The following is a 72,089-nucleotide window of genomic DNA, read 5'->3' as shown; positions in this document are numbered from 1 at the left end:
CTCCTACTCACTGGTCTCAACATCATCCATGTCTTCATCGTCGTCGTCGTCTTCATCGTTGTCACGGCCGCGGGGAGGTCTGTCTCCTTGCCGCTGCTTGGCCTTACCGCGGCGTCCTCCTCGGCCGGCGCGCTTCTTGCCAGATTCTGTAGTGCCACCTTGGGCCCTCTCCTTGTCTCGCCGCTCGTACTCAGCCTTTTGCTGCTGGACAAGCTGCTCGACCTTTTTGCAGCTCTGGAGGTCATGGCCCTTGGTGCGGTGAATCTTGCAGTATTGCTTGTCGGAGCCGTCCTGCTTGTCGGCGGCTGCCACAGCTTGGCAGTTGGCGCATGCGGCAATCTCCTTGCCGGAGCTACCAACTTTGGCCTTCTTGGCGCCACCTTCGTTGCCGGGCTTCTCAACGACTAGCACCTCTTTGCCTTTCTTCTTCCTATTCCGCCGCCGGTTTTTCTTTGCCGGGGCAATATCCTCACTGTCAGATCCTTCTGCTCCCATCTTCTCTCCGGGGAGTCTCCTCCCTTCCTCAGCGCGTGCACACTTGTCGACCAGGGCATATAGCTCACTGACGTCTCTGATCCTGCACATCGCCATCTCCTCCCGCATCCTGCGGTTACGCACGTTCTGATGAAACGCGCTGATGACCGCGGCGGGGTGGACGTCTGGGATGTTGTATTGTACACGGCTGAACCTCTGAATATACTTGCGCAGGGGCTCTCCTTCCTTCTGGACGAGCAGATGAAGATCACTCTCTTGGCCATGAGGTTTGTGGCCGCCTGTAAAGGCACCGACAAACTGATGGCATAGATCAGCCCAGGAGGATATGGAGTTGTCCGGCAAGTGCATGAGCCAGGACCTGACGTTGGGCTTGAGCACCAACGCGAAGTAGTTGGCAAGGATCTTGTCGTCCCGCCCCCCAGCAGCCTGCACCGCGATGGTGTAGATGCTGAGGAACTCCGACGGATGCAACTTGCCGTCGTACTTCTCTGGTACATCTGGTTTGAAATTCTTCGTACTGGGCCACTGGACTTGCCGCAGCTCACGAGTGAATGCAGGGTAACCTACCGCGTACGGCAAGTCGCCTGGCTCCCCTGGTGCATGCATGTCAACAGAGGGCCCAGCGCGCTGGTCTGATTGACGCCGCACTTCTCTCCGGCGCTCGATGCGAGTACGAGCGTCTTCTTGTTGTCGTTCTTGAAGAACTTGGCGCTGATCGCGACGAGCTCGCGGATCTGACGACGCGGTGGAGTCGCTGTCGAGGTGGACCCGGCGAGTCGGCGATCTTGGTCTTCGAGGTGGAGAGTGCACAGTAGTTGCACCCCCACCAGTCTTGTCGTCTCTGGCTCGTGCCTGGCTGGCTTGCCGCGGCTGAGACGTGCTCGGCTGCCGTGGAGTGTCGCCGTTGGCGAAGCCGATGAGACTCTGGATAGTGGCCCTCCAGTCGTCGATCTTGTCCGCCGCTGGAGGGTAGTCTAGGAGCAGCTGAGCTCGCGCCAAAGCTTCTGCTGCAGTGGCGGGTGGCGGTGGCAAACGGTGCAAGGAGCGGGATATGCTTCGACTTCTAACTACGTTAGAAGGAGCAGTATCTCGTCCAGGCGACCGTGTCTCGCTCGCGCCAGCAGGTTGACGTGCATGGTGGTCCTGAGCGCTCCGAGATCCACCAGCTCGATCTTGATCTAGCGAACGCATGGTACCGTGAGTACCATGACGCTGCCGGTCCCGCGCCTCCTGAGATGGGCGCGGTGCATGCACGGACGCCGAGGTCTTGGAGTGTGCCCGGTCATTGTGGGAGCCGGCTACGCCGCCGATGGGCAGCGCAGCCTTGTCCTGGGACCTGGCAGCACCGTGAGTTCCCTCATCGACGCGTGTCCTTCCGCCGGTGCCTGCCCCACCAACTGTTTGCTCCAGCGGTGGCTGGCTCGGCGCGGACGGAGCAGCTGCCTCCGAAACTTTCTTCTTCGGCGGCATGTTGATGAAGATGATGAAGATCTAGCTCGCGAGAACGGCGGATGTGGTTCACACAATTTCGACGCCCCCTACCTGGCGCGCCAAAGATGCCGGGGTGCTGATCCACGGGCACCTATGGGACCGGCGGGGTCGAGGTGGACCCGGCGAGTCGGCGATCTTGGCCTTCGGGGTGGAGAGTGCACAGTAGTTGCACCCCCACCAGTCTTGTCATCTCTGGCTCGTGCCTGGCTGGCTTGCCGCGGCTGAGACGTGCTCGGCTGCCGTGGAGTGTCGCCGTTGGCGAAGCCGATGAGACTCTGGATAGTGGCCCTCCAGTCGTCGATCTTGTCCGCCGCTGGAGGGTAGTCTAGGAGCAGCTGAGCTCGCGCCAAAGCTTCTGTTGCAGTGGCGGGTGGCGGTGGCGAACGGTGCGAGGAGCGGGATATGCTCGGACTTCTAACTACGTTAGAAGGAGCAGTATCTCGTCCAGGCGACCGTGTCTCGCTCGCGCCAGCAGGTAGACGTGCATGGTGGTCCTGAGCGCTCCGAGATCCACCAGCTCGATCTTGATCTAGCGAACGCATGGTACCATGAGTACCATGACGCTGCCGGTCCCGCGCCTCCTGAGATGGGCGCGGTGCATGCACGGACGCTGAGGTCTTGGAGTGCGCCCGGTCATTGTGGGAGCCGGCTACGCCGCCGATGGGCAGCGCAGCCTTGTCCTGGGACCTGGCAGCACCGTGAGTTCCCTCGTCGACGCATGTCCTTCCGCCGGTGCCTGCCCCACCAATCGTTTTCTCCGGCGGTGGCTAGCTCGGCGCGGACGGAGCAGCTGCCTCCGAAACTTTCTTCTTCGGCGGCATGTTGATGAAGATGATGAAGATCTAGCTCGCGAGAACGGCGGATCTGGTTCACACAACTTCGACGCCCCCTACCTGGCGCGCCAAAGATGCCGGGGTGCTAATCCACGGGCACCTATGGGACCGGCGGGCCGAGTCCCTTTCGGTTCGGCGGGGGCGGAGATCGTGCAAAGAGCAAATCAAGGCGAAGCACGCGAGCGATTTACCCAGGTTCGGGCCGCACGGATGCGTAAAACCCTACTCCTGCTTTGTGGTTTTGTATTGATTTCTAGCTCGGGAGCGCGGAGTGCTACAGTACACACCAGCGGCTAGCAAGACCGAGCATGAGTGTTCGAACTGGCTAACCCCCCTCTACGTTGCACACGGGCCTCCTTTTATACACTCAAGGGGCTACCGACAGGTGGCAACGGAGGTAAAGGGCAAAAATGGAAAGGTGTTGTGGTAGGCACAGCTACCTGCTACAGTGTATCATACCTAACCCTGACGGCAGGGGACAAGGGTCTTAAATGCCTGTCTGTGTCGCCTGAACAATGCGAAAAAGGGACCGCCAGGGATGCCACCGTTCGCCACGATGGCGATCTTGTCAGCGCCGCTTGCCACCGCACGTCCCTAGCTGCACAGCCTTCCGCCACGTACGCCTGGAAGGGCCCCAGAGCGACACGTTGGTGGATATGCTGGAGCGCGGGTGCGGAGAGGTGGCTTGCCGCGGCAAGCGCCTTGCCGCGGTCGTTGTCTTGTCGCGTCCGGGAGCTTGTCGCTCACCGGGTCTTGCCGGAACGCGTGGTGCGCCGCGGCAAGTTCCTTGAAATGCCTTGAGTGGCCTTCCCGGCAAGCTCCTCTTGCCGGGGTCTTGTCTTCTCGACTTGGACACTTTGTTCTTGAATGGCTCCAAAGGAACCACGGAGGATCTTGGCGGTCACCCGGCAAGCCTTGCCGCGGGATGCTGCGACTGCCCGTGCACAAGTTCGGGATACTAGGGTACCCCTACTCTAGTACACCGACAACGCCAAACCAATTATTGATCACCAATGACGGCTGAATCCTAAGATGAAATAAGTTGTAAGAAAGAAATATTAAAACTCCTTGAGGCAGGTATAATTTATCCCATTGTTGATAGTCAGTGGGTAAGTCATGTCCATTGTGTCCCTAAGAAGGGAGGTATTACTATTGTTCCTAATGATAAAGATGAATTGATTCCGCAAAGAATTATTACAGGTTATAGGATGGTAATTGATTTCCACAAATTAAATAAGGCTACTAAAAAAGATCATTGCCCCTTACCTTTTATTGATCAAATGCTAGAAAGATTATCCAAACATACACATTTTTGCTTTCTAGATGGTTACTCTGGTTTCTCTCAAATACCTGTGTCAGCTGATGATCAAGCAAAGACCACTTTTACTTGCCCTTTCGGTACTTTTGCTTATAGACGTATGCCTTTTGGTTTATGTAATGCAGCTGGTACTTTTCAAAAATGCATGATGGCTATATTTTCCGACTTTTGTGAAAAGACATGTGAGGTTTTCATGGACGATTTCTCTGTTTATGGATCCTCTTTTGATGATTGCTTGAGCAACCTTGATCGAGTTTTGCAGAGATGTGAAGAAACCAATCTTGTTCTGAATTGGGAGAAATGCCACTTTATGGTTAATGAAGGTATTGTCTTGGGGCATAAAATTTCTGAAAGAGGCATTGAAGTTGATAAAGCTAAAGTTGATGCTATTGAAAAGATGCCATGTCCCAAGGACATTAAAGGTATAAGAAGCTTCCTCGGTCATGCCGGTTTTTATAGGAGGTTCATTAAGGACTTCTCAAAAATTTCTCGGCCTCTGACTAATCTATTACAAAAAGATATTGCTTTTGTCTTTGATGATGATTGCATAGAAGCATTTGAAATACTTAAGAAAGCATTGATTTCTGCACCTATTGTTCAACCACCTGATTGGAATTTACCCTTTGAAATTATGTGTGATGCTAGTGATTATGTTGTAGGTGTTGTTCTAGGACAAAGGGTTGATAAGAAATTAAATGTTATTCAATGTGCTAGTAAAACTCTAGACAATGCCCAGAGAAATTATGCTACCACTGAAAAAGAATTTTTAGCAGTTGTTTTTGCTTGTGATAAGTTCAGACCTTATATTGTTGATTCTAAAGTAACTATTCACACTGATCATGCTGCTATTAAATACCTTATGGAAAAGAAAGATGCTAAACCTAGACTTATTAGATGGGTTCTCCTGCTACAAGAATTTGATTTGCATATTATTGATAGAAAGGGAGCTGAGAACCCCGTTGCAGACAACTTGTCTAGGTTAGAGAATGTTCTTGAGGACCCACTACCTATAGATGATAGCTTTCTAGATGAACAATTAAATGTCATAAATGCTTCTCGTACTGCTCCACGGTATGCTAATTATGCTAATTATATTGTTGCTAAATTTATACCACCTAGTTTCACATACCAACAAAAGAAAAAGTTCTTCTATGACTTGAGACATTACTTTTGGGATGACCCACATCTTTATAAAGAAGGAGTAGATGGTATTATTAGACGTTGTGTACCTGAGCATGAACAGGAACATATCCTACGCAAGTGTCACTCCGAGGCTTATGGAGGACACCATGCTGGAGATAGAACTGCACATAAGGTATTGCAATCCGGTTTTTATTGGCCTACTCTCTTCAAGGATGCCCGGAAGTTTGTCTTGTCTTGTGATGAATGCCAAAGAATTGGTAATATTAGTAGACGTCAAGAAATGCCTATGAATTATTCACTTGTTATTGAACCATTTGATGTTTGGGGCTTTGATTATATGGGATCTTTTCCTTCCTCTAATGGGTATACACATATTTTAGTCGATGTTGATTACGTTACTAAGTGGGTAGAAGCTATTCCAACTAGTAGTGCTGATCATAACTGAAAGTGCGTTATATCGACTAGAGGGGGGTGAATAGGCGATTTTTATGGAAGTCTTCAAAACATGGAAGTTATGAAGACAAACGATAGAAATAAACCTATTACCCTGCAGCGGAAGGTAGACTGCACTAGGCAAGCCATAGTCAAGTATTCAATAGAGTGAAAGCACAATGACTAATAGCAGCAATGTAGTAAGGATCAAGTAGGAAGATATTGTGAAGCCACACAGAACACGCAGTCACTCAGTGAAGACAAAAGATAGTGCGAACATACAATGACTTCACAAGGAGTAACAGTAAGTAAAGGGAAGGGAAGATGAAACCAGTGACTCGCTGAAGACAATGATTTGTTGGACCAGTTCCAGTTGCTGTGACAATTGTACGTCTGGTTAGGGCGGCTAGGTATTTAAACCTTAGGACACACAGTCCCGGACACCCAGTCCTGAACACGCAGCTTAGGACACCCAGTCCTCACCGTATTCCCCTTGAGCTAAGGTCACACAGACCTCGCCCAATCACTCTGGTAAGTCTTCAAGGTAGACTCCCGAACCTTCACAGACTTCGTTCACCGGCAATCCACAATGTCTCTTGGATGCTCAGAACGCGACGCCTAACCGGCTGGAGGATGCACAGTCCTCAAGTGTAATAAGTCTTCAGATCACACAGACAAGAAGACTTAAGTGATGCCTAGTTCTCTTTGGCTCTGGGTGGTTAGGGCTTTATCCTCGCAAGGAATTCTCTCTCAAAGGCTTCGAGGTGGGTTGCTCTCAAACGACAAAAGCCGTACTCTGAATCTGAGCAGCCAACCGTTTATGGTTGTAGGGGGTGGGCTATTTATAGCCACTTGGCAACCCGACCTGATTTGTCCGAAATGACCCTGGGTCACTAAGGAACTGACACGTGTTCCAACGGTCAGATTTCAAACTCACACGGCAACTTTACTTGGGCTTCAAGCAAAGCTGACTTGCCCGACTCTGGACAAGATTCGCTCTCAAAGTCTTCACTCGAAGACATAGGTTTTGTTTAAGCATCACTTTAGTCATTCTGACTGGTTCTCTTGGACCCCACTTAATAGTACGGTGGTTCCTATGACTCAACACAGAAGAAAGAGAACTACGAAAGATCTAAGTCTTCGAGCTCCATAGGCTTCATGTGGTGTCTTCTCTTGTCATAGTCTTCAATGTGAATATCTTCATATACCACCTTTGACTTCAATGTCTTCATACATTTTTAGGGGTCATCTCTGGTAGGAAAACCGAATCAATGAGGGACTTCTACCTGTGTTATCCTGCAATTCTCACAAACACATTAGTCCCTCAACTAGGTTTGTCGTCAATACTCCAAAACCAACTAGGGGTGGCACTAGATGCACTTACAATCTCCCCCTTTTTGGTGATTGATGACAAACTAGTTGAAGTTTTAAACGGGGAATATAATCTGTGAAATTGTAAAGGATAAGGAATTGTCTTCATAAGTTGCAAGGGCTCCCCCTGAAGATGTGCATATAAGTAATTTGCTTTTAGAATGCAAATGCACATGGCAGGTTGTACTTGTGGAGATCCACTTCAACTTATGATGACAATCCACTATGCATGTGAAAGTATATGAAGATAATGACATGCATAATGGAAAATGGACGTCTGCAGAATGATCTAAGTGCGGAATTTATCATCGCACATGCGGAATTTATCATCGCAACACAAGGTGGCAGATAAGTAGCAGACGACCATCGAGTTTAAGTGTTACAACTCAAAGAACCAAATGTAGCAAAACGAGAGTTGTAAGCACGAAGCAAAATATAAAGCACCCGCCCATATGGACCTGCTTGAAGACTATCAATCTCATATGCTTCTCCCCCTTTTGTCAGTAAGGACCAAAAAGGTTTGAAGACATAGAGCATCTACTCGTTCCCATGAGGAGTAGGTGAAGCAGCAGGGTCGTTGGTGGTGTTTGGCAGTGCTGAAGAGCTTGGAGCAGAGTCGAAGCGTGCTGAAGGAGGTGGCGGTGAAGTAGCATCGTCTTCATCCTCGATCACTCTGGCATTCACAGTTGCAGCAGAGGAAGAGAACTCAGAGTCTTCAAGGGATGGAGTTCGTCGCAGCACTGCCCTTCGAGGAGGTGTGGAGTCAAACTTGAATCGCTCAGTGAAGCCATCCTCTTGAAGATCATCTTCAGAACACATCAGCGTTAGCCCTTTCCATGTGCGGTGAGAGGTTTCATGGGCAACAAAAGCATTCTTGGTGGCAAGATTGCGAATGCGATTAACATCCACCAAGAGGCTTTGCATCTGACGCTTCAGCCGGTCATGATGCCTATCCTATTTCTGATGAAGAGCCACAAGAAGCTCTTGGTCGTTGAGAACACGAGTGCGCTTCTTGGGTCGTGGAGCAGTTGTACTGTCAGTGGCTTCAGTGAGAGCAGGATGCGGTGCACGTGTAGTGCCAGCCAAAGGATACACGCGAGTTACGGCTTCCACGCCTTCAACATTCTGAGTGAAACTTTGATGCTCTGCATTCTGAAGACTGAGAGGTTCCTTGGCAGGCTCAGGATAGATGGCTTCAATAACATATCCACATCAGGCAAAAAGATCCGATGGTTGCGGGCCGAGGGCTGATATGAGATAGCGGAGTGAAGTTTGATTAGCCGCATCACCCAAGGGGCGTAGAACTTCAAACCAAACAGATCAGAGCCAGATGCAGCAAGTTGGCGAATGAAGAAATCCTGTGTATTGAAGCATTTTCCATGAAGAATGTAGAAGACCAAAGTCTTCATTGCACCTTCCAGCTTGGCATGGGGAGAATGTCCTTTGATTGGCCAGAGAGTTCGCCTTATGATGTGATAAATGGTTCTTGGCAGATACTCAAGGTCTTCAACGAAGAACTCCGTGGGATAAGCAGCATCTTGGGGCAATGGCTTCATCATACTGAGCATCTGACTCATATTAGGTTCAGTCTTCTGAAAGATGCTCTCAATAGCTTCACTATGAAGCTGACAGCCATGCTCGTAGAGATCACCAGGAGTGGGCAAACCAGTGAGCTCAATGATGTCAAAGGCTTTGGCTTCGTGATGAACGTTTCCTGTCATCCACTCCAGGACCCAAGTCTTCGGATCTCCGCTATACCCGCGGATGTGAAGTGTGGCATAGAATTGGAGCAGCAACTCTTCATTCCAATGCTCTTGGTCAGTGATGAACGGCAGCAGTCCAACCTCTTTGAAGCAATCCAGAGCTTCTTCCAGACAGGGCAGACCAGCTATTGCTTCAATGTCAAGGCGCTTGTGTGGGAATATGCGACCTTGGTTGTAAAGAACGCATGAGTAATAGCTTCGCTGCGGATAACTCCAGAACTGATCAGATGATATTCTTTCCCTGGAGTAGGGGTTCCTGGAGCTGTTGAAGAATGTGTTGTCTGCTCTGAAGCCATTGATATTGAAGGAGCCAGGTGCTGATGCAGGACCTGGGAACCTTGGCAATCTTGGGATTGGCTTCTGTACCTGAGGCCTGTGCTCAACATGATAGTCGAACTAGGGACCGGCAGCAGACTCAGGAACAGAAGTGGCGGGATCAGTGGCTTTGCTGACTTCTGGTGCTTTTGTTGGTGAGGGCTCCACATTAGCTTCAGCCATGACAGCGTCAGTGGCTTCAGTGGTGTTGTTGGTGGAAGCCTCAAGATGTTCAACCTCCACTTGACGAGCAGGAGGATCGTTCACGATCACGTTCTCCTCGAGAACTGCTTCTTGGTGGGACAGGGGAGTGGCAACTTGCGGGACTTCTTCTTCCGCGGCTGATGCAGCTGGATTGTCTTCAGCAGAGACTTGAGGCCTTGGACCTTTGCGAAGCCTGCGCAATGCGGGTGACGCCTGTGGAGTTGCTGTTGGCTGGGCCTCAAGGTCTTCATTCTCTTGTGGGCGATCTGCCCATGAAGCATCCTGTGCAATTGGCGTCAGTGGACGACCAATGCTGATGAGTTCGCTGTGCGTTAGCACAGGTGATGATACCTGTTGGTGTTCTAGCTGAGGAAGGGTTGCATCATCTTCAACATGGTCATGATGACCAATGTCTTCAGCAGTGATGGGATCAGCTGCTGGAAAGTCTTCAGCTTCATGAGCCTCTGTGAAAGCAGGCTCATGGACAATCAGTTGACGTTCTTGTGGATCGGCGTCGGGGTGAACCATGGAAATGGGTTCAACAATCAAGGGCTCTGTGGGAGCAGCCCGTTCCTTCTTGGTCATTCTTTTCTTCTTGGCGGGGGCAGCAGCAGAGGCTTCAGGATGTTTTCTCTTCCTTGCTTCAGCCTCAGCAGTCCTGGTCTTCTTTAGTTCTGAAGCGGTTAACCTGACCTTTGGCTTCGGGCCAGTCATGCTAGTTGGGAAGACAAGGGGATCTGCCTCCTGCCTTGGTGCTTCAGGTTCAGCCATAGCGGGCTTCTTCTGCTTCTTGGCAGCCATCCTGGGGTCGATGCCAGGACGCCCATGGGCCTTGCGCTTCTCAGCCTCATTGTAGGCTTGCACACACCTATTAGCTAGGACCTTCATGCGCTCACGAGAACCCTGAGCTTCTGCACGTTTCTTTAGAAAGGCTTCCTTGAGCTCGTGCAGCATAATCTTGAAATTCTTCATGTCTTGCACACTGAGCTTGGCCATATGCTTCTTGAACTGAGATTTCTCAAAGTCAATCTTCTGCTTCAATTCAACAATGCGTTGGGCGATAGCTAACTCTGAAGCAATGGCGCCATGGAAGGCGACACTGAGGCCAATGGGTAGTTGGAGATCATCGAAGCTGATGTTTGGCGTGTCAAACCATTCATCAATGAAGTTGTGGGTGATTGTTACATCAAAGAGAGGCAGATCATTGAAGATTTCTGCTTCTTCTTTGCTCTTGATGAGTTGCTCAAGAGCGTCATCTGCAAGATCTTCATCACTTGACAGATCAATGGCATCATTGCGCAGAATGGCAGCAGCTGTTAGCTCTTGGCCGGTGTGTGGCAGAGGCATCTTGACCTTCTGGGGCTTGGAGATGCGTGATAAATCTTTGGACTGCTCACTGTCTTCAGGAGGTGCAGTTGCCAGTGGCTTCGCCCGTGAGATTTTTGGTGAAGGGGCAGGCTTTGAAGCTTTAGGCTTCTTCAACTTCTTTGGCTTCGGCGCTGCAGGCGCTTCATCTGATTCAGCGTCAGCTGCAGGCTCATTCACTGCAGTCCCTTGAACCAAGATATGGGTGATGAGGCCTTCAAGGTTGTAAAAAGGACCGACGACATTGGGTTCTGCATCTCGTGTGCCATCAGCCCTTGGAGCTGAGGGACCAGGGTTGAAGTCTAGTCCCAATGTCTTCTTGTTTTGCTTCGCTGAGTTCTGGGCAAACTGGAAGTTGCGCTTGAACAGAATGTCGTCACGACACCATAGTAGTGACGATGGGTGTGCATCAACAGGCTGTGGCCCACGGACCATGCAGGGATAGAAGCCTTGTTCAATGGCTTCATCTCTGGACCTGGGTTGAAGATTCTTGTATAGGATGTCTCCCCACGGTCTCTTGATGGCATTTTTCTCAGCATATTCCTGGGTTACAAATCGGTATTTGAACCATTGTTCTGCCCAATATCTTCGAATCCATTGGATTCGGGTCTTGCGCTGATTGTAATCCTCTTCAGGATCTGTCTTGTAAAGTTCTGAGAGGTCATCTGGCAGATCTCTAGATGTTTCTCCATGACGCTTTCTGCCACCCTTCCTTGCTGATTTCTCTGAAGCCATGAACTTTAAACTGAAAGGCTTCAACACGTTCAAAGGCTTCAAAGATTTTCGCTTGCTGGACAAACATGAACTTGCTTCGGGAGAATTTATATGATGCTGTAAGAATTCTGCAAATGAATGCAGACTATGAGAACCAAGGGATTCTCCCACGGACATGTACCTGTGACAGCATTAAGGTGCGAGAGAAGGGGAAGAAGTCATATGCATTCTCAGAAGATTTTGAATATAAATCAGTTTAGAAGACATTGACCTCATCGTGCGAAGACATTCACTCATAGATAAGGAGTTGGTTCCAGATTTGTACGAATCCAGAGATCAGTACAAGTGAGGAATCTAACTACTTTGTGAAGCATAAGTGAATATACTAGGCATGTTATGAGATGTAGTATGAGAGAGATCTGACTTGTGTGAATAGAAACTGCTTGTGGTAGAAAGTGACAAAGCCATAGGATCAACGGTGCCGTAAAAAGGAAGTTTTATTTACCACACTAAGAACTGCTAGACGGAGTGGAAGATGAGGCCGAGCAGTTCGATCTTCCGTGCCCTAACTTGGCGACGGAGGACACCTACGGCGACGGCGGAGAGGACGATGTCCGCGGTAGGCGTGAAGACGGCGTCGGAGAGGTTGCGGCAGTGAAGCACTTCGTCGCCGGCGTCGTCGAGGGCTAGCGGTGGCACTAGGGTTCGTGTGAGAGTGGAAGAAGAGATAATGACCGCCGTGAAGTGTGTATTTATAGGTACAGGGGCGGCACTGCGTTATTACATAGGTGCCCCTGGCGATTCGCATCTGAGGAACACGTGGCCATCATGCAGAATTTTGGGGTTTGTTCCACGTCCCACGCACGCCTGGATTGTCGGGTGGTCGTTCCTACTTCTCCGGGTTTCATGTGGAGGAATGAGCATTGAAGGTGGACTTAAGGTTTGTCTTTGTATCTTCTGCTGACAAGGACGCAGAGAAGATATTCGACAGTTTCAATAGAATGCATATGATTTGGAGAGATAGAGTTTGAGATAGATAGCATAGAGAGGTTAGGGTCCGATCACATTCACTTAGTTCAAAAGATTCAACAAGAAGACATAGCTATAAGTGAATGTTGTAGAGGACAGAACACTAGTATATATATATATATAATCAACATAGTGAAGATAATCATGAAGACATGTTGAGATTGAAGCCAAACCAAATGTGAAGACATAGCAAGGTAACGCCATGAGTGAAACACTTCAAAATAGAACATTTGGTGGTGGCGTTACCCACCGTATAGGAAGTATTAGACCCAGACACGGCGCACAATTATCGTGGCGCTCCGAAGTCAAATTCCACATTAATGTATTCACACTTAGAATGTATGTCTTCATTGATTGAAGATATACTTTACTTCGTGTGTTGCACATCTAAGTCATCAATATGCATAAGGGTTAGGATGTGTGCCTGATCACAGGACATTTGAGGATTCCAGGATATTTAGCTCACACCGTAACTTGCAAAATCTCTTCTCATCCAAGGGCTTGGTGAAGATATCTGCCAATTGCTCTTCAGTGTTGACGTGTATGATATCAATATCTTCCTTTACAACATGATCTCTGAGAAAGTGATGACGAATTTCAATGTGCTTTGTCTTCGAGTGCTGAACTGGGTTGTTGGCAATCTTGATGGCGCTTTCGTTGTCGCAGTAGAGTGGCACTTGCTTCAGATAATGCCATAGTCTTTGAGCGTTTGCTTCATCCACAGAAGCTGAGCGCAGCAAGATCCAGCAGCAATGTATTCAGATTCAGCAGTGGAGAGAGATACACAGTTCTGCTTCTTTGAAGACCAACATACAAGTGATCGTCCCAGAAAGTGACATGTGCCTGATGTAGACTTGCGATCAACTTTGTCACCAGCATAATCAGCATTCGAGAATCCAACCAGATCAAACTCTGAGCCCTTTGGATACCATAATCCTAGAGTTGGGGTGTGAGCCAAATATCGAAGAATTCGCTTCACAGCTAAGTGATGCGACTCCTTTGGTGCCGCTTGAAATCGAGCACACATGCAAACACTAAGCATAATATCTGGCCTAGATGCACATAGATAAAGTAAAGAACCAATCATGGAGTGGTATACATTTTGATCGAACTCTTTACCATTGTCGTCAGGACCCAGATGATGCTTGGCTGGCATTGGCGTCGTGAAGCCTTTGCAGTCTTGCATACTGAACTTCTTCAGGCAATCTTTGAGATACTTCTCTTGAGATATGAAGATGCTGTTGCGTTGTTGTCGTATTTGAAGACCGAGAAAGAACTTCAGCTCTCCCATCATAGACATTTGATATTGCTCTTGCATCATATATCCAAACTCTTCACTATACTTCTGATTGGTGCAGCCGAAGATAATGTCATCCACATATATTTGGCACACAAACAGTTCACCATCATATGTCTTCGTGAAGAGAGTGGGGTCGAGAGAACCAGGTATGAAGCCTTTGCTCTTCAGGAAGTATTTGAGTGTGTCATACCAGGCCCGAGGGGCTTGTTTGAGGCCATACATTGCCTTGTTGAGCTTGTATACCATGTCAGGATGTTTTGGATCTTCAAAGCCAGGAGGTTGTGCAACATACACTTCTTCTTCAATCTTGCCATTGAGGAAGGCGCTCTTCACATCCATTTGATAAAGAAGTATGTTGTGATGATTTGCATAGGCCAGCAGTATGCGTATGGCTTCAAGTCTAGCCACAGGAGCAAATGTTTCATCGAAGTCAATGCCTTCCACTTGAGTATATCCTTGAGCAATGAGACGAGCTTTGTTTCTGACAACTTGACCATGCTCATCTTGCTTGTTGCGGTATATCCATTTGGTGCCTATTATGTTGTGCTTCCGAGGATCGGGACGCTTGACCAGTTCCCATACATTATTCAGCTCAAACTGTTGAAGCTCGTCTTGCATAGCTTGAATCCATTCAGGTTCCATGAAGGCTTCTTCAACTTTCTTGGGTTCTGTTATTGAGACGAATGCGAAGTGCCCACAGAAATTTGCTAGCTGAGTTGCCCTTGAACGAGTGAGTGGACCGGGTGCATTGATGCTATCAATTATTCTTTCAATCTGCACTTCATTGGCAACGCGAGGATGTACAGGGCGAAGATTTTGCTCTTGCTGATCATTGTCATTGTTAGAAGGAATGTCTTCAGGCTGAGCATTGTCTTCATGTTGATCAGGTGCTGAGATGATAAGTTCTTCTTCAGGATGAGCTTCAGAAGGTATAATTTCTCTAGTTCCCATTAGCTTGATTGATTCACTGGATGGAACTTCATCTAGCACATTTGGCAGTTGCTCTCTTTGTGAACCGTTGGTCTCATCGAACCGCACATCCACTGTTTCAACCACTTTGTAATGAAAGAGATTGAAGACTCTGTAGGAATGCGAATCCTTTCCATATCCAAGCATAAAACCCTCATGTGCTTTTGGTGCAAACTTTGAGGTGTGATGTGGGTCCTTGATCCAGCACCTGGCGCCAAATACTCTGAAGTAACTGACATTTGGCTTCTTGCCAGTAAGGAGCTCATAAGATGTCTTGTTTAGAAGCTTGTGAAGATAAACCCGATTAATTGTATGGCATGCAGTATCAATGGCTTCAGGCCAGAATTTTCTTGGAGACTTGTATTCATCTAGCATCGTTCTGGCCATCTCAATGAGTGTTTTGTTCTTGCGTTCGACGACTCCATTCTGCTATGGCGTGTACGGGGCTGAGAATTCATGTGTGATGCCCAAGGTATCAAGATATGTATCAAGGCCAGTGTTCTTGAATTCAGTGCCATTGTCACTTCTGATATGCTTTATCTTGGCGCCATAGTTGTTCATTGCTCGATTGGCGAAGCGTCTGAAGACATCCTGCACTTCAGTCTTGTAAAGGATTATGTGCACCCAAGTATATCTAGAATAATCATCAACAATGACAAAGCCATAGAGACAAGCAGTAGTAGTAAGAGTTGAGTAATGAGTGGGACCGAAAAGATCCATGTGAAGTAGTTCGAAGGGTCGAGTAGTGGTCATGATTGTCTTCGAGGGATGTTTGGCCCTCGTCATCTTTCCTGCCTCACAGGCACCGCATAAGTGATCTTTCTTGAACTTGACGCCCTCGATGCCTATGACATGCTTCTTCTTTGCCAGGGTGTGGAGGTTCCTCATGCCAGCATGCCCAAGCCTCCGATGCCAGAGCCAGCATTCTAAAGCTTTTGCTAGAAGACATACGGCAAGCTGTGGTCCTGCTGAGAAATCTACCACGTACAAATCATCTTTTCGATACCCTTCAAATACTAGAGACTTGTCAGATTCCATTAGAACAAGGCAACGATATTTTCCAAATATTACGATCATGTTAAATCGCAAAGCATTGAGACAGACATTAAGTTAAAGCCAAGGGATTCAACAAGCATGACTTTATCCATGTGTTGATCCCTTGAGATTGCAACTCTACCTAGACCCAATACCTTACTTTTACCAGTGTCAGCAAATGTGATGTGGCTCTTGTCGGATGGACGTAAGGTTGAGTCCATAAGAAGGCTTCTTTTGCCAGTCATGTGATTTGTACACCCACTATCAATAATCCATTCTGAAGACGCTGGTGTCGTACCCTACAGTGCAGTTAGGGGGATAGGCTTCACGAAGAGCATTATGAAGCAAAAACATTTGACGAACCAGTGGGTTATGAAAGCTTAGATCTAGATTAGGACTAATAGGGAGAGTAGCAAGCGATTCAGGAACGAAGTACATAGTAAGACCATTCGGGCATTTGATCTTGCGCCCTACAAGATGTTTAAGGTCCCCAGCAATAGCGTCAGACGATTTTGGTTTTCTGCTGGAGACCTTTCCCTGCAAAAGAGAGTTAAGCTTTCTTAGCCACCCACATCTTCAAGGGTGGCTTAGAAGCAATAAGTCTAAGTGCAGCATCTGAGAACTTTGGCTTTGGAGCCCTAGCAAATAGTCTTGTAGGCGGACAATAGTACTCATAAGAATAAGCAGAATAGTTCTTGGTCTTATGAACATGGCGGTTTGATGAACCGCTCTCATTGCCTGAGTATGGTTTCCCTGCAAAACATTTGCGTTAGTGCGACTCAGGTGAGTCCTCTGTCTGTATGAAGCCTTTGGACCGTATGAAGCCTTTGGTCTGAGGTTTGTCTTCTTCACGTGAGGTGTCATGATGACATTCACAGGAAGATTCTCCAGACACCTTTTCGTAACCCTGATCTTCTTCATAGGCGGTCCATTCCTGCAGTTAGTACCAATGTACCTGGCAAACACTTCACCATTCTGATTCTTAAACAGTTTATAGTTTGCATCAAGGGATTCATCAATGATAATGGGGTTAGCACAAGTGAAGCCGGATAGATTGGATGGATCTGCTGAAGGTTCCTTTGCAGCAACCCACGTGGTTTTGGGGTACTGCTCAGGTTTCCAGTAAGAGCCATCAGCATTCATTTTCCTTACGAACCCAACACCCTCTTTCCTCGGGTTTCGGTTCAGAATCTGCTTTTTGAGGACATCACATAGTGTCTGATGCCCTTTAAGACTTTTGTACATCCCTATTTCAAGCAATGTCTTCAACCCAGCATTCTCCTCAGCAATAGCAGTGGTATCCTCAGCAGAGGGGTTAGTTACCACATCAACAGTTGAAGATATTGCAATAGTAGTAGCAGTAAAACATTCAACAACAGAAGTAGCATTATCACGCTCAATGCATTTAAGACATGGTGGTTCAAATCCTTCCTGAGCGGAACTGATCTGTTTGGGCGAAGTGACTCGTTTTCCTTTTGAAGATCTTCATGAGCCGCTCTCAATTTCTCAAGATCTTGCTTCCTTTGAAATAATCATAGGAAAGCTTTTCATGAGTTGTTGAGAGAGTTTCATGATGACTTTCAAGTTCCTCATACTTAACGTGAAGATTTTTTATGTCTTCAATTAAGGATTCAGATCGAGTCATTTCAGCACCTAACAGATCATCGCTTCTGTCTAACAGTTTTTGAATATGTTCCATAGCTTTCTGTTGTTCAGTTGCAATTCTAGCAAGTGTTTTGTAGATGGGTTTTGAACCACAATCAGAGTCATCATCACTAGATGTTTGATAGTGAGTAGTGCGTGTGTTTACCTTGGCACCGCGTGCCATGAAGCAGTAGGTAGAAGCGGAGTAGTCCTTGTCATTTGCATCGGTGTCGGTGATGAAGTCATTGTCTTCAGTGTTGAAGATGGACTTGGCAACGTATGCTGTAGCTAGACTTGCGACGCCTGAATCAGACTCCTCCTCAGACTCCACCTCCGCCTCCTCAAAAGCGGACTCCTCCTCTGAATCCATTTCCTTGCCAACAAACGCATGTGCCTTGCCAGATGAGCTCTTCTTGTGTGATGAAGACTTTGAGGAAGACTTGGAAGAAGACTTTGAGTATTTCTTCTTCTTCTTGTCGTCAGAGTCATATTCCTTGCTCTTCTTCTTCTTTTTGTTCTCATTGTCCCACTGTGGACACTCGGAGATGAAGTGGCCAGGTTTCTTGCACTTGTGACATGTTTTCTTCTTGTAGTCGTGAGCAGAAGCTTCATCATTCCTTGAGCTTGATCGGGAAGACTTTCTGAAACCTTTCTTCTTGGTGAATTTTTGGAACTTCTTCACAAGCATAGCAAGTTCCCTTCCAATGTCTTCAGGATCATCCGAACTGCTGTTAGATTCTTCTTCAGATGAGGAGACAACTTTTGCCTTCAAGGCACGAGTTCGCCCATAGTTTGGACCGTAGATATCTCTTTTCTCAGAAAGCTGAAACTCATGTGTGTTGAGCCTCTCAAGTATGTCAGACGGATCGAGTGTCTTGAAATCAGGATGTTCTTGAATCATCAGGGCTAGGGTGTCAAACAAACTATCAAGTGATCTCAGTAGTGTCTTGACGACTTCATGTTTGGTGATCTCAGTAGTGCCGAGGGCTTGAAGCTCATTTGTGATGTCAGTGAGTCGGTCAAATGTGAGCTGGACATTCTCATTGTCATTTCGCTTGAAGCGGTTGAAGAGGTTGCGAAGGACACTGATTCTCTGATCTCTCTGGGTTGAGACGCCTTCATTGACCTTGGAGAGCCAGTCCCAGACCAGCTTAGATGTTTCCAAAGCACTCACACAGCCATACTGTCCTTTGGTCAGATGACCACGGATGATATTCTTGGCAGTAGAGTCCAGTTGAACGAACTTCTTGACATCAGCAGCAGTGACACCTTCTCCAGCCTTGGGAACGCCGTTCTTGACGACATACCATAGGTCGACATCAATGGTTTCAAGATGCATGCGCATCTTATTCTTCCAGTAGGGATATTCAGTTCCATCGAAGACGGGGCACGCAACGGAGACTTTAATTATCCCTGCAGTCGACATAGCTAAAACTCCAGGTGGTTAAACCGAATCACACAGAACAAGGGAGCACCTTGCTCTGATACCAATTGAAAGTGTGTTATATCGACTAGAGGGGGGTGAATAGGCGATTTTTATGAAAGTCTTCAAAACGTGGAAGTTATGAAGACAAATGATAGAAATAAACCTATTACCCTGCAGCGGAAGGTAGACTACACTAGGCAAGCCATAGTCAAGTATTCAATAGAGTGAAAGCACAATGACTAATAGCAGCAATGTAGTAAGGATCAGGTAGGAAGATATTGTGAAGCCACACAGAACACGCAGTCACTCAGTGAAGACAAAAGATAGTGTGAACATACAATGACTTCACAAGGAGTAACAGTAAGTAAAGGGAAGGGAAGATGAAACCAGTGACTCGCTGAAGACAATGATTTGTTGGACTAGTTCCAGTTGCTGTGACAACTGTACGTCTGGTTAGGGCGGCTAGGTATTTAAACCTTAGGACACACAGTCCCGGACACCCAGTCCTGAACACGCAGCTCAGGACACCCAGTCCTCACCGTATTCCCCTTGAGCTAAGGTCACACAGACCTCGCCCAATCACTCTGGTAAGTCTTCAAGGTAGACTCCCAAACCTTCACAGACTTCGTTCACCGGCAATCCACAATGTCTCTTGGATGCTCAGAACGCGACGCCTAACCGGCTGGAGGATGCACATTCCTCAAGTGTAATAAGTCTTCAGATCACACATACAAGAAGACTTAAGTGATGCCTAATTCTCTTTGGCTCTGGGTGGTTAGGGCTTTATCCTCACAAGGAATTCTCTCTCAAAGGTTTCGAGGTGGGTTGCTCTCAAACGACAAAAGCCGTACTCTGAATCTGAGCAGCCAACCGTTTATGGTTGTAGGGGGTGGGCTATTTATAGCCACTTGGCAACCCGACCTGATTTGTCCGAAATGACCCTGGGTCACTAAGGAACTGACACGTGTTCCAACAGTCAGATTTCAAACTCACATGGCAACTTTACTTGGGCTTCAAGCAAAGCTGACTTGCCCGACTCTGGACAAGATTCGCTCTCAAAGTCTTCACTCGAAGACAAAGGTTTTGTTTAAGCATCACTTCAGTCATTCTGACTGGTTCTCTTGGACCCCACTTAACAGTACGGTGGTTCCTATGACTCAACACAGAAGAAAGAGAACTACGAAAGATCTAAGTCTTCGAGCTCCATAGGCTTCATGTGGTGTCTTCTCTTGTCATAGTCTTCAATGTGAATATCTTCATATACCACCTTTGACTTCAATGTCTTCATACATTTTTAGGGATCATCTCTGGTAGGAAAACCGAATCAATGAGAGACTTCTACCTGTGTTATCCTGCAATTCTCACAAACACATTAGTCCCTCAACTAGGTTTGTCGTCAATACTCCAAAACCAACTAGGGGTGGCACTAGATGCACTTACAATAACACCTCTATTAAGATGCTTAAAGAAGGTATTTTCCCGAGGTTTGGAGTCCCTAGATATTTAATGACTGATGGTGGTTCACATTTTATTCATGGTGCCTTTCGTAAAATGCTTGCTAAGTATGATGTTAATCATAGAATTGCATCTCCTTATCACCCACAGTCTAGTGGTCAAGTAGAATTGAGTAACAGAGAGCTCAAATTAATTTTTCAAAAGACTGTTAATAGATCTAGAAAGAGTTGGTCCAAGAAACTTGATGATGCATTATGGGCCTATAGAACTGCATACAAAAATCATATGGGTATGTCTTCGTATAAAATGGTTTATGGTAAAGCATGTCACTTACCTCTTGAATTAGAACATAAGGCATATTGGGCTATTAAAGAGCTCAACTATGACTTCAAACTTGCCGGTGAGAAGAGGTTATTTGACATTAGCTCACTTGATGAATGGAGAACCCAAGCCTATGAAAATGCCAAATTGTTTAAAGAAAAAGTTAAAATATGGCATGATAAAAGGATACAAAAGCGTGAGTTCAATGTAGGTGATTATGTATTGTTATACAACTCTTGTTTAAGATTTTTTGCAGGAAAACTTCTCTTTAAATGGGAAGGTCCTTACGTTATCGAGGAGGTCTATCGTTCCGGTGCCATAAAAATCAACAACTTCAAAGGCACAAATCCGAGGGTGGTGAACGGTCAAAGAATCAAACATTATATCTCAGGTAATCCTATAAATGTTGAAACTAATATCATTGAAACCGTAACCCCAGAGGAATACACAAGGGACACTTTCCGGAACGTTTTAGACTCCGAAAAGGAATAGGTACGTGGTACGGTAAGTAAACCGACTCCAAAACAGTTCTAATGGCAATTTTTCTTCATTTTGGAATATTTAAGAAAATAGGAAAATAAGAAGCGGACCGGAAAGGACACTGCTACCTCTTGAGCACTGCGTTGGATTTCCCCGAAGAGGAGAGGATGATGCAGCAAAGTAGCGTAAGTATTTCCCTCAGTTTTTGAGAACCAAGGTATCAATCCAGTAGGAGGCTACGCGCGAGTCCCTCGTACCTACACAAAAACAATAGCTCAACGCAACCAACGCGCTTAGGGGTTGTCAATCCCTTCACGGTCACTTACGAAAGTGAGATCTGATAGAGATGATAAATAATATTTTTGGTATTTTTGGTACAGAGATGCAAAGTAAAAAGTAAAAGCAAAGTAATAATAAAGTGATGGAGATTAATATGATGAGAAAGAGACCCGGGGGCCATAGGTTTCACTAGTGGCTTCTCTCAAGAGCATAAGTATTCTACAGTGGGTGAACAAATTACTGTTGAGCAATTGAAAGAATTGAGCATACTTATGAGAATATCTAGGTATGATCATGTATATAGGCATCACGTCCGAGACAAGTAGACCGACTCCTGCCTGCATCTACTACTATTACTCCACTCATCGACCGCTATCCAGCATGCATCTAGAGTATTAAGTTAAAAATAGAGTAGCGCCTTAAGCAAGATGACATGATGTAGAGGGATAGTTTCATGCAATATGATAAAAAAAACCCATCTTGTTATCCTCGATGGCAATGATACAATACGTGCCTTGCTGCCCCTTCGGTCACTGGGAAAGGACACCGTAAGATCGAACCCAAAGCTAAGCACTTCTCCCATGGCAAGAACAACCAATCTAGTAGGCCAAACCAAATTGATAATTCAAAGAGACTTGCAAAGACAACGAATCATACATAAAAGAATTCAGAGAAGATTCAAATATTATTCATAGATAGACTTGATCATAAACCCACAATTCATCGGTCTCAACAAATACACCACAAAAAGAAGATTACATCGAATAGATCTCCACGAGAGAGGGGGAGAACATTGTATTGAGATCCAAAAAGAGAGAAGAATCCATCTAACTACTAACTATGGACCCGTAGGTCTGAAGTAAACTATTCACACTTCATCGGAGGGGCTTGGATAATGATGTAGAAGCCCTCCGTGATTGATGCCCCCTCCGGCGGAGCTCCGGAACAGGCCCCAAGATGGGATCTCGTGGATACAGAAAGTTGCGGTGGTGGAATTAGGTTTTTGGATCCGTATCTGATCGTTTGGGGGTACGTGGATATATATAGGAGGAAGAAGTACGTCGGTGGAGCAATAGGGGGCCCACGAGGGTGGGGCCGCCTGGTAGGGTAGGGCGCACCCCCTACCTCGTGGCCTCGTGTTACGTGCCTTGACGTAGGGTCCAAGTCTCCTGAGTTGTATTCGGTGAGAAAATCACATTCCCGAAGGTTTCATTCCGTTTGGACTCCGTTTGATATTCCTTTTCTTCAAAACCCTAAAACAGGCAAAAAATAGCAATTCTGGGCTTGGCCTCCGGTTAATAGGTTAGTCCAAAAAATAATATAAAAGTGGATAATAAAGCCCAATAATGTCCAAAACAGTAGATAATATAGCATGGAGCAATAAAAAATTATAGATACGTTGGAGACGTATCAAGCATCCCCAAGCTTAATTCCTGCTCGTCCTCGAGTAGGTAAATGATAAAAACAGAATTTTTGATGCGGAGTGCTACTTGGCATAATTTCAATGTAATTCTTCTTAATTGTGGTATGAATATTCAGATTCAAAAGATTCAAGACAAAAGTTCATGTTGACATAAAAATAATAATACTTCAAGCATACTAACAAAGCAATTATGTCTTCTCAAAATAACATGGCCAAAGAAAGCTATCCCTACAAAATCATATAGTCTGGCTATGCTCTATCTTAACCACACAAAGTATTTAAATCATGCACAACCCCGATGACAAGCCAAGCAATTGTTTCATACTTTTGACATTTTCAAAACTTTTTCGATCTTCACGCAAGACATGAGCGTGAGCCATGGATATAGCACTATATGTGGAATAGAATGGTGGTTGTGGAGAAGACAAAAGGGGGGAAGATAGTCTCACATCAACTAGGCGTGTCAACGAGCTATGGAGATGCCCATCAATAGATATCAATGTGAGTGAGTAGGGATTGCCATGCAACGGATGCACTAGAGCTATAAGTATATGAAAGCTCAACAAAAGAAACTAAGTGGGTGTGCATCCAACTCACTTGCTCACGAAGACCTAGGGCATTTTGAGGAAGCCCATCATTGGAATATACAATCCAAGTTCTATAATGAAAAATTCCCACTAGTATATGAAAGTGACAGAATGAGAGTGAGGGAGTCCTGGATTAGGGGGTATCCGGACGGCCGGACTATATCCTTTGGCCGGACTGTTTGACTATGAAGATACAAGATTGAAGACTTCGTCCTGTGTCCGGATGGGACTCTCCTTGGCATGGAAGGCAAGCTTGGCAATACGGATATGTAGATCTCCTTCCTTGTAACCGACTCTGTGTAACCCTAGCCCCCTCCGGTGTCTATATAAACCGGAGGGTTTAGTCCGTAGGACCAACAACAACAATCATACCATAGGCTAGCTTCTAGGGTTTAGCCTCTTCGATCTCGTTGTAGATCAACTCTTGTACTACTCATATTATCAAGAACAATCAAGTAGGACGTAGGGTATTACCTCCATCAAGAGGGCCCGAACCTGGGTAAACATCATGTCCCCCGCCTCCTGTTACCATCCTCCTAGACGCACAGTTCGGGACCCCCTACCCGAGATCCGCCGGTTTTGACACCGACATTGGTGCTTTCATTGAGAGTTCCTCTGTGTCGTCATCGTCAGGCTTGATGGCTCCTTCGATCATCGATAGCAATGCAGTCCAGGGTGAGACTTTTCTCCCTGGACAGATCTTCGTATTCGGCGGCTTCGCACTGCGGGCCAACTCGCTTGGCCATCTGTAGCAGATCGAGAGTTACGCCCCTGGCCACCAGGTCAGGTTTGGAAGCTTAAACTACACGGCCGACATCCGCAGAGACTTGATCTTTGATGGATTCGAGCCCCTGTCGAGCGCGCCGCACGGTCACGATGAGCATGATTTAGCTCTACCATCGGACAATGTTCAGGAGACCGCACCGGCAACTGCTCCGACCCTCAATTCGGAGCCAATTGCGCCATCCATGGACGGGTGGATAGACCCCGCCACGGAGGCCGCACTCTCAGCGGCGATCGAGCCAAGTATCGACCTTACCCTTCATGAGAGCCGTGACGCCAAACTGCTGGATTCTTCCCCGGCCACGGACTCCGAACCTCCTGCGCCTGTGCCTATCGAATCCGACTGGGCGCCGATCATGGAGTTCACCTCCGCGGATATCTTTTAGCACTCGCCCTTCGGTGACATACTGAACTCATTAAGGTCTCTCTCCTTGTCAGGAGAGTCCTGTCCGAACTATGTCCGGCAGGATTGGGATGCGGATGACGAAGAAATTCGCCGCCCACCCACCACCCACTTAGTAGCCACTGTCGACAATTTGACCGACATGCTCGACTTCGACTCCGAAGACAATGACGGTATGGACGATGATGCGGGAAATGAACAAGAACCACTGCCCACAGGGCACTGGACATCCACCTCATCATATGATATATATATATATATGGTGGACACACCCAAAGAAGGCAATGGCAACGGGACAGCGGAGGATGACCCCTCCAAGAAGCAACCCAAGCGCCGACGTCAGCGGCACCACTCTAACTCTCGCCAAGGCAAAAGTGGTGATACCGGCACAGGAGATAATAGCACTCCGGACAGTGCCGAAGATGACGACAATCCCCTCCAGCAAGATTTAGAGCAGGAGGATGGAGAAGCCAGCCCTCCCGAGAGAGCGGCACATGGAGAGGCAGAGGATGATAATTACATGCCTCCCTCCGAAGACGAGGCAAGCCTCGACGATGACGAATTTGTCATGTCTGAGGATCCCATCGAGCAAGAGCGCTTCAAGCGCCGGCTTACAGCCACGGCAAATTGCCTTAAGAAAAAGCAATAGCAGCTTCGAGCTGACCAAGATTTGCTAGCTTACAGATGGACTGAAGTCCTTGCGGCCGAGGAATATGAACTTGAATGCCCCTCCAACAGTTACCCAAAGCGCAGGTTGCTACCCCGACTGGAGGAGGAAGCATTAAAACCTACATCTCTAGCGTATGACGCGGCTGATCGGCCACCTCGTGGCCGCGACAGAGAGGTATTTCAGCCAAAAGCTCAGTCCGCACCCGGACGCCACTCAAATAAAAATGTCAAGGCACGGGGAAACACGCTAGACCTGCGAGACGTATTGGAGGACAAAGCAAAACACGCAAGATCGATCTACGGATCACGAGGGCGCGCCACTATGCGAGACGATAACCGTCACGTCGGATACAGTAAAAGTAAATCCGGCCGGGCCGAACATAGTGGACAAGACTCATTTGAGCTGCGTCGCGATATAGCCCAATACAGAGGCACCGCACACCCCCTAAGCTTCACAGACGAAGTAATGGATCACCAAATCCCAGAGGGTTTCAAACCCGTAAATATCGAATCATACGACGGTACAACAGATCCTGCGGTATGGATCGAGGACTTCCTCCTGCACATCCACATGGCCCGCGGTGACGATCTACACGCCATCAAATACCTCCCACTCAAACTCAAAGGACCAGCTCGGCATTGGCTCAACAGCCTGCCAGCAAAATCCATTGGCTGTTGGAAAGATCTGGAAGCCGCATTCCTCAACAACTTCCAGGGCACTTATGTGCGACCACCAGATGCCGATGACTTGTGCCACATAATTCAACAGCCAGAGGAATTGGCCAGGCAATTCTGGACATGGTTCCTGACAAAGAAAAATCAAATCGTTGATTGTCCGGATGTAGAGGCCCTAGCAGCTTTTAAGCACAACATCCGCGACAAGTGGCTCGCCCGGCACCTTGGCCAGGAAAAGCCGAAATCTATGGCAGCCCTCACAACACTCATGACCAGCTTTTGCGCGGGAGAGGACAGTTGGTTGGCTCGAAACAATAACATATCAAAGAACCATGGTACTTCGGATACCAAGGATAGCAATGGTAGGTCACGTCGCAACAAACACAAGCGCCGCATCAACAGCGACAATACCGAGGATACGGCAGTCAATGCCGGATTCAGAGGCTCTAAAACTGGTCAGCGGAAAAAGCCATTCAAAAGAAGCACTCCGGGCCCGTCCAATTTTGACCGTATACTCGATCGCTCGGGTCAAATACACGGCACCCCCGACAAGCCAGCCAACCACACCAACAGGGAATGTTGGGTGTTGAAGCAGGCCGGCAAGTTAAATGCCGAAAACAAAGATAAGGGGTTACATAGCGATGACGAGGAGGAGCCCCGGCCGCCGAACACCGGAGGACAGAAGAGGTTCCCCCCACAAGTGCGGATGGTGAACATGATATACGCAACCCACATCCCCAAGAGGGAGCGGAAGCGTGCGCTAAGGGACGTATATGCGTTGGAGCCAGTCGCCCCAAAGTTCAACCCATGGTCCTCCTGTCCGATTGCCTTCGATCTTCAGGGATCACCCCACTAGTATCCGTCATGGCGGATTCGCCGCACTGGTCCTAGACCCAATCATCGACGGATTTCACCTCACTCGAGTCCTTATGGACGGCGGCAGCAGCCTGAACCTGCTTTATCAGGATACAGTGCGCAAAATGGGTATAGACCCCTCAAGGATCAAACCTACAAAAACGACCTTCAAAGGCGTCATACCAGGTGTAGAGGCCCATTGCACAGGCTCAGTCACACTGGAAGTGGTCTTCGGATCCCCGGATAACTTCCGAAGCGAGGAGTTAATCTTCGATTTAGTCCCGTTCTGCAGTGGCTATCATGCACTGCTCGGGCAAACCGCATTTGCGAGATTCAATGCGGTACCGCGTTATGCATACCTCAAGCTCAAGATGCCAGGACCTCGGGTGGTCATCACAGTCAATGGAAACACAGAGCGCTCTCTCCGCACGGAGGAGCACACTGCGGCCCTCGCAGGAGAAGCACAAAGCAGCCTCTTCGGGCAATCCACCAGTTCGGTGATTAAACACCCGGACACCGTCAAGCGCGCCCGGAGTAATCTACAACAAGACCTTCTGGCACGTTCCGAGCTCTCATAGCAATGCGCCCCCCACCCCAGTCCCAGCCAAATGGCGAAATCCGTGCCACGCGTACATAATTACGCATTGAAAATACCATGGGCATAGGTGGGGGGCATGACTACGGCACGCCCCAAAACGCGGCTCAACCGCACTAGGGGATTCCCGCTTTGTTATTTTTTCTCTCTTTCAGGACTTTACTCTCTGGAAACCCCGTCCGGCAGTACGATTGTCGAACACATGATACAACAACCAAGGAGGCAGAAAGCTACGTCGCACCATGGAACTCCTAGGTGGTCTCTGATAACGAGTGAAATACCTGCTTTAAATACCATTCCTCAGCTTGCCCTTGGAGGGGACATGTCAAATAGTCCTACTTTTTGCTTATCGCACTACTTGTATCATTCTGCTTCGACGCACCTTTTTGAATAAACAATGCATAGCACTAGACTATTACTGCATTCTCTATTCTTTTTTATATATATGTTCATTCATGACATTCAGCACCCGTACACTCTGGTACGGCCAATACGCCAGGGGCTTAAGCGTACCCCATAATACAGCGTGAGAAGTCCGAACACTTTCGACAGTGTGGCACCCCGAACTTATAGCATTATATGCATCAGCTTTGAATCATGTCTTGGGTCAATAGTTGGGTTTGCCCGGCTCCCATGTTTTGGTACCTTACGTTCCGCTATATCAGCTAAGGTAGCACTGGGAGAACTACTGCGATTGTGCCCCGGTTCATCTGGGCAAGCACCTCAGTAGAGAAAGCTAAAACTGACTGTCATGATAAGGCGAGAGCTAGTCGCTGTTCGAGAGGTCTCGAGTCCCTAAAGACTTATGCCGCTTAGGGCGAGGAGTCGGCTTTGTCCGGCTTAGGCATGTATAGCACCCCGAATTCGGCCTTCCGAATACTAGGGGCTTCGCCAAAATTTAAAATTGTAGACTTCTATGGCTAAGTGACAGTGATAAAGCATTATAGTCTGATTGCCTTGTTCGTTGTGCTGAGCACCTCCCTCGAAGGACCCAACAATGGGAAAAGGAGTGCTCAGATTTATCCCGAACACCCCAGCACTCGTGCCATGGGGGCAGAAGCCGACGACTAGCCATCTCTCAGATTTGATAAACAGCCACACAGAAGGTAATATTTTAAATTCAAACAAGCGTTGCATAGCGCACATGAACAAGTTTTCATAATACAGGATCACACGAGCAAGTTCATTCAAAAATTACATCCTTCGCACACTCGTCCGCCACAAGACGGGCACCCTTCAGGACACCCTCATAATACATTTCAGGGTGGCGATGCTCCTTGCCCTGCAGCGGCGCCTCCTTCACCAGCTTCTCGGTGTCCATCTTGGCCCAGTGCACCTTCGCACGGGCAAAAGCCCAGCGTGCACCTTTGATGCAGACGGACCGCTTTATGACTTCCAGCCGTGGGCAGGCATCCACAAGCCGCCTCACCAGGCCGAAATAGCTGTTGGGAAGGGAGTCGCCAGGCCACATGCGGACTATAAGGCCCCTCATGGCCTGTTCGGCCGCCTTGTGCAGCTCGACCAGTTGCTTCAGCTGGTCGCTCACAGGCATCAGGTGTTCGGTCCCAGTATACTGAGACCAGAACAACTTCTCCATCAAGCTTCCCTCCTCGGCCTGGTAGTACTTGGCGGCATCCGACACGCTGCGGGGCAAATCTGCGAATGCTCCTGGAGAGCTCCGGAGTTGGGTAAGCAACAAGTAATTTACTTTCACATGCTTGCTTTGCATAATGAATGCCTTACCACCGCTATCTTCCTCATCGCCTCAATTTCCTGGAGGGCCTTTTGGGCTTCAGCCATGGCATGCTTTGTGCTCTCGAGGGCCGCAGCAAGCTCGGACTCTCGCGTCTTCGAGTCAAGCTCCAAAGTCTCGTGCTTCTTCACGAGAGCCTGGAGCTCTTGCTGCACCTCGCCCACCCGTGCCTCTTGTTTCTCCCGCTCGGTGCGCTCCTCGGCTGCTTTGTTTTCGGCCTCGGACAGAGCTCGCTTCATGGTCGCCACTTCGGTCGTGGCCCCTGGCACATCCATGATGATCCTATCATTTTGCAACCACATCTTTTATATATATATAGACAAGGTATTACTTACCTTTGTTCTCCTCGAGCTGCCTCTTGGCAAGGACGAGTTCTTTCTCAGACCGCTCGAGGTTCTGCTTCCGTGCGGCGACCTCTGCAGTCAGTGCGGCAGAGGTCAGCAGCGAAGCCTGCATACGCATATAGACATACTTGTATTAGACTCCTGCGGATATTATTTGATCCTCTATTTGGCTTTTCTTTGTGAACACCAAATAAAGCATCAGGGGGTACTGTCTATGCAGTAATATTTTCCTATATTTTAAATACTTACCTCAAAGCCTGTTAGAAGGCTGGCACAGGCTTCAGTCAGTCCGCCCTTGGCAGACTGAACCTTCTTGATCACCGCACTCATAATAGTGCGGTGCTCTTCGTCGATGGAAGCGCCGCGAAGCGCTCCCAGCAGGTTGTCCGGTGCCTCTGGATAGACAGAGGTCACCGGCACGTGCGGCTTGCCCCTATTGGCAGGGGGTCACCCATCGGAGTCCGGAACCACTGGAGGTTCTGGCGCGGTGTTCGGCTGAGGGCCGAACTTGGAGCCCTTGGGAGTCTTGCTCACTTTGCGCCTGGAGTCCGGAAGGTCGCCTTGAGGCGCCTCCGGGACTACCTCCCCTCGGTTCGGTGCCCCTTGAGACAATACCTCGACATTGTCCGTAGGGCGAGGAGAGGAGGCGGTTGGAAGTGACTCGCTATTCATATCCGACGAGTCCAAGGAACCGTCCGACGAGGATACGTCGATGCGGGCTCGGGGCGGACTGCATGATCATATTCGACGTTAGGAGAAGCAGTGCAATAAAAGTATGCTATGAGTTACTCTGGTATCCGAATACTTACGACTTCGCCAGGGGCTTGGCCCTGAGTAACCACTCGTCTTCGCTGTCGCGGCGGTGGTGGAACAGTCCGAAAGGAGAGTCCTTCCCTTCTTGGACCCTCCTGCCTCCCCGGTTGGGGCGGCCTTCCTTTTCCTATCTCCCCCGGCTGGAGGGGGAGAACCGTCATCTTCCTCCTCCTCACGGGAGGAGTGCGTCTCGGAGTTATCGGACGATGAGTCGGATACCACCTGGCGCTGGGAACTCTTTCGGGTTCCCGTGGCCTTCTTCTTGATCTTCTTCTCCGACACCTCATAAGGAGCCGGAGTTCGCATCTCCGTCAGGAGAGCGTCTGCAGGGTCTTCGGACAGAGGGGCCGGACAGTCAATCTGCTCCGATGTCTCCACCCAGTCCTGTCAAAGGCATGGGAGCTCAGACCTCGCACATGGTTAAACTATGGAAAATAAATACCCTACGAGATGTACATAACTTACCGGATTCGCAGGGCGTGTCGCACTTAGCCCGCGGTCCTCGGTAAGGGGAGGGGTACCTCGGTGCCCTTGAACAGCACCTTCCAGACGTCCTTATGCGTCGTGTCGAAGAGCTCGCGTAGAGTCTGGTGCTGGGCCAGGTCGAACTCCCATAAGTTGAAAGCCCGTTGTTGACACAGGAGGATCCGGCGGAAGAGCATGACCTAGACTATGTTGACAAGCTTGAGTTTCTTGCCTATCATGTTCCGGATACACTTCTGGAATCCGTCCAGCTCCACCGATGAGCCCCAGGACAGGCCCTTCTCCTTCCAGGAAGTGAGCCGTGTGGGGATTCCAGATCGAAACTCGGGGGCCGCCACCCAGTTGGTGTCGCGCAGCTCGGTGATGTAGAACCACCCCGATTGCCACCCCTTTATGGTCTCCACGTAGGAGCCCTCGAGCCATGTAACGTTGGGCATTTTTCCCACCATGGCTCCGCCGCATTCCGCTTGTTGGCCGCCTACTACCTTCGGTTTGACATTGAAGGTCTTCAGCCACAGGCTGAAGTGGGGCCGGATGCGGAGGAAAGCCTCGCACGCGACGATGAACACCGAGATGTCGAGGATGAAATTCGGAGCTAGATCATGGAAGTCCAGCCCATAATAGAACATAAGGCCGCGAACAAATGGATGGAGGGGAAACCCCAGTCCGCGGACGAAGTGGGTGAGGAATACCACCCTTTCGTAAGGTTCCGGGGTAGGGACGATCTGCCCCGCGGCTGGCAGCCGGTGAGCAATATCCGCGGCTAAGTATCCGGCCCCGCGCAGCTTTTTGATGTCTCCCTCCGTAACGGAGGAGACCATCCACTTGCCTCCCGCTCCGGACATGTTTGGAGAGGGTTGAGGAGAAGGATGTGGACTTGGGCGCTGGAGCTCGAGTGCGCGAGAATGGATGAGCAAGGAGGAAGAAGGCGTGGGTAGAAAAAGGTGAACCCTTATCCCTTTATAAGGGCGGATGAAACTATGCGCCCCCACCAGCCTGGTAAAACTCGCTTATCCCCCAAGCGCCATAATTGATGGCGCGGTTGGGTTACCCACGTCCGTATTGATGGGAATCCCGTAATAAGGGGACACGATCTCTGCTTCGACAAGACGTGCCAAGGAAACCGCCTCGCGAAACATGCTAAGGTTGGTTGTGAAAAAGGATTCGAATGGTGACCTGGCTGTGGTGTGATGTCACACTGCAGAATGTGTCGGCAGATTAGATTTGTGAAAATATTATTCTCTCTACGGTTGTATGTGGAACTTGTTTTGCAGAGCCGGACACGATCCTCGTGTTCAAAATCTTCTATGAAGTATTCAGAGGAGGAACCCGCCTTGCAATGTTGAAGACAATCTGCGCGTCGGACTCGTCGTCATTGAAGCCTGGTTCAGGGGCTACTGAGGGAGTCCTGTATTAGGGGGTGTTCGGGTAGCCGGACTATATCCTTTGGTCGGACTGTTGGACTATGAAGATACAAGATTGAAGACTTCGTCCCGTGTCCGGATGGGACTCTCCTTGGCGTGGAAGGCAAGCTTGGCAATACGGATATGTAGATCTCCCTCCTTGTAACCGACTCTATGTAACCCTAGCCCCCTCCTGTGTCTATATAAACTGGAGGGTTTAGTCCGTAGGACCAACAACAACAATCATACCATAGGCTAGCTTCTAGGGTTTAGCCTCTTCGATCTCGTGGTAGATCAACTCTTGTACTACTCATATTATCAAGAACAATCAAGCAGGACGTAGGGTATTACCTCCATCAAGAGGGCCCGAACCTGGGTAAACATCGTGTCCCCCGCCTCCTGTTACCATCCGCCTAGACGCACAGTTCGGGACCCCCTACCCGAGATTCGCCGGTTTTGACACCGACAGAGAGACTCTCTATCATGAAGATCATGGTGCTACTTTGAAGCACAAGTGTGGTAAAAGGATAGTAACATTGTTCCTTCTCTCTTTTTCTCTCATTTTTTGTTTGGGCCTTCTCCTTTTTTTATGGCCTCTTTTTTTTCGTCCGGAGTCTCATCCCGACTTGTGGGGGAATCATAGTCTCCATCATCCTTTCCTCACTTGGGACAATGCTCTAAAAATGATGATCATCACACTTCTTTTTTCTTACAACTCAACAATTACAACTCAATACTTAAAACAAAATATGACTCTATATGAATGCCTCTGGCAGTGTACCAGGATATGCAATGAATCAAGAGTGACATGTATGAAAGAATTATGAACGGTGGCTTTGCCACAAATACAATGTCAACTACATGATCATGCTAGCAATATGACAATGATGGAGCGTGTCATAATGAATGGAACGGTGGAAAGTTTCATGGCAATATATCTCGGAATGGCTATGGAAATGCCATGATAGGTAGGTATGGTGGCTGTTTTGAGGAAGGTATTTGGTGGGTGTATGATACCAGCGAAAAGTGCGCGGTATTAGAGAGTCTAGCAATGGTGGAAGGAAGGAAAGTGCGTATAATCCATGGACTCAACATTAGTCATAAAGAACTCATATACTTATTGCAAAAATCTAGAAGTTATCAAAGCAAAGTATTACGCGCATGCTCCTAGGGGGATAGATTGGTAAGAAAAGACCATCGCTCGTCCCCGACCGCCACTCATAAGGAAGACAATCAATAAATAAATCATGCTCCGACTTCATCACATCACGGTTCACCATACGTGCATGCTACGGGAATCACAAACTTTAACACAAGCATTTCTCAAATTCACAACTACTCAACTAGCATGACTCTAATATCACCATCCTCATATCTCAAAACAATTATCAAGCATCAATTTTTTCTCAGTATTCAACACACTCAAAAGAAAGTTTTACAAATCTTGAATACCAAGCATATTTATTATTAAGCAAATTACCATGCTATTAAGACTCTCAAAATAATCTAAGTGAAGCATGAGAGATCAATAGTTTCTATAAAACAAATCCACCACCATGCTCTAAAATATATAAGTGAAGCACTAGAGCAAAATTATATAACTCAGAAGATATAAGTGAAGCACTAGAGTAAAACTATAGAGCTCAAAAGATATAAGTGAAGCACATAGAGTATTCTATCAAATTCCAAATTATGTATGGTTCTCTCAAAAGGTGTGTACAGCAAGGATGATTGTGGTAGACTAACAAGAAAAGACTCAAATTATAAAAGATGCTCCAAGCAAAACACATATCATGTGGTGAATAAAAATATAGCTCCAAGTAAAGTTACCGATAGAAGTAGACGAAAGAGGGGATGCCTTCCGGGGCATCCCCAAGCTTTGGATTTTAGGTGTCCTTAGATTATCTTGGGGGTGCCATGGGAATCCCCAAGCTTAGGCTGTTGCCACTCCTTGTTCCATAATCCATCAAATCTTTACCCAAAACTTGAAAACTTCACAACACAAAACTTAAAGTAGAAAACTCGTGAGCTCCGTTAGCGAAAGAAAACAAAAGAACACTTCAAGGTACTGTAATGAACTCATTATTTATTTATATGGGTGTTAAACCTACTGTATTCCAACTTCTCTATGGATTATAAACTATTTTACTAGCCATAGATTCATCAAAATAAGCAAACAACACACAAAAAACAGAATCTGTCAAAAACAGAACAGTCTGTAGTAATCTGTAGCTAGCGCAAGATATGGAACCCCCAAAATTCTAAAATAAATTTCTGGACGTGGGTAATTTATCTATTAATCATCTGCAAAAATAATTAACTAAATAGCACTCTCCAAATAAAAATTACAGCAGTTCTCGTGAGCACTAAAGTTTCTGTTTTTTACAGCAAGTTCAACAAGACTTTCCCCAAGTCTTCCCAACGGTTCTACTTGGCACAAACACTAATTAAACACAAAAAAACACAACCAAAACAGAGACTAAATAATTTATTTATTACTAAACAGGAGCAAAAAGCAAGGAATAAAAATAAAATTGGGTTGCCTCCCAACAAGCGCTATTGTTTAACGCCCCTAGCTAGGCATAACAAGCAAGAATAGATCTAGGTATTGCCATCTTTGGTAGGAAATTATTCAATGAGGCATCTATATCCCTTAGGAATTTCTTTCTTTCTAGTGATTATCAAACTCTTAGGCACAAGATCGAAATTCATTTGTAGCAATTGGTTCCTTAATGATAGCAAAAAGATTGGGATGAATACTTATAGATTTAAGATCCGCAGTTTCCTTACTAGATGATTCACCCTTATTTTTAGGAACATACATAAGATTGGCAATTTTAGTAGGAGGACTTGGAGTATTCTTTACGGAAGAAAAAACGGTTCCCAAGTTCGTAATGATACCCTCAAGTTTATCGATTCTAGTGGAATCTAGATTTATTTTCTCATTAACTATGGGTTCCTTTTCCTTAATATTTTTCAAAGTCATTCCTACCTTAGATCCATATTGGGTAATTTGATTGTGGATCTTTTTATCTAGATTTTCAATTAATTCAATGGTAGCAACTTTATTTTCAATAATTTCAAGTCTTTGCATAACATGCTCCAAAGTTAACATAGTTCCATTAACCAAAAGAGGTGGTGAGCCAAATAAATCTAACATAGCATTATAAGAATCAAAAGTATGGCTACCCAAGAAATTCCCTCTAGTAATGGTATCAAGGATATATCTATACCAAGGACTAGCACCTACATAAAAATTGTGGAGAACTGAAGTAGATCGCTTCCTGGTAGATCTATTTTGAGTATTGCAAATTCTATACCAAGCATCTTTTATATTTTCTCCCTCCCTTTGTTTAAAATTTAGAACTTCATTCCCAGGAGACAACGGAGAATATATGAGACTAGCCATGACGATGAGCAAACAAACTAACACACAAGCAAACAAAAAGCAAGCGGGCAAAACAGGCAAATAGAGAGAGAGGGAGGATAGAGAGAGAGAGAGAGGGCGAATAAAACGGCAAGGGTGAATTGGGGGGAGAAAATGAGAGGCAAATGGCAAATAATGTAATGCGGGAGATAGGGATTGTGATGGGTACTTGGTATGTTGACTTTTGCGCAGACTCCCCGGCAACGGCGCCAGAAATTCTTCTTGCTACCTCTTGAGTACTGCGTTGGATTTCCCCGAAGAGGAGAGGATGATGCAGCAAAGTAGCGTAAGTATTTCCCTCAGTTTTTTAGAACCAAGGTATCAATCCAGTAGGAGGCTACGTGCGAGTCCCTCGTACCTACACAAAAACAATAGCTCAACGCAACCAACGCGCTTAGGGGCTGTCAATCCCTTCACGGTCACTTACGAAAGTGAGATCTGATAGAGATGATAAATAATATTTTTGGTATTTTTGGTATAGAGATGCAAAGGAAAAAGTAAAAGCAAAGCAATAATAAAGTGATGGAGATTAATATGATGAGAAAGAGACCCGGGGGCCATAGGTTTCACTAGTGGCTTCTCTCAAGAGCATAAGTATTCTATGGTGGGTGAACAAATTACTGTTGAGCAATTGAAAGAATTGAGCATAGTTATGAGAATATCTAGGTATGATCATGTATATAGGCATCACGTCCGAGACAAGTATACCGACTCCTGCCTGCATCTACTACTATTACTCCACTCATCAACCGCTATCCAGCATGCATCTAGAGTATTAAGTTAAAAACAGAGTAACGCCTTAAGCAAGATGACATGATGTAGAGGGATAGTTTCATGCAATATGATAAAAACCCCATCTTGTTATCCTCGATGGCAACGATACAATACGTGCCTTGCTGCCCCTTCGGTCACTGGGAAAGGACACCGTAAGATCGAACCCAAAGCTAAGCACTTCTCCCATGGCAAGAACAACCAATCTAGTAGGCCAAACCAAACTGATAATTCGAAGAGACTTGCAAAGGTAACCAATCATACATAAAAGATTTCAGAGAAGATTCAAATATTATTCATAGATAGACTTGATCATAAACCCACAATTCATCGGTCTCAACAAACACACCGCAAAAAGAAGATTGCATCAAATAGATCTCCACGAGAGAGGGGGAGAACATTGTATTGAGATCCAAAAAGAGAGAAGAAGCCATCTAACTACTAACTATGGACCCGTAGGTCTGAAGTAAACTACTCACACTTCATCGGAGGGGCTTGGATGATGATGTAGAAGCCCTCCGTGATCGATGCCCCCTCCGGTGGAGCTCCGGAACAGGCCCCAAGATGGGATCTCATGGATACAGAAAGTTGCGACGGTGGAATTAGGTTTTTGGCTCCGTATCTGATCATTTGGGGGTACGTGGATATATATAGGAGGAAGAAGTATGTTGGTGGAGCAACAGGGGGCCACGAGGGTGGGGGGCACGCCTGGTAGGGTAGGGCGCGCCCCCCTACCTCGTGGCCTCCTGTTATGTGCCTTGACATAGGGTCCAAATCTCATGAGTTGTATTCGGTGAGAAAATCATGTTCCCGAAGGTTTCATTCCATTTGGACTCCATTTGATATTCCTTTTCTTCGAAACCCTAAAACAGGCAAAAACAGCAATTCTGGGCTGGGCCTCCGGTTAATAGGTTAGTCCCAAAAATAATATAAAAGTGGATAATAAAGCCCAATAATGTCCAAAACAGTAGATAATATAGCATGGAGCAATCACAAATTATAGATACGTTGGAGACGTATCACACACGAGGCTTCCACGAGGGTGGAGAGCGCGCCCTCCTGCCTCGTGGGCACCTCGTGCGCTCTCCGGACTCCGTTTTCTTGCACGATACTTCTTTTAGTCGGTAAAAATTCATTATATAACCTCCCAGAGGTTTTGACCACCGTATCATGCAAATATCTCTCGTCTTTGTTTCTAGCTGTTTTTCTGATAGATCTAGGTCGTCATGTCGTCTTCAAGTGCCCCCAAGGACAAGTTCTTCGAGAAGTTCACCAACCCCTACCTTGCAGAGGTGCTGCAACACCCTCAAACCATTGAGATGCATGAGGGGTTGTTGCACATCTGTGATGTTGAGGGACCAAGGAAGACCGGAAGCACGGAGGCAAGGCTCGAGGCATTGGAGCAACAAGTTTTCAAGTGTCAGGAGATGGTGGAGCGTGGACTCGACTCCAATCACATTATGATCACGGAATTCACGAACAACCACAAGCTGGATGTCAAGGACATTGGGGAGGCCATCTTCAAGCTTCATGAGAAAATCGAGCACCTCCAAGCCCAGATCTATGACCTGCAAAATCAAAACTGTGAGTATGAATATAGATTCAAGAGGATGAGTTTGGCTGCAGATTTGAGGACTCAGGAGACTTGATCATCCTTCTATGATGGTGAGCCTATGCCTTGGAAGAGGTACGACAAGCCTACATCATCAACAACTCCAACTCCTTCACCGGCAAAAGAGATATAATCACATGGGTATGGGCACTCCCCTTGGCAACTGCCAAGCTTGGGGGAGTGCCCCGGTATCGTATCACCATCACTTTTATCTTTACCGTTTTTCTTAGTTCGATTCTTTTTGATAATATCTTGATCTAGTATAATAAAGATTAGTGTTGAGTCAAGGGCTTGATGATTTTGCTATAATCTTGAGGGAATAAAATAAAAGAGAAGAAATAAAAAGAAATAAAGAGATCATATGGATCTTATGGAGAGTAATGAGCTCACATATAAAGAGTATGATGAATAAAAGTTGTTGAGAGTTGACAAACATAGTTTTGGTCATCGTTGCAATGAGTAGGAAGTGATAAAGAAAGAGAGGTTCACATATAAATATACTATCTTGGACATCTTTTATGATTGTGAGCACTCATTAAAGTATGACATGCTAAGAGTTGACGTTGGACAAGGAAGACAACGTAATGGATTATGTTTTCTTACATCTGAGATAAATTATATTGTCATGGATCGTCCAACATGTTGAGCTTGCCTTTCCCTCTCATGCTAGCCAATTTCTTTGCACCAAGTAGAGATACTACTTGTGCTTCCAAATACCCCTAAACCCAGTTTTGCCATGAGAGTCCACCATATCTACCTATGGATTGAGTAAGATCCTTCAAGTAAGTCGTCATTGGTGCAAGCAATAAAAATTTCTCTCTAAATATGTATGACTTACTAGTGTGGGAGAAAATAAGCTTTATACGATCTTGTGATATGGAAGAAATAAAAGCGACGGACTGCATAATAAAGGTCCATATCACAAGTGGCAATATAAAGTGACGTTCTTTTGCATTAAGATTTAGTGCATCCAACTATAAAAGCGCATGACAACCTCTGCTTCCCTCTGCGAAGGGCCTATCTTTTACTTTTATCTTCTACCTTACATAAGAGTCATGGTGATCTTCACATTTCCTTTTTACATTTTATCCTTTGGCGAGCACAATGTGTTGGAAAGATCCTGATATATATAGCTAATTGGATGTGAGTCTTCATGAACTATTATTGTTGACATTACCCTTGAGGTAAAACGTTGGGAGGCAAAACTATAAGCCCCTATCTTTCTCTGTGTCCGATTAAAACTTCATACCCATAAATATTGTGTGAGTGTCAGCAATTGTGAAAGACTAAAAGATGGTTGAGTATGTGGACTTGTTGAAAAGCTCTTATATTGACTCTTTCCTATATTATGATAAATTGCAATTGCCTCAATGACTGAGATTAGAGTTTGTTGGTTCTCAATGAAGTTTATGATTCATACTTGAAATTATGATTGAATTGTTACTTTAGCATAAGAGATCATATGACAATATATATGTCGTTGTTCTAAGAATGATCATGATGCCCTCATGTCCGTATTTTATTTTTATCGACACCTCTATCTCTAAACATGTGGACATATTTTTCGATTTCGGCTTTCGCTTGAGGACAAGCGAGGTCTAAGCTTGGGGGAGTTGATACGTCCATTATGCATCATGCTTTTATATCGATATCTATTGCATTATGGGTTGTTATTACACATTATGTCACAATACTTATGCCTATTCTCTCTTATTTTACAAGGTTTACATAAAGAGGGAGAATGCCGGCAGCTAGAATTTTGGGCTGGAAAAGGAGCAAATATTAGAGACCTATTCTGCACAACTCCAAAAGTCCTGAAACTTCACGGAAGTTATTTCTAGAATATATAAAAAATATTGAGCGCAAGAAGTACCAGAGGGGGGCCACCCACCAGCCACGAGGGTGGGGGGGCGCGTCCTACCCCCCTGGGCGCGCCCCCTGCCTCGTGGGCCCCTGGTGGCCCTCCGATGCCCATCTTATGCTATATGGAGTCTTTCGTCGAGGAAAAAATCATAAGCAAGTTTTCGGGATGAGACTCCGCCGCCACGAGGTGGAACCTTGGCGGAACCAATCTAGGGCTCCGGCAGAGCTGTTCTGCCGGGGAAACTTCCCTCCGGGAGGGGGAAATCATCACCATTGTCATCACCAACGATCCTCTCATTGGGAGGGGGTCAATCTCCATCAACATCTTCACCAGCACCATCTCATCTCAAACCCTAGTTCATCTCTTCTATCCTATGTTTGTATCCAAACCTCAGATTGGTACCTGTGGGTTGCTAGTAGTGTTGATTACTCCTTGTAGTTGATGCTAGTTGGTTTACTTGGTGGAAGATCATATGTTCAGATCCATTATGCATATTAATACCCCTCTGATTATGAACATGAATATGCTTTGTGAGTAGTTACGTTTGTTCCCGAGGACATGGGAGAAGTCTTGCTATTAGTAGTCATGTGAATTTGGTATTCGTTCGATATTTTGATGAGATGTATGTTGTCATCCCTCTAGTGGTGTCATGTGAATGTCGACTACATGACACTTCACCATTGTTTGGGCCTAGGGGGAGGCATTGGGAAGTAATAAGTAGATGATGGGTTGCTAGAGTGACAGAAGCTTGAACCCTAGTTTATGCGTTGCTTCGTAAGGGGCTGATTTGGATCCATATGTTTTGCTATGGTTAGGTTTACATTAATACTTCTGTTGTAGTTGTAGATGCTTGCAATGGGGGTTAATCATAAGTGGGATGCTTGTCCAAGTAAGGGCAGTACCCAAGCACCGGTCCACCCACATATCAAATTATCAAAGTACCGAACGCGAATCATGTGATTGTGATGAAAACTAGCTTGACGATAATTCCCATGTGTCCTCGGGAGCGCTTTCCTTCATATAAGAGTTTGTCCAGGCTTGTCCTTTGCTACAAAAAGGATTGGGCCATCTTGCTGCACCTCATTTACTTTTATTACTTGCTACTCGTTACCAATTACCTTATCACAAAACTATTTGTTACCGATAATTTCAGTGCTTGCAGAGAATACCTTGCTGAAAACCGCTTATCATTTCCTTCTGCTCCTCGTTGGGTTCGACACTCTTACTTATCGAAAGGACTACGATAGATCCCCTATACTTGTGGGTCATCACTTATCTGTGGTGACAATGGGATATCACGTGATCCACTTGATGTATGTTTTGGTGATCAACTTGCGAGTTCTGTGACCTCGTGAACTTATGCATAGGGGTTGGCACACGTTTTCGTCTTGACTCTCCGGTAGAAACTTTGGGGCACTCTTTGAAGTTCTTTGTGTTGTTTGAATAGATGAATCTGAGATTGTGTGATGCATATCGTATAATCATACCCACGGATACTTGAGGTGACATTGGAGTATCTAGGTGACATTAGGGTTTTGGTTGATTTGTGTCTTAAGGTGTTATTCTAGCATGAACTCTATGATAGATCGAATGGAAAGAATAGCTTCATGTTATTTTACTACGAACTCTTGAATAGATTGATCATAAATGATAACTTTGAGGTGGTTTCATACCCTACAATAATCTCTTCGTTTGTTCTCCGCTATTAGTGACTTTGGAGTGACTCTTTGTTGCATGTTGAGGGATAGTTATATGATCCAATTATGTTATTATTGTTGAGAGAACTTGCACTAGTGAAAGTATGAACCCTAGGCCTTGTTTCCTAGCATTGCAATACCGTTTTCGCTCACTTTTATCATTAGTTACCTTGTTGTTTTTATATTTTCAGATTACAAAAACCCATATCTACCATCCATATTGCACTTGTATCACCATCTCTTCACTGAACTAGTGCACCTATACAATTTACCATTGTATTGGGTGTGTTGGGGACACAAGAGACTCTGTTATTTGGTTGCACGGTTGTTTGAGAGAGACCATCTTCATCCTACGCCTCCCACGGATTGATAAACCTTAGTTCATCCACTTGAGGGAAATTTGCTACTGTCCTACAAACCTCTGCACTTGGAGGCCCAACAACGTCTACAAGAAGAAGGTTGTGTAGTAGACATCACTCCAGAAAGCAACCCATGTGTTATTTCATTAATTGGGCCCAGAAATAGCCCATTGCTCTTGTACATCACTCCCACGCTTTGTTCCCTACTTGTACGGAGACAAAAAGAACAATTCATCCTTCTCCGCTTGCTTGTATTCCCTCGGTGGCGACCTTATGGTGTCCGATTTCTCATGTTCCTTTCATGCTAGGAAGCTCATGGGTATTAAGCAACTGATACAGGCAGTTTGTTGGGGTTTGATATGTTCCGATGAGAGACGGGCTTGGCTGACTGAAGGCGTGAATATGGCATTGATACGCCTGCAATGTATCTATACTTTTTTATTGTTCCATGCTGTTATATTATCATCCTTGGATGTTTTACAATCATTTTATAGCAACTTTATATCATTTTTGGGACTAACCTATTGACACAGTGCCCAGTGCCAGTTGTTGTTATTTGCTTGTTTTTTACTTCGCAGAAAATCAATATCAAACGGAATCCAAAGTAGCAAAACTTTTTGGAGAATTTTTCTGGGCCAGAAGACACTGGATGGGTCAAAGAAGTACCAGAGGGGTGCCCCGAGGGGAGCACAACCCACCTGGGTGCGCCTGGGGGCCCAGGCGTGCCCTGGTGGGTTGTGCCCACCTCGATGGCCTCCCGCACAGCCTCTTTGCTCTATAAATACCCCAATATTCCATAAACCCTAGGGGAGATGACGAAAAACAATTCCAGCCGCCGCAAGTTCCAGAAACCACAGATCCAATGTAGACACCATCACGGAGGGGGTCATCATCCTCATTGGTGCCTCTTCGATGATGCGTGAGTACTTCATTGTAGACCTACGGGTCCGTAGTTAGTAGCTAGATGGCTTCCTCTCTCCCTTTTGATTCTCAATACAATGGTCTCTTGGAGATCTATTTGATGTAACTCTTTTTGCGGTGTGTTTGTTGGGATCCGATGAACTTTGAGTTTATGATCAGATCTATGTTTTTATTCATGAAAGTTATTTGAGTCTTTTGATCTCTTATATGCATGATTACTTATAGCCTCATATTTCTTCTTCGAATCTTTGGTTTAGTTAGGCCGACTAGATCGATTTTTCTTGCCATGGGAAGAGGTGCTTTGTGATGGGTTCGATCTTACGGTGCTCAATCCTAGTGACAGAAAGGGAAATGACACGTATGTATCGTTGCTATTAAGGATAACAAGATGGGGTCTATTCCTACATGAATATATATTGTCTACATCATGTCATCATTCTTATTGCATTACTCCATTTCTCCATGAACTTAATACACTAGATGCATGTTGGATAGCGGTCGATGTGTGGAGTAATAGTAGTAGATGCAGGCAGGAGTCGGTCTACTAATCTTGGACGTGATGCCTATATAATGATCATTTCCCGGATATCGTCATGATTATTTGAAGTTCTATCAATTTCCCAACAGTAATTTGTTTACCCACCATATGCTATTTTTCTCGAGAGAAGCCACCAGTGAAGTCTACGGCCCCCGGGTCTCTTCTTTATCATATTTGTCCTCGAGATCTATTTTTATTTGCTTTTATTTTCAGATCTATTAATCCAAAAACCCAAAAATACCTTGCTGCAATTTATTTTTATTTATTTTATCATGTGTTCCCACGAGATCTATTTATCCAATCTACTACAATTTTATCTATCTTTTTATCCGGGCGGATTGACAACCCCTCTTTTACGTCGGGTTGCAAGTATTTGTTCTTTGTGTCCAGGTATCATTTACGTAGTGTTGCGTGGTTCTCCTACTGGTTCGATAACCTTAGTCTCATCACTGAGGGAAATACCTACCGTAGCTATGCTGCATCATCCCTTCCTCTTTGGGGAAATACCGACATAGTTCAAGCCGCATCAAAAGGAATTTCTAGCGCCGTTGCCGGGGAGACATCATCAACATCTACCAGGTTCCTAATCACAAATCTCATCTCCTTACAATTTACATTATTTTCCATTTTCCTCTCATTTTCATCTCCCCCATTTCACAAAAATTCCCGTTTTATTCGCCCTTTTTTCGTTTGTCGTTTTCTTGTCAGATCTATCTTTGTGCTTGTGATCTTGTTGCTATGGCCAGCATGACTACCCCTCCTTTGTCACCGTATTTTGAATTTTTATACTTCAAACAGAGACAAGGAGAAAATTTGAAAGGTGCTTGGTATAGACTGATGGAATCCTATCGCATTTGCAATCCAAAAGGGGATGCAAAAGTTTTGCTTCGAAATTTTTATATAGGTTTAGCCTTGCATCATAGACAACTTTTGGATTTTGCCGCTAAAGGAAATTTTATTGAGCTTGATGCTAATACCGCTTATGAGATCCTAGAAGGGATTTTGGGAATTCCGCCTACCAAAAAGGGGATTTCTTTTACTCAAGAAGGAGCCTAAATTTTGGATAAGTTGAGTGATTTGCATAAACATTTGGTTGAGTTACAGAAATACAATGAACCTCTGAAACATATCAGTGGGAACCTCAATCGAATGAATACCTTGATTACTCTGCAATAAGCGTTTGGATATTTTGGATCTCAAGATGGTCTCTTTTCCTGAAAACCTTGGGAAGTGTAAAGAGCCTCCCGGGTTTGAAAAGGCCCTTACAAAAGTTGCAAAAACCAAAGATGACAACACTTAGATCTTTGCATTATGCCTAGCTAATGGCGTAAAACGATAACGCTTGTTGGGAGGCAACCCAATGAATAAAATTTATTTTTGTCTTTTTCTTTCTGTTCTTGAGTGCTTGCACAATTATGCCACTGTTATGATTGCATTTTTATGTTTAATTAGTGTTTGTGCCAAGCAAAGCCTTTGGAATCATGTTGGGTGATAGTTGCTTTGATCTTGTTGGAAAATAGAAACTTTTACGTCTAGTAAAACAATTTTCAAAAATCACAGAATTGACAAAAGCTTATAATTTTTTACACAAGATTGATATACAAATTGCCCACGTTTTCCTAATTTTTCGGAATTTTAGGAGTTGCATAAGTATTCGAAGTTTTCAGATTGCTACACACTATTCTATTTTGACAGATTCTGTTTTCTTTGTGTTGTGTGCTTATTTTGATGAATCTATGGACTCTATCGGGGGGTTCGAACCATAGCAAAGTTGGAATACAATAGATACAATGCAAAAATAAAATATGAATGGGTTTGAAACATTACTTAGAGTAGTGATTTGCTTTGTCATACTAATGGATCTCACGAAGGTTTTGTTGAGTTTTGTGTGATTGAAGTTTTCAAGTTTTGGGTGAGATCACGATGGATGAAGGACTAAAGAGTAAGAAGAGCCTAAGCTTGGGGATGACCCATGTCATCCCAAGCTATTATCTAAAAAAGAAGCAAGAAACTAAGCTTGGGGATGCCCTACTGGCATCCTCTCTTTCTTCTAACGACCATCGGTATTTTACTTGGAGCTATATTTTTATTCGTCACATATCATGAGTTTTGCTTGGAGTGTCTTGTATGATATGAGTCTTTGATTGTTTTGATTTTTATTTTTAGACAAGTATCCTTGCTGGACACACCTATTTGAGAGAGCCAAAATTATGCTATAACTTGTTAGAATTGCTCTCTATGCTTCACTTAAATCTTTATGAGCTATGGAATTGCTCTAGTGCTTCACTTATATCTTTTTGAGCATGGTGTGCTTTACTATTTTTAAAGAAATGCTCTCAGGTTTCACTTAGATTTATTTGAGAGTTAGTTAAATTTTTAAGAAGTTCTCTCTTGCTTCACTTAAATTATTTTGAGAGAAGAAAAAAATTTATGCTCATGTTCTTCACTTAGATTTGTTTGAGCTATCAAAAGCAACATATGAAACTAGTCCCAAAGTGATACATATTCAAGAGGGATATAATAAAAACTTTCATGAAGATCATTGGACAAAATAAACTTGATTCTTTGTAATAGTTTTGTGATATGATGATATAATATGTGAGTCATGTTGATGACTAATTATGCTTTAGTAAGAAATTGGTGTTAAGGTTTGTGATTCCCTATGCAAGCACGGAAGTCAATAGTTATGCAATGAAGTTACATCTTACTTATGGTGCATTATTCGGTGTTAGTTATGCTTAATGCTCGCTTATGAGATTTTCTGTTTCTTGGTTGGATGCTTCTCAATCTTTTGCTAGCCTTCATTTGCACTAAGTATGATCACTACTTGTGCATCCAAAATCCTTAAACCACTTTTGCCATATGAGTACACTATACCTACCTATATGCGGAATTCTTCTATCGTTCTAAGCAAATTTGTATGTGCCATCTCTAATTTTCAAAATAAATTTCTTTTTTGTGTGCTCGTACCGCTCATGAAATGGTAGGGGGTGGCTGATATTTTTACATACTAGATGTGTTATTCTCAGGATGAGTGTTTATTCACTTGTCATTACACATGAGTACGGAAAAGGTATTATGGATGCCCAGTCCAAAATAAAAAAATGAATTTACTTTATGTTGACAAATAATAAATTCCTTGAAAAGTGTTGGTATGGACGATACCCGTGGATTCGGTTAGCCGTGGAATATGAAAGTATGGTGGAAAAAGAAATAAACTTTATTTTCTGTTTGGGAACCGCTTATGATATATCTATCATGGAAAGTATTGGGAATTACTCGATCATTTTCGTTGATAGGAAAAGCATGCCACCCAAAATGTTTTATCTTTATCTTTTTCGCTTTGAGCTTTGCCACCTCTACAAATCCCTACTTCCCTCTACGAAGAGCCTTTCTATTTACTTTATGCAATTTTTATTTGAGTCTCCATCTTCTCTTATAAAGCACCAACTAAGGGGCACTATGATCGTACTTGAGCATTGGGTGTAGCTAATATGCGAGTGTGTTTCATGAATGGATCAATGATTGAGCATAATGGGCTAGGGATAACTTGCTTTAGTGTTGATATTTTGAAAGACATGACTGCTTGTTGATATGCTTGAGTATTGAAATTTTCATGTCAAAACTAGAGTACTGCTTTGAATCATATAGAAGTCCAAATTTCCATGCTACAAAGAAAAGAATATGTGATGAACATGTTAGGCAACATTCCATATCAAAAAATATTTTTATCATTTACCTACTCGAGTACGAGCAGGAATTAAGCTTGGGGATGCTGATACGTCTCCAACATATCTATAATTTTTTATTGTTCTATGCTGTTATATTATCATTCTTAGATGTTTTAGAATCATTTTATAGCAACTTTATATCATTTTTGGGACTAACCTATTGACATAGTGCCCAGTGCCAGTTGCTATTTTTTGCTTGTTTTTACTTCGCAGAAATTTTTTGGAGAATTTTTCTGGGCTAGAAGACACATGATGGGCCAAAGAAGTACCAGAGGGATGCCCCGAGGGGGGCACAACCCACCTGGGCGCGCCTGGGCCCCAGGCGCGCCCAGGTGGGTTGTTCCAACCTCGGTGGCCTCCCGCACCGCCTCTTTGCTCTATAAATACCCCAACATTCCAGAAACTCTAGGGAGACGACGAAAAACAATTCCAGCCGCCGCAAGTTCCGGAAACCATAGATCCAATCTAGACACCATCACGGAGGGGTTCATCATCCTCATTGGTGCCTCTCCGATGATGCGTGAGTAGTTCATTGTAGAACTACGGGTCCGTGGTTAGTACCTAGATGGCTTCCTCTCTCTCTCTTTTGATTCTCAATACAATGGTCTCTTAGAGATCTATTTGATGTAACTCTTTTTGTGGTGTGTTTGTTGGGATTGGATGAACTTTGAGTTTATGATCAGATCTATATTTTTTATCCATGAAATTTATTTGAGTCTTTTGATCTCTTATATGCATGATTACGTATAGCCTCGTATTTCTTCTTCGAATCTTTGGTTTAATTAGGCCAACTAGATCAATTTTTCTTGCCATGGGAAGAGGTGCTTTGTGATGGGTTCGATCTTACGGTGCCCAATCCCTGTGACAGAAAGGAAAATGACACGTATGTATCGTCGCTATTAAAGATAATAAGATGGGGTCTATTCCTACATGAATAGATCTTGTCTACATCATGTCATCGTTCTTATTGCATTACTCCATTTCTCCATGAACTTAATACACTAGATGCATGTTGGATAGCGGTCGATGTGTGGAGTAATAGTAGTAGATGCAGGCAGGAGTTGGTCTACTAATATTGGACGTGATGCCTATATAATGTCATTGCCTGGAAATCGTCATGATTATTTGAAGTTCTATCAGTTGCCCAACAGTAATTTGTTTATCCACCTTATACTATTTTTCTCGAGAGAAGCCACTAGTGAAATCTACGCCCCCGGGTCTCTTCTTAATCATATTTGCCTTCGAGATCTATTTTTATTTGCTTTTATTTTACAATAGACCCAAAGTGGTCGGACCCTTCCCCAGACCCTGCGCAAGCGGGAGCTACATGCACTGGGGCTGCCCTTTTTATTTTCAGATCTATTAATCCAAAAATCCAAAAATATCTTACTGCAATTTACTGTTATTTATTTTATCTCGCGTTCCCGCGAGATCTATTTATCCAATCTACTATAATTTTATCTATCTTTTTTATCCGGGAGGGATTGTCTTTTATGCCGGGTTGCAAGTATTTGTTCTTTGTGTGCAGGTACCGTTTACGTAGTGTTGCGTGGTTCTCCTACTGGTTCGATAACCTTGGTCTCATCACTGAAGAAAATACCTACCGTAGCTGTGCTACATCATCCCTTCCGGTTTAGGGAAATACCGATGTAGTTCAAGCCGCATCAGGCGTCTGGACTAAAGGATATGTTCCTTTCCCTCGGTGGTAGCTTCCTGTACATTTTCACTTGCTTTTATCAACTGTCTAATTTAGTGAGCTGTTAACTTTTCTGTCTGGTTGTGAGTATTCTGATGCTCGTTTAACTCTACTTTCTTATATATGGATATTCATTATTTGTGTGTGTTACATGATGTGATCCCGATTAACTCCAGCAGGCTTGGGCATCGAGGAACCCCATCACCTGCTCATGCAAATGCTCAAAACAACCTGGTGAGTCTGTAATGTCACCACTTGTTGATCAAAACGTAGTCTGTTTTCTGAGTGCCGATTAGGATTATACGCAATCGTCGGTTTAACACTACTTTCTAACTAGATGAGTGAAAAGGATGAGAAGTCGCAGAGTTTTTGAGCTCTAGCTCAAATGAGCACGGGTGAACAGTAAATTCCGAAAAAAATAAATTTTTTTCTGAGGCAAACATTTACAAAAGTTTTCAGTGTTTACACAAATTCATCAAAGAATCACATTCGTGGAAGTCGTGGCGAAAAAAATCGATGCTCCAAAAATATTTTCAAAAGCATTTTGAAGTGCTGATTTTTTTTCCACGACTTCTGCGAATATGATTTTATGATGAAATTTTGCAAACACTTAAACATTTGTCAAAGTTCATCAAAAAGAAGTTCAGTTTTTTTACTGTTCACCCCGAGTTCAAATGAGCTCGGGAACCGAACATGACTTTCGGAGAAGTCAGCCCTTTAGACATGAAACACACATAATTTTTTCGAAGATCGTTTTGTTTCGGATGTCAATAACAGGCCTATCAATTTGCATGGACTGTTTACATGTGACAGGCCTTCACTTGCCCCAATTAAGCCTTGCTTGTTTTCCGTCAAATTTAGGAATCTTGCTACACAATTTAGGACTTCCTGTTGTATGGACACTCTATTGTCATAAATTAGATGCACGGAATTTGTGAACATATAAATATTATGGCTGAAGATAGAACCAATTTATGATGGTTTCAAGTACTCCCTCCGATCCATATCACTTGTCACTGAAATTGGTCGGATGTTTCTATAATTCTTTCGCTAAGATGTCCTATTTTTTTTCTAAATGTATATCTAAGATGGGCGGGCGCGACAACGCGTGCCATTATGGTCTAGTCTCTATATAAAATCATACATCCTATAGTATCAGTCCTCGTGAAGAAACATCTAGAGATGTTTTTTTGACTAGGTTCCCATATCTGTGAAATTTTAGTTTGAACACTTTTTAGATGCACTATGTAATTGTCTAATATATGATGGGCATTTTTTAAATACACATGAACATTTTAAATATGATGTGGCATGGGCGTTTGCCCGACTATTTGTTGCTTAAACCATCGTACATTAGCCGGTATTCCCTATCTGATGCATGATGCATCAAACTGCCGTCAAAAACACAAATGGGAGAGGGAAAGAACGAGGTAAATTGGCAGGCCCATTTTATGTAGCAAACAAGATCCGTTTTTGGGAAGGTTCCTGACTGGTTATTTCGTAGTTTTTTATTTTTTCTATTTGTTTCCTTTTTATTTCATTTTCTAAATGTTATTTAAAATATTCATGTTTAACAAAATAAAAATCTATTGTTTCGAAAAAATGTTTAAAATTATTAAAAGAAATTGAGAACATATTTTTATTTTTCGATATTTTTTCTAAAACAGTGAATATTTTTGTAAAGTTGAGAACTTTTTGAAAATTTAAGAATAATTTTAATTTTTTTGAATTTTTTGAATTTTCTAAAAACTGTGAATACTTAGTTCTTAAAACTGAATGGAAAACAAGAAAAAAAAAGTCATGCCCGAGTCACTACAGTAACCTAGACAGAGCTACAGTTTGCGTCAGTGGGCCAACCCAATCAAAGGGCTCACCCTGCGCGAAACAACACAGAATGCGTCACATAGAGGAGGTCCCACCTTAGCCAGCCTGCTTTTATGGGAGCAACTATGTGATGGACACCCATTGCGGGGGGCTCGCAACACCACGAGTGAGTGCTCTAGCGTGCCGTGTGGTGAACCCAATTGCCTTCATGTGTCGCGCGCTCGGCGCACCCCGCGAATGCACAATTTTTGAGCACATGATTTTTGGTTTATTATTTTTTGGATTTTCTTGGTTTTTCTCAACAATAAAATAAATCTTGTTTTCTCTCGTATAGCACACCGTGTGACAAAGCACAATTGCGCTTGAAGCATAACTTCTTGAAAAAGTGAGTGCTGTAGCGCGAAACAACACAGAATGCGTCACATAGAGGAGGTCCCACCTTAGCCAGCTTGCTTTTCTGGTTTATTCTTTTTTGGAATTTCTTGGTTTTCCTCAACAACAAAATAAATCTTGTTTTCTCTCGTATAGCACACCGTGTGACAAAGCACAATTGCGCTTGAAACATAACTTCTTGAAAAAGTGAAAAACATGGTTGTGCTTTTGCATGGATCTCAACTATGCTTTCTGAAAAAGTGAAAAGGCACACAATGTGCTCTTAGGTCTCTTCGGTTTTTGGTTTTATGTTTTTTGTATTTTTCGTTTTTTTGGTTCCTGATTTCTATTTTAAATCCAAAATATTAACATGGTATCTGGTTTCAAAGATCTCAACATCAAAACACAACGGCAAAAACTATTCATCATACGAACACACGATTCGAGAGATATAATGTTTTTTTAAATGAATCTAAAGAAAAACACAAAACTCTCAGGTTGTACGTTGTGGCAAGTGTTGCACACGCAATGAGTAACTTGTAATCAACACCAAAAAAGCTGGAAGTGACCTGGTATCTCGTTGATTTATATTGCCTTTGTATCGAAATATTTGTAGTTGGAGGGAGTGTACATGAATAAAAAATATGACATTCTATTTAGCGATGTAGGCATCCCTTACAGTGCATTTCAGCAAACGGGCGCCTACAGCCTCACCCCTTCGCTGCAACCTGGGCCGGCCCATCATTTTCTTCTTCTGTTTCTAAAAAACTAAAAAAGGTTGTGTGCTCTTAGGTCTCTTCGGTTTTTGGTTTTATGTTTTTGTATTTTTCGTTTTTTTGGTTCCTGATTTCTATTTTAAATCCAAAATATTAACATGGTATCTGGTTTCGAAGATCTCAACATGAAAACACAATGGCGAAAACTATTCATCATACGAACACACGATTCGAGAGATATAATGTTTTTTCAAATGAACCTAAAGAAAAACACAAAACTCTCAGGTTGTACGTTGTGGCAAGTGTTGCACATGCAATGAGTCACTTGTAATCAACACCAAAAAAGCTGGAAGTGACCTGGTATCTCGTTGATTTATATTGCCTTTGTATCGAAATACTTGTAGTTGGAGGGAGTGTACATGAATAAAAAATATGACATTCTATTTAGCGCTGTAGGCATCCGTTACAGTACATTTCAGCAAACTGGCGCCTACAGCCTCACCCCTTCGCTGCAACCTGGGTCGGCCCATCATTTTCTTCTTCTGTTTCTAAAAAACAAAAAAAGGTTGTGTGCTCTTAGGTCTCTTCGATTTTTGGTTTTATGTTTTTGTATTTTTCGTTTTTTTGGTTCCTGATTTCTATTTTAAATCCAAAATATTAACATGGTATCTGGTTTCAAAAATCTCAACATGAAAACACAACGGCGAAAACTATTCATCATACGAACACACGATTCGAGAGATATAATGCTTTTTTAAATGAATCTAAAGAAAAACACAAAACTCTCAGGTTGTACGTTGTGGCAAGTGTTGCACACGCAATGAGTCACTTGTAATCAACACCAAAAAAGCTGGAAGTGACCTGGTATCTCGTTGATTTATATTGCCTTTGTATCGAAATACTTGTAGTTGGAGGGAGTGTACATGAATAAAAAATATGACATTCTATTAAGCGTTGTAGGCATCTGTTACAGTACATTTCAGCAAACGGGCGCCTACAGCCTCACCCCTTCGCTGCAACCTGGGCCGGCCCATCATTTTCTTCTTCTGTTTCTAAAAAACTAAAAAAGATTGTGTGCTCTTAGGTCTCTTCGGTTTTTGGTTTTATGTTTTTGTATTTTTCCTTTTTTTGGTTCCTGATTTCTATTTTAAATCCAAAATATTAACATGGTATCTGGTTTCGAAGATCTCAACATGAAAACACAACGACAAAAACTATTCATCATACGAACACACGATTCAAGAGATATGTTTTTTTAAATGAATCTAAAGAAAAACACAAAACTCTCAGGTTGTACGTTGTGGCAAGTGTTGCACACGCAATGAGTCACTTGTAATCAACACCAAAAAAGCTGAAAGTGACCTGGTATCTCGTTGATTTATATTGCCTTTGTATCGAAATATTTGTAGTTGGAGGGAGTGTACATGAATAAAAAATATGACATTCTATTTAGCGTTGTAGGCATCCGTTACAGTACATTTCAGCAAACTGGCGCCTACAGCCTCACCCCTTCGCTGCAACCTGGGCCGGCCCATCATTTTCTTCTTCTGTTTCTAAAAAACTAAAAAAGGTTGTGTGCAATTAGGTCTCTTCGGTTTTTGGTTTTATGTTTTTGTATTTTTGTTTTTTTGGTTCCTGATTTCTATTTTAAATCCAAAATATTAACATGGTATCTGGTTTCGAAAATCTCAACATGAAAACACAACGGCGAAAACTATTCATCATATGAACACACGATTCGAGAGATATAATGCTTTTTTAAATGAATCTAAAGAAAAACACAAAACTCTCAGATTGTACGTTGTGGCAAGTGTTGCCCACGCAATGAGTCACTTGTAATCAACACCAAAAAAGCTGGAAGTGACCTGGTATCTCGTTGATTTATATTGCCTTTGTATCGAAATACTTGTAGTTGGAGGGAGTGTATATGAATAAAAAATATGACATTCTATTAAGCGTTGTAGGCATCCGTTACAGTACATTTCAGCAAACGGGCGCCTACAGCCTCACCCCTTCGCTGCAACCTGGGCCGGCCCATCATTTTCTTCTTCTGTTTCTAAAAAACTAAAAAAGCTTGTGTGCTCTTAGGTCTCTTCGGTTTTTGGTTTTATGTTTTTGTATTTTTCCTTTTTTTGGTTCCTGATTTCTATTTTAAATCCAAAATATTAACATGGTATCTGGTTTCGAAGATCTCAACATGAAAACACAACGGCGAAAACTATTCATCATACGAACACACGATTCAAGAGATATGTTTTTTTAAATGAATCTAAAGAAAAACACAAAACTCTCAGGTTGTACGTTGTGGCAAGTGTTGCACATGCAATGAGTCACTTGTAATCAACACCAAAAAAGCTGGAAGTGACCTGGTATCTCGTTGATTTATATTGCCTTTGTATCGAAATACTTGTAGTTGGAGGGAGTGTACATGAATAAAAAATATGACATTCTATTTAGCGCTGTAGGCATCCGTTACAGTACATTTCAGCAAACTGGCGCCTACAGCCTCACCCCTTCGCTGCAACCTGGGCCGGCCCATCATTTTCTTCTTCTGTTTCTAAAAAACTAAAAAAGGTTGTGTGCTCTTAGGTCTCTTCGGTTTTTGGTTTTATGTTTTTGTATTTTTCGTTTTTTTGGTTCCTGATTTCTATTTTAAATCCAAAATATTAACATGGTATCTGGTTTCGAAAATCTCAACATGAAAACACAACGGCGAAAACTATTCATCATACGAACACACGATTCGAGAGATATAATGCTTTTTTAAATGAATCTAAAGAAAAACACAAAACTCTCAGATTGTACGTTGCGGCAAGTGTTGCACACGCAATGAGTCACTTGTAATCAACACCAAAAAAGCTGGAAGTGACCTGGTATCTCGTTGATTTATATTGCCTTTGTATCGAAATACTTGTAGTTGGAGGGAGTGTACATGAATAAAAAATATGACATTCTATTAAGCGTTGTAGGCATCCGTTACAGTACATTTCAGCAAACTGGTGCCTACAGCCTCACCCCTTCGCTGCAACCTGGGCCGGCCCATCATTTTCTTCTTCTGTTTCTAAAAAACTAAAAAAGATTGTGTGCTCTTAGGTCTCTTCGGTTTTTGGTTTTATGTTTTTGTATTTTTCCTTTTTTTGGTTCCTGATTTCTATTTTAAATCCAAAATATTAACATGGTATCTGGTTTCGAAGATCTCAACATGAAAACACAACGGCGAAAACTATTCATCATACGAACACACGATTCAAGAGATATGTTTTTTTAAATGAATCTAAAGAAAAACACAAAACTCTCAGGTTGTACGTTGTGGCAAGTATTGCACATGCAATGAGTCACTTGTAATCAACACCAAAAAAGCTGGAAGTGACCTGGTATCTCGTTGATTTATATTGCCTTTGTCGAAATACTTGTAGTTGGAGGGAGTGTACATGAATAAAAAATATGACATTATATTTAGCGTTGTAGGCATTCGTTACAGTACATTTCAGCAAACGGGCGCCTACAAGCTCACCCCTTCGCTGCAACCTGGGCCGGCCCATCATTTTCTTCTTCTGTTTCTAAAAAACTAAAAAAGGTTCCACGTTGTGGCAAGTATTGCACATGCAATGAGTCACTTGTAATCAACACCAAAAAAGCTGGAAGTGACCTGATATCTCGTTGATTTATATTGCCTTTGTCGAAATACTTGTAGTTGGAGGGAGTGTACATGAATAAAAAATATGACATTATATTTAGCGTTGTAGGCATTCGTTACAGTACATTTCAGCAAACGGGCGCCTACAAGCTCACCCCTTCGCTGCAACCTGGGCCGGCCCATCATTTTCTTCTTCTGTTTCTAAAAAACTAAAAAAGGTTCCACGAGTGGAATCAAACTGGGATTCGATCAGGGGACCTCCCAGTATCCACTGAGGCGCCATAACCACTCGGCCACAACACCTTAACATGATTAGATAGATGTTTCTCCTATTTTCTTCTCCCGCCTCTTTTTTCCTTTCATTTTTTTCCCATTCTTCTGTCTATTTTTTATTTTTGTAATTCGCGAAGTTTCCTTCAAACAGATGAACTTATTTCCATTTCAAAACGCATGAATTTTTCTTCAATTCAATGAACTTTTATTTGAATTTGATGAACTTTTTTCTTTTTCGATGAACTTTTTCAAATCCGATGAACTTTCTTTCAAATTCTATGAACTTGTTTTCAAATTCAATGATTTTTTTCAAAATCAATGTTTTTTTCAAATTTGTTAACTATTTTTAGAATTGGTGAACTATTTTTCAAATTTGATGAATCTTTTTTCAAAATCAATGAACTTTTTTTACATTTGTGAACTATATTCAGAATTGTTGAACTATATTTTCATATTCGATGAACTTTTTTAGAATTGATTAACTTTTTTCAAATTCGTATTCTTTTCAAAATTTGATGACCTTTTTTCGAATTCCATGAATTTTGTTTAAAAATTTAACTTTTATTCCAAATCTATGATTTTCATTTTGATTTTTACGTTTTCTTTTTTGAAATGATTTATATGGTACATAATTTATGTTAATGTTTTTTAGGGGTATTGATGTTAATTTTGTACTAGGAGAAGTATTAAATAGTTTGGTTTTTGATTGTACACAGCTACGCGGTCCTGATGCAGGGGTTTGTTGTGCCATTTCTTTCGGCCGTGTACATTCGCGCGTGGGTTCGAATCCCACGTCCCGCAGATATTTTCGTACCACGGTCGTTTTTAGAGGAGGCTATTGGGCCGGCCCACTAGGCGACCCGCGCGAGCACCGCGAACGGTAAGGGTCTGTTCGGTAGCAACCTAGCCTAGTTGTTCTCCTCTAATACATGCTAACTTCATGCATTTGCTGTTGTTTGGCAGTGGTGTATGCACTGAGACATTATTTGGCAGCCTGCATGCGTTTAAACATGCTGAACAATTTTGAATTTAATTTTTTTGAATGATGAACAAAATTTAAATATATTTTGAAATTCTCAATTTTATTGAAAATTTAAATAAAATTAAAATTCTAAACATTTTTTGAAAATTTAATACATTTTGAACATTTTTTGAAAATTTAAACATATTTTGAAAATTATGACTTTTTTTAAAATTCAAAGAAATTTTGAAATTTTGAATAATTTTTAAATTGAAATTATGAACATTTTTGAAAAAATAAAAAATGAAATTAGAAACATTTTCTGAAAATTTAAACAAATTTAGAACATTTTTTGAAAATTTAAACAAAATTTGAAATTCTAAACTTTTTTGAAAATGATTTTTTTGAAATTCTGAATATTTATAAATTCTTTTTTTGAAATTCTAAACTTATTCAATTTTTTTTTAAAAAAATGGAATATATTTTTAAAATTTAAAATTATGAACATTTTTTGAAAATTTAAAGTTATCTAGACGTGGTCTGGTGAGTGGGGACGAGGGTCGGGGCGAGCATGGCTGCCTCCATGCACCCTCTCTGGGGTGCATGAGATATGCATGGCTGAGGGCCCTTTTTTGCATCAGATGAGCATAGCCCAGGTGAGCCCATGCACCGTACCAAACAAGCAAAAGTGGATCGGATTAAGAACTTTTGCCCTCATGCACTCTATCAAATACATCCTAAGGCCTCCTTTGGTTCATAGGATAAGATTATCATAAAAGTAGGAAATTTATAGAAAATTTATAGGAAATGAGATGAGATGTGTCTCATATCCTATAAGTAGAATTAGAAAAGGAGATGTCATTTGGTTCACATTATAAGATTTTTTTCCCATTAAGTCTAGGCTCATGTTTATTTTCCTTTTGAAATGTGAAGGATAAGAATTAATACTATGTAGGAATAGAAATCCACTCCTATGAACCAAAGGGCTCTAAAGGAAAAAATCCTATAGGAGTCCAGGTTCGCACAAGGTTGACGCACGACCGGCCCGGCCCACCAAGGCGCGCGACAAAAAAAAACTGAATTAAGCAGCGAGTACTAGGAATAGATGCCACCACCACACACTACAACCGCAAGCCATTAGCCACTACACCACACACCATGAATTGGACATAAAGATGTAGATATCTATAAGAATAGACAGCAGCGTTGATATTTGGAAAACATTTTGAAACCATTTCGAAAATTGCGAGCAGTTTTCAAATGCCGCATTTTTTTTGGAAAAAGTGAAGATGTTTTGTAATTCTGATTTGAAAATGAAACACAAATAAAATTTGCAAACCCCAAACAGAATCCGAAAATGCGAACAATTTTCAAAAAATGTTTCAGAAAAGAAAACAAATTGCGAAAAACACGAACATTTTTTGAGATTGCCAACAGTTTTTGTTTTTAAAAAAAATGGAAAACATGAACATTTTTTTAATTCAGCACCAAAAAAGCTAAAACACAAACTTTTTAAAAAATGCGAACAAAATCTTTATTGTACATTTTTTTGGAGATGCGAACAAAATTTTAAACATGGGAATATTTGTTGAAATTGCGAACAAAATTTTGAGATCGCAATTTTTTTTTGAAAAATGAACATTTTTCTGAAATTGTGAACAAATTTTGAAAATGAGAATATTTTTTGAAATTCCTGAACATTTTTTGAAACATAGAAAAATTCTAGAACCGTGAAAATTTTCAAAACGAGAATATTTTTTGAAATTGCGAATGAATTTTATAAATGAGATTTTTTTGAAATTGTGAACAGATTTTGAAAATGATCATTGTTTTTTAATTTCCTATATATTTTTTAAGCATGAACATTTTTATAAAATTTCAACAAAAGCATTTTTTTAAAGCATGAACATTTTTTGAAAATCACAAACATTTTTTAACACCCGAATATATTTTTTAAATTTTGAAAAAAAGCTTTCGCAGCATTTTATGACAACAAGAGCATTTAGGAAAATCACGGACATTTTTTGAATTTACGAATTTTTTGTAAAAATGACCATTTTTTAAAGGCAAGAACATTTTTCTAAATTTAAGAAAAAAATTTGAACATGAACTTAGTTTAAAAAAGATAAAATAACCTTGAAAAGGTAAAAAGAAACAGAAAACGAAAAAAAGAAAAGAAAAGAAAAAACGGTTCAGGGAACCTTCCAAAGCCGGCTGGCTAGAGGCGGTTGTAGGTGCAAAATCTGGGCCCGCCTATCGAGTCGCTCTCCTGTGCGAAGCGCCGGCAGTTTGATGCAGAGCGCGGCGAAAAGGGATTTCCACCAAAAGAGGACCTCCCCAAAAATACGTACAAGTCCTCCAGTTTCCAGTTCCAATTCCAAGTCAAAAGTCCAAGTTCAATCCAGCCCAAGCTGATACGGCGACCTGTACGGCCCACCATCCTAGAGCAGACAGACCACGCTACATTTCTTCTCCCACAACATTTTTTCTTTTCTCCCAAGTCCAAAGCGATCCTCCCGCACACTCGAGAATGTTCCGCAACCCGCGCCGCGCCGCCCTACTCCTCGCCGCCGGCGCCGCCGCAGCGGGAGCCGGGCACCTCCTCGACCGCGGCGACTCCGCCACGGTCGTCACCGTGTCTGCCTCCGCGCCGCTCCGCCATCTCCTGTCCACCGCCGCCACGGGGCTCTTCTCCAGCAACCCCCTCTTCGCGCCGTGGCAAGGTTCGGTTTGCTGTCGCGTCATCTGCTTGCCTGGGCTAGTTTACGGTTATCACCTACGTTAGAACAGGGTGTCATTGATTCGCGATTATCGGTAACCAGTAGTACTACATCGAATGCTTTGTGGACTGTGGTGCCAACTACCAATGGTTATTACTACTCCCTCCGTTCCAAATTACTCGTCGCAGAAATGAATGTATCTAGAACTAAAATACATCTAGATACATACATACCTGCGACAAGTAATTCGGAACGGAGGGAGTAGTTTATAAGCTAGCTATTTTTGCAACACAGAACACTTGTTGGAACAGTGACACTAGATCATCCTTGCTGATAGTTATTAGTTTCCCCAAATTGGCACTAAAGCCTGCTGTTGAGGGGACAGAGGAAGGGACGTTCATTATGCGGTGGAGACAGGGTTTGAGAGGTTTTAATTTTGATGCATAAAACCGAACGAAATGCAAAAAGAAAAACATATGATTAATTAGCTCTAAATGCAATGAATATAATCGTAACACAGTAAGCAATTGCAAGGAAAGTTTCAAAAAAATATAGTCGTTCAGATTTTATGGATGGTTAAGGTGATTAGTATCCAAGCGCAACTCATACTATTGTTTGTAGAGTGTCGATATAGACTTGCAAATGTAGAATTTCAAATGGTAAAACATATTTATGTATTTTGCTAAAAAAAATACTGTTCTAGTTCTTTGCTGGGAAAAGTGTAAGAACATTTCTCGGAAAATAAATTCTGTCTTGGGGCACAACTGTTCTCAAATGATGTGACTGTGGTTTAGCTTCTTTTCTTATCTTATATATATGTTGTCTTAGGGCAGTAAATCCCTTTTTTGTCTGCCGTCATATATCTTTTCCTTTTCTACCTTATTACGTGATGATTTCTTGAGAGTACGTAGTAAATGCTATTAATGGATGTGCAACTGTTCTGAGCGAGTAGTTTAGCTGAATTAAGGTGTTATCTGGACTCTGGATTCAACGATGTTATATATTAATAAACATAGTTGGAGACCAGTTTGGTGGAGGCCTGCATTTGGACATTAGAACACTATTTGTAAGCACATATATTTCACAGAAATGCTGTGTGTGTTACACTTTGTTTCACCCAATAATGCCTCCATATCTTGCTCTTTACCAAGAGCTTAATTTTAAAAAAAACTCATTGTATTCAAATTTTTGTGTACAGGGGGTTTTACAGGGGGTTTCCCTATACTAAACTCTTTTGCATGTGCATCGGTTCCGCCCGCAAACCTGAGCAACCATGCCTCTGGTGGAAACTCTGATGATTCGAGATGTTGCCCAGGATGTCTAGGCAGAAACTCAATTGCCAATGCCGCAGCTGCAGTTGGTCCTGCTGTGGTGAATATTTCTTGTATGCAAGGTGGGAATGTAGCTGCAACGGAAATTGTTAAAACTCATGACCAGTTTCACTAGCTATATGTTGTAAACTTGTGCAATTATTTCTGTAGGAAATGGATGGTTGCGAGAGAAGAGCCTTGGATCAGGGACTATAATAGATCCAGATGGGACCATATTGACATGTGCCCATCTTGTTACAGATTTTCAAAGCACAAAACCAGGTCTAAAGGGGAAGGTTAGTAACTTGGCACTACCAGTACTTTTTGTGTTCATCTTGTGTTATCCATTACGGCTGACATTGCTAATACTGTACAATGCTTATCATGGACAAATGAAACTAGCATTATGATGCATGGATATGACTTGTTGAAGTTCTTAAAACACTGGAAAGTCAAAACTCTAACCTGGAGCACCTGTTCCTGGGTGTAAAGGAAATAATAAATCAAAATGCTTTATGGATGTAAATGTATTCTTATGTGCTTACAAACTTTAGGGGGGGGGGGGGAATTAATTATGCACCTTTAGTGCTATTAATGTTTTGTCTCCTTTTTTTATGGCTTGGAAAAAATTAGCGCGCAAAACTGTTCATTTTTTATACAAATTTGACGGCTTATCAAAGACTCAAAATATGTGTGACTTTTTATACTTCCAAGTATTTCTTTAGAATTTACTGTTCATAATGGGAGCCATTTCCCCTCACTCTTAGAATATCTCTGAATTTGGAGCAGCGTTGAGCTATCAGTATAGATGTGTATATTATATGTTGGTTATGATGCTTGATAAATCTCGAATGCTAGTATTGAGGTTACTATCACTTACTATACCTCCATAGACAGTTGGTGTTGACTGTTGAGGTTGATGTGTATAGAGTATGAACAATGCTTCTCTACCTTCATCACAGTTAGTTGAGACCATCTCTTTATAATTGGTAAAGATTCACATAAATGAATTGCATATCATTGTTAGTCATAGCACCTTTTTTTCTCATTCTGTACATCGGAAGAAGAAAAATTGACATGAGAAACTTCTCTAATCTCACAAAGTGGAAGCTTTTGAATTAACTCATATTCATTGTTTCTACCTGCATCACTTTCTTTACAGAATAGGACAGATGCGTTGTGACCAATTATAACAGAATTGAAGTTAGAATATGTCTCTTGATTATACATGGATGAATGGACTGTCCTTGGTCCTTTATCATTCTTTCAAGTTATGGAACACTAGAACAGTCAATAACAGTCGATAACCCTATAAAAATGGACAGTAGTCTATAACCTAAGTACCAAGGTTGAAGTTCTGGAATTTTCTAGGGTCAAATTTGACCCAAGCCATAGTATATACAATTCAGTGTTTTTCCTAACAAATTACCACATCGTAGCTCTGCTTAAGATAGATTTTTTACTTACACTTCTATCCTCTTCCTTATACTGTTAAAATGTTGTGCCAGCATCTTGGTTCATCCAGTTAAATAGTATAAATATTTGTTTGCTTCCTCAATCTTGCCTAAAAATGGGTCAATTATAACAGGTTAGTGTGAGTTTACAAGATGGTCGTGAATTTGAAGGCATAGTTCTCAATTTTGACCACCACTCAGATATCGCTGTTCTGAAGATCAAGTCCAAGACACCTTTACCAGCTGCAAGACTTGGATCCTCATGTAAGCTTCGACCAGGTGACTGGGTTGTTGCTTTGGGCTGCCCACTTTCTCTTCAGAATACAGTTACAGCTGGCATTGTAAGGTTAAGATTTCCCTAAAACTGACCCTTTTTTGCTTTAATTTTATCTCATCCCCTGGCCATCTTTAACACTACTGGTCCACTTTTGATCCCCAAACTTGCTCTTTATTTTGCTGACTTCAATGTTCCACTTTCACCCCATTTTCCTGTAGTTGTGTTGACCGGAAAAGTAGTGATCTGGGTCTTGGAGGAATACGAAGGGAGTATCTGCAAACAGATTGTGCCATCAATATCGTAAGACCTTTGACCTCATCTTCCTGGACATGATTTTAGCGCACATCCTTCGTGCACTTGGATATTCTGATCTGTTTGGTAATTATTATGTCATTTTACTAGGTCTTGTTACCAGCCGTCACACTCTTTTTTCTTCTTCTGTGAACATGCGGAGATATGAAAAAAAAATGATTGGAAACACTAACACTGAATGTATAAATGTATTTGAATTTTTGTTGGGACAATATAGCTTTGAAAAATCATGAATTGAGAAAGATATTCCTAACTGCACCCTATCAGAATGAGGACCATGCACCAAACAGTTTTGAGGAAAACGTTATAAATTACAGTAGCAAATCTGAAAAAAGATAGTAGCAGCTTAAGCTATTTACCTACTGTGCACCTTCCTGTTGCAACGTTCAACTTTCTATTCTGATCCATTTGTCACTCGAGTGGTGACCATAGATGTCAGTATCGATTAATTTTTACCTGCTTTCTATTACGGAATTAAATTTTGTGTACCTGCTTTCTTCTTGGACTAATATTAAAGAACAGGGCAACCTTTGTTTTTGTTCAAGTTTTTCCTTGGTTCATCCATTTTGTTTTTGCCAATGTAGCCTCATATATATGTAATGCAAACATATGTGGTTTGTTTCCTTGGTGCTTTTGGTTCGGTCTCAGTTTCTCTAGGACAAACTGTGGACGCATTTGCATGCTGCAGGGTAACTCTGGAGGTCCTCTTGTGAACCTCGATGGCGAGATCATTGGAGTTAATGTGATGAAACTTAGGGATGCTGATGGTTTGAGCTTTTCAGTACCGATTGACTATGTCGTGAAAATAGTGGAGCACTTCAAGAAAAATGGGTATGCCTTTAGTCGTATGACTCAGGTTGCATTTAACTATTGCACTGTCTTGTATTTCACCTTGCCTTCGGAAATTTCTTTATTTAACTTTAGGTTATTATCTCCACTTTTGGAGTGATGTTAGAACATGCATTGTATGAGGAAGTGAAAGTCGTATGATGATGGTGTTTACGCTTTGTATATAAGAAGTTAGTTTATAGGTAGTCAGTCTGCATTTACCTTCTGTAAGTAGATTCTTTTGGATTATATACAACGCTTTGTATATAAGAAGTTAGTTTATAGGTAGTCAGTCTGCATTTACCTTCTGTAAGTAGATTCTTTTGGATTACTTAAATGTTACCACACGCATACCACCACCAAGTATAATGTTCAAGATGAAGCGTGCACACTGATACAGCGAAGTATGAGAACATACATGGCCATGCAATTACCTCCAATCTTTTTGTCTCTGTTGCAACATGCCAATGCTAGTGATACACTTGCTTCCTATTTTGTAGATATCTTATACTATAATTTACTCGTGTGGGAATCATCTTCTGTTCATGTTATTTATCATTTTGTGACAACTCAACTATTTGATGCCAAAACCATATTCAAATTATCGCCCATACTTGTACATGGTAACTTGTCCTGGTTTAGTCCACTAGGGGTAACTTAGATTGAGATACTGAAAGGTCACTTGATAAAAATGCGATTGATCGAGTTATCTAACTCTTATTTGTTTGTGTTCTACCACTTGAGTAACCCGATTAGTGATGAATGAACATCAGTATTACACAAATTTAACTGAAATCCAGTATGATGTTACTTCCTATTGTTCAATGCAGGAGAGTTGTACGCCCGTGGCTTGGTTTGAAGATGCTTGATCTTAATCCAATGGTCATTGCGCAACTTAAAGAAAGATCAAGTTCTTTCCCTGATGTAAGCAAAGGTGTGCTTGTTCCAATGGTAAGCTATTCATAATTCGTCTTGTGCCATGATGAGACGTTCTGCAGCCCAGAAGACTCACTCTTAAGTTTCTGACTGCTGTGCTCAAATTAAATTTGTCGTACAATTCTAGTTATCACAGTTCATTGCTTTTTTTCATATATTTCCTGCTCTTTCTGACCTATTATTTATTCTTGTAATTGTGACTTTGTGGTGTGCTTGAATTAAACTTGTTGTACAATTCTAATTATCACAGTTCAATGCCTTTCTTTCTTATATCTCCTGCTGTTTCTGACTTATTATTTATTCTGATTATAGTTAGGCCATGCTAAGTTGCTGATACTAGATTAGTGGATTACCAGGTTACACCAGGCTCGCCAGCCGAACGTGCAGGATTTGCTCCTGGGGACGTAGTCACTGAATTTGATGGTAAACCAGTGGAAACGATCAAAGAGGTAACTAGGGTAACCTCTGGTTATGTGGAGGTTTCTTAAATTTCTATCACTTGCAATATTCCTTATTTTGAAAGAAGTAATTATGTCATGTTAGATCGTGATATGGAATTAAGCCTGATGCTAGAATAGTGGCCTCTGGTGCCTGTTGTCTAACATGGTTCATGCGCTTCTGGGGTTATTATTCTAGTGTTCTGTGCATCAAATTCTCAAATCTCAACTCAGGGAGGGGGGAGGGGGGGGGGGGGGTCAAATTATCCTTTTATTTGTGCGGATGAGTTTTTCTTTTTGAGGGATATTTGTGCAGACAAGTTAATAGAGAGTATACATTGCAGATTATTGGTATCATGGGGGACAAGGTTGGAGTGCCATTTAAAGTTCTTGTTAAAAGGGCGAACAATGTACATGTGACTTTGACAGTTACGCCAGAGGAAGCAGATGCCAGCAGGTGACCCACGATTATCTGCTTGAGGTTAATGAGCTCAGAGGAGAATTTTGCAGTACAAATATAGTTTTCCTTAAAAAATCATTTTATGCGGCCTATGGACATTCTGTTGAGTTCGATGTAGGCATGGGTAATGGGTATTCTCCTTCCTCATTGAGGGAAAGAAAAACTTACCAATAGATATGGTGGTGCAGTGTTTGACTTGACAAAATGTGAAACTCATCGAAGAATGTGGATGTGGAGTTTCGTAATCTGTAATACTTATGAACAAAATAGGCAAGAGTAGCAGTAAGGTATGTCTGCATCTTTTGATAGAACTTCTGTTTCAGAAGCATGGTAAAGGTGGGCAAGAGACTGAAACAGCAGAGTCATCGAATAATTTTTACATTCTGCACTGGCACTGGCAAAAACTTAAATGGATGCATGGTTCGCATATCTGTTTGGAAGCAATGTTCATTTTTTAGTGGAATTTGGAAGCAATGTTCTATCTGTATTTGGAAGGTTTGATTTGCCTGCTGCAAAATCAGGTTGGTACGTGGCGTCCGCCTTGCGTGGCACCCTAAAACCTAGGTCCATTTCTATTGGTTGTTAGATGCAGCATCTCATAACTTTTGGTTGAAATGTCCCTTACATGCTTCATCATAGGGGAGGGGGGTTATTTGTGCTAGATGTACGCTTTCGTCTACCTGTATCTGTATGCTATGGTGCACCAATAGTTGAATATGTTTGAGTCTCTGAATTTTTTATTTCTTTCTGCATCGTGAAGTCTGAACTAAAGTATTACAAAATCCTGCTGTGTATGGAAATCATGTACGTAGTTCTATTGCAGAGTATTGCTCACCTTGTGTGACCCGATTAATTTGTACTACATTTTATACATGTAGCTGTGAGGTCAACAACGAAACAAAATGCAATTTGCCCCAAAAAAAGCTTCCGAAAGAAGAACCCCCCCCCCCCCCCCCCCCTCCCTTTTTTTTTGTTGAGCTGACTTGTAGGTTTATGATTGACAGGGCAATCATTTAGAGAAATACTCCTTTATGCATCTGAGGCGACAATGACACTTTTTTTTTTGTTATAGTTCTCCTTTGGGTGTGGGGGGCATTAAGAAACAGTCATGTCCGTGGCCTCCGGAGTCCCCGTTTCTAAATAAATAGATATGTCTATAAATGGGATGAAATGCAAGATTTGCATCCTCTGTCCATAATTTAATGCTTTGGAAGAGCCCAAGTGGTGTGTCATGTCAACTTATGTAGTACAGGTGTGCATGATCATTTCTCATTAAGCTTGTGTTGTGGATTGGCCATGTGTATCTGGTCGAAGTAACATGCAGATTCTTTTGGGCACAAGATTCCGAACCATGCTTGGGACTTGGGAGCGTAGGAACTCTGTCCAAATCACGTGTTCGTGAAATGTGCAGTTTCATAGTACTATTTCTGTAAATTTACATCTCATCCGTCCATCTTAGCTGCGTTTTGACATTCTTGCAGGAGAAAATTACACTTGTGGTCCTCCAAGTCTCTCGCGCGTAACACTTTCTTACAGCAACTCGAGAAACACTATAGTACGGTCTCTATATACATAAAAATACGTAACAACTATGGTCCTATCTATGGTCCCCTTGACGGTCGGTCGCTTTGGTGCTGCTGTGTGGCGCTGGCCTTCAAAAAAGACCGTGCTCCCCCCCCCACCCCACCCCCGTGCGCCTTGCATCATGGGACCCACATCCCGGCCTTCCGTGTCGAGTAGTCAAATCGCCGCAACCTTATTCAATAAGTGAAAGCACAAGTGCTCCCTAGGTGGTTTTGATAATTGATGACAACATATCTCTTGTTGGACTAACACTTCTATCTAGCATGTTTCAGATAAGTTCAATAATGGAGTGACATGGACTAAAGGTTGTGGGAACTCCTTCAAGATGCTAAGGACAAGGGATTGGCTAAAGCTTCAAGCTCAAGACTCTTCACTTTTACATTTTAGTGATCCAAGATCACATTGAGTTCATAGGAAAAGCCAATACTATCAAGGAGGGATGAGGTGTTGCTTAATGAGCCTATTACTTCATGTGCTTAATGATATGCTCCAAAATCCTCAACTACTTTCCCATATCCACATATGACCTAAACCCTAAGCCAAACTCGGTCCTACCGATTCTTCCTATCCGGCGCCACCGAGTTTCACTTGTCATAAGCCACTGCCAAACCCTAATCAGCTCGGTCTCACCGATGAGATCTCGGTCTCACCGATGAGATCTCGGTCTCACCGAGATGGGCTTGCAAACTCTCTGTTGCCCATTGCAATATTCTCGGTCCCACCGAGATATGCAATCAGTCCCACCGAGTTTGCTTGACCAAATCTCAGTTTCACTTATTACCCAAATCGGTCCCACCGAGTTTGAGTAATCGGTCAAACCGAGTTTTGGATTTACCCTAACCCTAGCACATCGGTCCCACCGAGTTGATCCAGTCGGTCCCACCGAAATCACTAACGGTCACTAGGTTTACATTTTCGGTCCGACCGAGTTTATTGATTCGGTCCCACCGAGATTGGAAAACTGTGTAACGGTTGGATTTTGTGTGGAGGCTATATATACCCCTCCACCTCCTTCTCATTCGATGAGAGAGCCATCAGAACACACACACCATTCCAACTCATATGTTCTGAGAGAGAACCACCTACTCATGTGTTGAGATCAAGACATTCCATTCCTACCATATGAATCTTGATCTCTAGCCTTCCCAAGTTGCTTTCCACTAAAACCCTCTTTCCACCAAATCCAAATCCTATGAGAGAGAGAGTTGAGTGTTGGGGAGACTATCATTTGAAGCACAAGAGCAAGGAGTTCATTACCTACACACCATTTGTTACTTCTTGGAGAGTGGTGTCTCCTAGATTGGCTAGGTGTCACTTGGGAGCCTCCGACAAGATTGTGGAGTTGAACCAATGAGTTTGTAAGGGCAAGGAGATCGCCTACTTCGTGAAGATCTACCGCTAGTGAGGCAAGTCCTGTGTGGGCGATGGCCATGGTGGGATAGACAAGGTTGCTTCTTCGTGGCCCCTTTGTGGGTGGTTGCTTCTTCGTGGACCCTTTATGGGTGGAGCCCTGTGTGGACTCGCGCAACCGTTGCCCTTGGGCGGAGCCCTGTGTGGACTCGCGCAACCGTTACCCTTCGTGGGTTGAAGTCTCCATCAACGTGGATGTAGGATAGTACCACCTATCCGAACCACGGGAAAAACATCCGTGTCTCCAATTGTGTTTGATCTCTCCAAACCCTTCCCTTTACATTCTTGCAAGTTGCATGCGTTACATTCCGCTGCTCATATACTCTTTGCATGCTTGCTTGATATGTATTGTGTGTGTTGAAATTGTGCCTAAACTCCTCTTAAACAGAAAAAGCTTAAAAATTGCAACTTTAGCACTAAGTGTCTAATCACCCTCCTCTAGACACATCTAATTCTAGATCCTACAAGTGGTATCAGAGCTTTGGTCTCCATTGCCTTGATTTAATCACCATTGGAGGAAGATGGATGTGTCTACTCTAGGGAGTCTTAGACATAGAGTGCCTATTCTTGATGGAGAGTATTTTCATGAGTGGAAAAATGAGATGCTTGTAATCTTCATTCAATATCATTTGAACAAGTACATTGCTAGCCCTTGTGCACCCCATATTGATCCCTTGCATCCTACCCTAGATGAAGATATTGACATGATTCGCAATCTTAGAACTATTGAGCTCATCATTAGAGGATTGCCCAAAAATTTGATTGCTAGTTTGCCTACTCAAAATTGCGCCTATACTATATGGAAATTTCTTGAGGAAAGGTTTCCCAATCATTCCTTGAAAACTTTGGATGAAATTATCCATAAATCTATTGCCTTGAGTAAGATGAACTCTAGTGATCCTAGTTTTGGTAAATGTCTTCTTGAACTTGCCAATCTTAAGCATGCTAAAGGAGATGTTGGAATCATTAATGATATCATATTCAAAGCTATAAGAATTCATAAAAGTAACCACTTTGATCATTTATCTAATGAATTACCCTCTCTAGGAAATGATGAGTCACAAGATCATGATGAACATGAATATTATGATGATGATGATAGTGACTTTGATCTTGATGATGCAATGAAACATTTTGGTCTTATGGCTAATCTTCGGGGATATGAATCAGGAGGAAAGGAATGGGTTCTTGATAGTGGATGTACTGATCATATGACCGGAGATGAAGAGATGTTTCGTGAGCTTGCTGAAAACAACGCCCTCGAAAATATGTCACCTTTGGTGATAATTCAAAGGGTAAAGTGGTTGGCCTTGGTAAGGTGGCCATCTCACATGATAGTTCCATTCAAAATGTCATGCTCGTTGAATCTCTTGGCTACAACTTACTTTCAGTATCTAGACTTGCTGATTTCGGTTTGAATGTCCTATTTACTGAGGTAGATTGCCAAGTATTTCGTCGAGACAATCATAAAATGGTCTTTACGGGTATGCGTAGAGGTGATCTTTACATTGTCGATTTCTATAAAAAGTCACAACCTAAAACTTGCTTTGTTGCTAAATCCTCAAAAGGTTGGTTGTGGCATAGATGACTAGGTCACGTTGGCATGAGAAACCTTGACAAGCTTATTAAAGGAAATCATATCCTTGGAGTTAACGATGTCATATTTGATAAGGATAGACTTTGCAGTGCTTGTCAAGCAGGTAAATAGGTTGGAGGAAGACATCCCATGAAGAACATCATGACCACAAGGAGGCCACTCGAACTGCTTCACATGGATCTTTTTGGTCCCAATGCCTACAAGAGTCTTGGTGGAAATTCTTTTGGTCTAGTTATAGTTGATGATTTTTCAAGATTTACGTGGGTGTTCTTTCTTAATGACAAGTCGCAGGTCCAGAAGATCTTCAGAAACTTCGCTAGGAAAGCCCAAAATCAGTTTGATGTGAAGATCAAGAAGGTTCGGAGTGACAACGGAACGGAGTTCAAGAACGCAAATGTGGACACCTTTCTTGACGAAGAAGGGATTTCACATGAGTTCTCGGCTACATACACACCTCAACAAAATGGAGTTGTTGAGAGGAAGAACCGGACGCTCATCGAAATGGCAAGAACGATACTTGATGAATACAAGACGCCAAAGCACTTTTGGGCAGAAGCGGTTGAGACAGCTTGTCACGCAACAAATCGCTTATATCTTCACAAGCTACTCAGCAAGACGGCATACGAGCTCCTCACCGGTAACAAGCCTCAAGTTGGATACTTTCGAGTATTCGGCTCAAAATGCTACATTCTTGATAAGCATCGTCGTTCAAAGTTTGCTCCTAAATCTCATGAAGGTTTTCTACTTGGTTATGGATCAAACTTTCACACTTACCGTGTCTACAACAATTTCACCCGAAAGGTTGAAGAGACGGTAGATGTGAAGTTTGATGAATCTAATGGCTCGCAAGTAGAGCAATTGCCAATTGATGTAGGAGACAAAGACCCTTCAGAAGCAATTCAAGACTTGTCCATTGGCAAAATTCGTCCAACAGAGGTGAAGGATAGTACTTCATCCGTCCAAGTGGAAACTTCTACTTCACGACAAGGTGAACCAAGAATCGACACGGAAGCATCCACAAGTGGGACACACCAAGATGAAGAAAACGAGGAAGTACGTCAAGATGAACATCAACAACCTCCTTCTCCACCATGACAAGAGAACGACGACGTCAACAATGAAGAAGGCCAAGAAGAAGAACAAGATGAAGAAGATGTTCAACGAAGACCCAAGCAAAAGCTCTCACGAGTTCGAGCAAGAATTGCCAAAGATCATCCCGTCGAGCAAATCCTCAATGATATACAAACCGGGAGAATCACTCGCTCAAAAACTCGTTTAGCTAACTTTTGTGAAAACTATTCATTCATCTCTAGCATTGAACCAATGAAGGTTGAAGAAGCATTGGAAGATCCGGATTGGATAAACGCTATGCATGAAGAGCTACATAATTTTGAGAGAAACCAAGTTTGGACATTGGTTGAGAAGCCCGACAACAACCACAACATCATTGGTACCAAATGGGTGTTTCGCAACAAACAAGATGAAGATGGACAAGTGGTTCGCAACAAAGCACATCTCGTCGCCCAAGGGTACACACAAGTCGAAGGTATGGACTATGGTGAGACGTATGCTCCCGTTGCTAGACTTGAGTCCATTCACATCTTACTTGCCTATGCTAATCACCATAATATCACCTTGTACCAAATGGACATTAAAAGTGCTTTTCTAAATGGAGAAATAGAGGAGGAAGTTTATGTCAAACAACCTCCCGGCTTTGTCATTCCTAAGAAACCAAATCATGTTTACAAACTTCACAAAGCTCTTTATGGTCTTAAACAAGCTCCTAGAGCATGGTATAAATGCTTGACCAAGTTCCTTACTACAAGTGGTTTTGAAATTGGTAAAATTGACTCTACTCTTTTTACTAAAAGGGTTAATGGAGAACTATTTGTATGCCAAATTTATGTTGATGACATCATATTTGGTTCAACTAACCCTCTCTTTAGTGAAAAGTTTGGAAAGCTAATGTCAGAGAAGTTTGAGATGTCTATGATGAGTGAACTCAAATTCTTTCTTGGGTTGCAAATCAAGCAAACTAAGGAAGGTACATTTGTCTCTCAAACAAAGTACACCAAGGACTTATTCAAGAAGTTCAATATGCAAGAATGCAAAGGTATGTCTACACCCATGCCTACTAGTGGACATAATGATTTAACCAAAGATGGTGAACCAGTTGATCAAAAGGTTTATCGCTCTA

General features: G+C 43.1%; 1 protein-coding gene across 2 annotated transcripts; it reads left to right on the top strand.

Moving 5' to 3' along the window:
* The first annotated feature begins 59,041 nt into the window (after positions 1-59,041).
* DEG14 (Trypsin family protein with PDZ domain-containing protein) lies at positions 59,042-65,682 on the top strand. 2 transcript variants are annotated; one of them, XM_048713781.2, is made up of 9 exons: positions 59,042-59,290; positions 60,486-60,680; positions 60,769-60,893; positions 62,186-62,397; positions 62,547-62,628; positions 63,329-63,471; positions 64,299-64,419; positions 64,750-64,853; positions 65,186-65,682. In XM_048713781.2, exons 1-8 carry the CDS (start codon positions 59,098-59,100, stop codon positions 64,810-64,812), a joined length of 1,134 nt encoding a protein of 377 aa, XP_048569738.1. In that variant the 5' UTR covers positions 59,042-59,097; the 3' UTR covers positions 64,813-64,853; positions 65,186-65,682. The 2 variants fall into 2 exon arrangements, with proteins under 2 accessions (XP_048569738.1, XP_048569737.1); XM_048713780.2 differs by having other exon boundaries at positions 59,043-59,290; positions 64,761-64,853.
* The last annotated feature ends 6,407 nt before the right edge of the window (positions 65,683-72,089 follow it).

The sequence above is a fragment of the Triticum urartu genome, chromosome 4A, assembly GCF_056163025.1.
Source record: "Triticum urartu cultivar PI428250 chromosome 4A, HENAU_Tu73, whole genome shotgun sequence".
Classification (NCBI taxonomy): Eukaryota; Viridiplantae; Streptophyta; class Magnoliopsida; order Poales; family Poaceae; genus Triticum; species Triticum urartu.
This window is presented reverse-complemented; position numbering and strand designations above follow the sequence as displayed.

What these genes read in the sequence shown, in the direction of transcription:
- DEG14 (XM_048713780.2), top strand. Translation starts at nt 59,098, where the DNA reads ATGTTCCGCAACCCGCGCCGCGCCGCCCTACTCCTCGCCGCCGGCGCC. An exon ending in AACCAGGTCTAAAGGGGAAG is followed by an intron (nt 60,894 to 62,185) that starts GTTAGTAACTTG and finishes CAATTATAACAG; the next exon opens with GTTAGTGTGAGTTTACAAGA. An exon ending in CAGATTGTGCCATCAATATC is followed by an intron (nt 62,629 to 63,328) that starts GTAAGACCTTTG and finishes TGCATGCTGCAG; the next exon opens with GGTAACTCTGGAGGTCCTCT.